This window comes from Salvelinus fontinalis, chromosome 16, assembly GCF_029448725.1.
Source record: "Salvelinus fontinalis isolate EN_2023a chromosome 16, ASM2944872v1, whole genome shotgun sequence".
Lineage (NCBI taxonomy): Eukaryota > Metazoa > Chordata > Actinopteri > Salmoniformes > Salmonidae > Salvelinus > Salvelinus fontinalis.
Window position 1 is genome coordinate 14,576,594 of NC_074680.1, and position 72,089 is coordinate 14,648,682.

The 72,089-nt window shown below is 43.5% G+C and overlaps 1 long non-coding RNA gene across 2 annotated transcripts; it reads right to left on the minus strand.

The window, feature by feature from the left end:
- Positions 1 to 20,771: 20,771 nt before the first annotated feature.
- On the minus strand, positions 20,772 to 41,020 carry LOC129812687 (uncharacterized). Of its 2 annotated transcripts, none has more exons than XR_008753045.1 (5): positions 40,622 to 41,020; positions 39,893 to 40,019; positions 34,796 to 34,928; positions 28,570 to 29,695; positions 20,772 to 26,110 (listed from the first exon to the last, which is right to left on the minus strand). It is a non-coding gene; the product is annotated as an uncharacterized LOC129812687 (long non-coding RNA). The 2 variants fall into 2 exon arrangements; XR_008753046.1 differs by having other exon boundaries at positions 40,905 to 41,018.
- Positions 41,021 to 72,089: the final 31,069 nt, after the last annotated feature.

Sequence of the window (72,089 nt, forward strand, 5' to 3'; positions counted from 1 at the left end):
ATTATGTAAGACACTTGTATGTTCATGAATGTTTAATATTACAATTTTGTCATTTGAATTTGGCACGGTCCAGCTTCACCGGATGTTGTCGATTCTGATCCCGGTAACGGGATACGTGCGGTAAGCGGTTTAGGCACACAGCCAAGAAAACGCAGGAGTGGCTTCGGGACAAGTCTATGAATGTCCTTGAGTGGCCCAGTCAAAGCCTGACCTTGAACCCGATCAAACCCGACAGAGCTTGAGAGGATCTGCAGAGAAGAATGGGAGAAACTCCCCAAATACAGGTGTGCCAAGCTTGTAGTGTTATACCCAAGAAGACTCAAGGCTGTAATCGATGCCAAAGGTGCTTCAACAAAGTACTGAGGAAAGGGTAAATACTCGTAGATGTGATATCAGGTTTTTTTTAAACATTTGCTGAAAGTGTCTAAAAACAAGTTTTTGCATTGTCATTCTGGACTATTGTGTGTGGATTGATGAGGAAAAAGAATAAGGCTGTAACCTCACAATGTGGAAAAAGTCAAGGGGTCTGAATACTTTCCAAATGCATTGTATAAGGTCCTTGGACGTTAAAGGAGTAGGCTTGCTTGCCTACATTCCTTAACAGTACATTCCTGGTAGGCATGAAAGAATGATTGATGTGTGTAGATGCTATGTAGGTGTCTCAGTGCTTCATAGCCCCGTGACAATGCCTTACATCTTAGGGACACATCAAGATTTATCTTTGCTTATTTTTCAGCACAATAAACTGATTTATTGATTTATAATATAACCAAATATCGCTATATATCTTTATGAAGAACATGAATGAAAATAGTGAGGCGAAGACTTTTGGAGGATGGCCTGGTGTCAAGAAGGGCAGCAAAGAAGCCACTTCTCTCCAGGAAAAACATCAGGGACAGACTGATATTCTGCAAAAGGTACAGGGATTGGACTGCTGAGGTAAAGTCATTTTCTCTGATGAATCCCCTTTCCGATTGTTTGGGGCATCCGGATAAAAGCTTGTCCGAAGAAGACAAGGTGAGCACTACCATCAGTCCTGTGTCATGCCAACAGTAAAGCATCCTGAGACCATTCATGTGTGGGGTTGCTTCTCAGCCAAGGGAATGGGCTCACTCTCAATTTTGCCTAAGAACACAGCCATGAATAAAGAATGGTACCAACACATCCTCAGAGAGCAACTTTTCCCAACCATCCAGGACATTTTGGTGACGAACAATGCCTTTTCCAGCCTGATGGAGCACCTTGCCATGAGGCAAAAGTAATTACTAAGTGACTCGGGGAACAAAACATCGATATTTTGGGTCCATGTGTCATGCCCTGACCTTAGAGATCCTTATTATTCTCTATGTTTGGTTAGGTCAGGGTGTGACTCGGGTAGGAAAGTCTATGTTTTCTATTTCTTTGTTTTTGGCCGAGTGTGGTTCCCAATCAGAGGCAGCTGTCTATCGTTGTCTCTGATTGGGGATCATATATAAGTTGTCATTTTCCTTTTGGGTTTTGTGGGATCTTGTTTTCTGTTTAGTTTCTTAGCCTTACAGAACTGTGCGCGTTCGTTTTTTGACTTTGTTATTTTGTTTGGTGTCATCAATAAAGTTACGGTGTTAAAGTTACGCCTACAACGCTGCGCCTTGGTCCACTCTTCATTCTACACACGAGAGTCGTTACACCATGGCCAGGAAACTCCCCAGACCTTAATCCCATTGAGAACTTGTTGTCAAACCTTAAGAGCCAGGTGGACAAACAAAACCCCACAAATTCTGACAAACTCCAAGCATTGATTATGCAAGAATGGGCTGCCATCAGTCAGGATGTGGCCTTGAAGTTAATTGACAGCATGCCTGTGCGGATTGCAGAGGTCTTGAAAAAGAAGGGTCAACACTGCAAATATTGACTCTTTGCATCAACTTCATGTAATTGTCAGTAAAAGCCTTTGACACTTATGAAACACTTGTAATTATACTTCAGTGTTCCATAGTAACATCTGACAAAAAATATCTAAAGACACTGAGGCAGCAGACTGTGAAAATTTATATTTGTGTCATTCTCAAAACTTTTGGCCACGACTGTATATGGGTCTGCTAATACAGGACTAGTAAAGGCCCGGTGTACTATTTTTGTGAAAATTGTATTTGAGTGTTTACCAGCATTTGTAACTTTAGTCTGATAATTATATGTACAAAACAGTTAATCTGATAACACTTGTGGAATATAAAAATACTTGCTTGATATATGTTTTCCAGTTTCTTGAAATACTTTGCAAATGCAACTTATTTCTATGTGAAAACTGAAATGGTCTATTCATTGCTTTTACATTTTAGTAGACACTCTTATCATACTTTTTTTGTATCTGTGGGAATCGAAACCACAACCCTAGCATTGCCATACCAACTGAGCCACATCATCACAAACCACTTGATGTCTCAATCTACTCAATTACTGTATTGGTCATTGTTTTTCTTCAGGGTGATGGAAAGTCTACAGGTGCAAACCCCAGCGTATGTACAATACAGTAATGTACATTTACATTTAGTGGTTTGTACGGATGGTCAATTAATACTGCACAAAAGTGGTTGATTTCCATGTTATTTGATCAAGAAAAATATTTCATTTGATGTGGATGTTTTGTGTCTTCGCCCATAACTTTGCACCTTTTGATGTAAATGTTTGAGGACAGGGTTTTGTTCTTTCTGGATCCCATTAGAATGGTGATCTCAGAGAAAGGGACAGGGCAACAACTCTTACAATTCCAACTATTGAATCCTGCAAGATACTGTTCTTAATTATACAATTACCTTTTTTTGCCAACGCACATGTTTGCCCGCGCTATAGGCGTTTCTATTGGTCCGCTGATACTAGTAAAGGCCCAGTGCACTACTGTTGTGAAAAAATATTTGGTTCCAAAAATAATAGTAACATTCGTTTTTTATTCCGATTTTCAGGGGTTGCTGCACCCTATACTTCCCGCAGCTATGGGGTTGACTGCATTGTTTGAATGGAATGTTAGTAGATTGGCAGTTAATTAGGAAAATGTATCGGATCATTCCTCTAAAACAGTCTGCAGATGAATTCTTCACATTCATTATTTTAACACTATCTTATCACAGCACTAGCAAACCATAGTTGACCAACTCCCTGACCAACATGGCTGATCTTTGTACCAGCAACAGACAGCCTGGTCTCATAGACTAGACATAATATAGTACATATAAAACCGGCACACTCAAATTAGTACGATATGTTACGTTTGGTAAGGTTACATAAGACAGGTGGTTATGTAAACAGGTGTAAAATATACTTTATGTATTTCACCAAAAATCCCTCATAACTATTTTAAATTATTATTTTAATGTTATTTTAAGATGTATTACATTACTTTCAAGAGTGAATTATTTTATTGTATTTATTTTCTAAATTGTGTTATTGATGTGATGTCATCAACGGGAGCCATGCTCTTACTTGGTTTGCTCAGAGCGTGATGCGGAGAGGTATGTGTTATGTATTGAAAGAGATTTGCGTCAGTTCAAATCTGGCATCAGGACAAAATGTGATTCAGAGTCACCGAATATATTTTAAGTATTTTAATTAAACTCAAACGATAAATGGTAAATGCAATTTTCGTATATACGGGTTCACTGTATCTCCGCGCAGGGTAGATTAGGGAACTGTGGAATGTACTCAAAAAGCAGTTCTTATACTATGACATTTTTAGTTCCAACTCGCCCAGTTGGCCTATCATAGTAGAGGCTGAGCACGGTTTAGACTCTTGCTCCGCCTTTGGGGGCACCCGGACTTGTCCAAGCCCCTTGCCGCTTTCCTTTGTCCACATCTGGTTGCTGGGTAGATTAGCTTCGTCTTGTGTCTCCCCCTGGATTCTTCACTCAAACAATTCCTAATATGGTACTGATCAGTCTCCTAACCTCCCTGGTTGGCCTAGAGTGATGCACCCCTCCCCTCTCCAGACTGACCACAGCTTTTATGGCCTGTGTTGGTCAGTCCTTACACACCTACACACACACCCATCTGTATTGTTTGTGTGTGTGTGTGTAACAAAACAATATTCATCTTCAAACAATATGCTAACAGGCTATAGTGCATAAACATAAATCCTAACAGTATGCTCCGGTCTTTTAAATGAACATGTTCACAAATTCACAAGAAAAGACGAGAAAAAGTTATATCGTCACTGATTTAGTGTTTGCATTACTGTTTATAGCAATATATATTCATGTGAATGGGGATAATGTTCGAGTGCAACTTTGCAAGGCTAGCCCAGCTACTGTTAGCTTTGTTGCGGGAGAGGGTCTCTATCAGGTGCAGACATCGTGAGTTTTTTAAATTATTTTCTCATGGGTTTTCTGCACTGTCTTTTGTCAGGCAAATGTACTTGTATGTAGTCTAGACGGCAGCATTATCTTTTGTATTTGTATCCATTCCATGCAGGTATGTTGTGAAAAGTGACGATTTTGTATTTCATGTTTAATGTGCCTAGTTAGCTGTCGTTCATTTTGTTACTTGCCCGGACATGTCAACAATGGCGTTTCATTAGTATGCCTCAGGTATAATGGTACAATAGTACACTCTTCGAAATATTTAGCACTTATTAACAAATTATTGGTGTACAACATTTATAAAATGTAATGAGTCTTTTGAAAATATAAACATGTACAATGTATTTTTTTGTTGATGGTTTTACTACTGAGTTTGCTCAGAACGTGATGAGGAGAGGCAAATATAGTTGCATGGGAGTCCAGACGGCAGCATTAACTTTTGCCTTGTATTTGTATCCATTCCATGCAGTCATTAAAAGAGAGACAACCAGCAGAATTGTTTCCAGAGCCTAATCTTCCACCTACACCTTACCAGGTGCAGAACCGGTTACAGTTACTTTAGGCAAAAACTAAAGTAGGGTGGTTGGCCAGGCGTATATGTTCCGAATACTCAGGGAGTCAGGAAGCAGGTGCAGAAAGAGAGTTTAATAATGATGATGCAAGGCAGATGAACATAACAGGGATAGCGTACTGAACACGTTGAAATCTCATCATGGACAGCTTTCACATTTGATCTAATTAGCAACTTTTCAACTACTTACTATTTTTTAGCTACATGTACTTTGCAACTACTTAGCATGTTAGCTAATCTTTCCCCTAACCCTAACCTTAACCCCTTTAGCTAACCCTTCCCATAACCTTTTTTTTTGTATTTTTTTTTTTTTTTTTTGCCCCTTTTCTCCCCAATTTTCGTGGTATCCAATCGCTAGTAATTACTATCTTGTCTCATCGCTACAACTCCCGTACGGGCTCGGGAGAGGCGAAGGTCGAAAGCCATGCGTCCTCCGAGGCACAACCCAACCAAGCCGCACTGCTTCTTTAACACAGCGCGCCTCCAACCCGGAAGCCAGCCGCACCAATGTGTCGGAGGAAACACCGTGCACCTGGCCCCCTTGGTTAGCACGCACTGCGCCCAGCCCGCCACAGGAGTCGCTGGAGCCCGATGAGACAAGGAAATCCTTACCGGCCACACCCTCCCTAACCCGGACGACGCTAGCCCAATTGTGCGTCGCCCCACGGACCTCCCGGTCGCGGCCGGCTGCGACAGAGCCTGGGGGCGAACCCAGAGACTCTGGTGGCGCAGTTAGCACTGCGATGCAGTGCCCTAGACCACTGCGCCACCCGGGAGGCGACCTTCCCATAACTTTGACCCTTCAACCTAACTCCAAAATGTACATATTGTACAAATTCGTAACATATAATACGAATTGTAATTCGTAACATACATCATACGAAATGGGGTGATGGACATCCACAAATTAATACATACGAAACGTAACATAATCTACTAAATTGACTATCTGGGATTTGCGTACAGAATAATCCTAAATGCTAAGAGACCAGGTCGCATAAGACGGTTCATGTCCATTCTAGTATTCTAATTCCTAATTGTGCTTTATACACTCACACAAAAGGGCACTTTTCCTCGCTAAATTGAATGAATGACGCAATATCTCCCTGGTAAAACAGAGTTGAATCCATTTGGAATTTACTACAGTGTAAAAGCACATCTCTTACACCCTTTGGGTTCATTAAGAGAATTGATGGTATCTATTTGGATGATGATAGTGAGTCGGATGGGGGATACATCAGCAATATGTGCTCTATGGACCACAGCTAACAGAGCTGATGTAGAGCTAACGCCTCTGAATGGTGTTTCATGCTTCAAGTCTTTATTATACAGCCAAAGAGCCTGAAGCCTCCACAGGAAACAAGTCTGGAATTGGGAATAGAAAGACCAATATCAATCGTTCTAACTATGCCTGTTAGGGTTCTGGGTACAGTTTATGCTATTCTACATGCCGTTTCAATTACCATTATTATGTCTAAGTGATCTGACAAAACAATATAATACATTGGTCAACCATTTTGAAAAACGTTTTATTGATTTTCTACTGTACAGGTAGATATAACAGACAGATTACAGGGGTAGTGAAGGTCAACAATAGTCAACAGTAATAACTTAAAATAGTAGTGACACATTTGTAGAAACAAGATTAATTAGAGAAGGAAAAAGTGCCAAAAGTGCAAAATTGCCACATTTCTTTGTCCCAGAAATACCTTACAAGGTATAGGTATAGAATACATGATGTTCCATTTAGAGGGAAATTGGGGGTGACCTAACAGGAGGCATTAGAGTTTTGTGCTGTTTCGACATGTCATGTTTCTGTGTAAGATCATTAGCCAGTCCATTGACGAGTTGTTTATGAGTGTCGGTCTCAGCCGAGTTGAGGGGACTGCCGGTCGCTCTCTGACGCCAGCTCGGCCAATTAGAACATCTGCTGAGTGGATTAGGGCCAATTGTAGTGACCTACAATGCAGTGGCAGGGCTAGCACAGCTAATCTGGTCCTGCTAAAATCGTATATCTTGGCAGACTCAGGAAACTGGCTCGGCTGCAGTGGAAAAAGATTATGGGATCAGATTCTGCTGACCTCTACTGTACCTGCGCTCCTTAAAAATTACTCCTCCTCTTTGTTTAAGGTAATGCGCGTTAATTTGACGTTTAGTGGTTTTACAATAGCTGGTGATTTTGAATTTCTCATTTCCCAACATAGACTGGATAAAGAGCTCCCATAATATGATCACTTTGGTACCCAGCCTCTGTTCACAGCAGGAACCAGTCTCCTGTCCTCATTGGTCATCATCCCTAATACCAGATTAGAGCGATGTGCCAACTCCACCTGGTTAAATCCTACAGGAGGAAAATGGCTTAGTGAATAGGAGCTTCGTCATCCTGCTCTGTGTCTCTGCCAGCATCATTTTAACCATTAGACTATACGAACGTGACTATACGAACGTACCCAAACCAAAAACCGTGGATTACATGCAATATCCTCACTGGGTTAAAGACTAGAGCTACCGCTGACAAGGAACAGGACACAGACATGGACACACGACCTCCGACGAGACATCAAACGTACAAAAGGACAATATAGGAGGAAGGTAGAATCCTATTACACCGGCTCCAACGCTCGTCGCAGGGCTTGTAGACGATAACGGATTACAAAGGAAAACCCAGCCGCTTCGAGGACTGTGTGATCTCGCTCTCTGAGGCCGATGTGAGCAAAAAGTTTAAACAGGTTAAAAATCACAATCCCAACATGTTTCAAACTGACCACCCTGTCCTGTTACCAAGTGCTCCAAGGTAAACTGCCTAAATGACTATCGCCCTGTAACACTCACATCTGTAATCATGAAGTGCTTTGAAAGGCTGGTCATGACACACATCAACACCATCATCCCAGACACCATGGACCCACTCCAATTTGCATTCCGCCCCAGCAGATCTACAGATGACGCCATCTCAATTACACTTCACAATGCCTTCTCACACCTGGACAAGAGCGGAAATAATTATGTGAAAATGCTGTTCATAGACCACAGTGTTCAGTACTATTGTTCCCTCCAAGCTCATTGTCAAGCTAGGGACCCTGGAACTGAACCTCTCCATCGGCAACTGGATCCTGGACTTCCCAATGGGCCGGGCCCAGGTGGTGAGGCATAGTCCCTTCCTGTACTCCCCACAATTGTGTGGCCACGCACGACTCCAACACCATCAAGTTTGCTAACGACACAACGGTGGTAGGACTGATCACCGATGGCGAGACAGCTTCTACCCCAAAGCAATAAGACTGCTAAATAGCCAGACTGTTAAATAGTAAATGAATGGTCCCCAAACTATCTGCACTGACCCTACGCACACCTAGACTATACAAACCAGATACACACTGACTCACAACCACTACATTGACATTCCCACAGAAAACCCTCACACATTCACATACACTACATACATACGCACGCACACACACACACGCATACCTACACAACACAAACACACACGCATACATACACATTGCACACACTCATAATTTGCTGCTGCTACTCTGTTCTTCATTTTACTCTTATCTATTCTGATGCCTGGTTACTTTACCCTGCCTTCATGTACATATCTACCTCAATTACCTCATGCCTCTGCACACTGATCTGGTACTGGTACTTCCTGGATATACTGTAGCTCCATTCTTGTGTATGTTATTTCGTTTTTCTTCTGTTACTATTTTATCCTTATTTTTCTTTGTATTATTTTTCATAAAGCATTTCACGGTAAAGTCTACACCAATTGTATTCGGTGCATGTGACATGTGATTCAATTTGAAAATAGGAACAGTATCTAATAAGCAGTATTAATAAAGTGGCATTATTTACATGGCATTGCAGTCTGGATGTTGTCCTCAAGTGAGAAATCATATTGAGAGTATGGTCCATCCTATACAACCGGAAGAATCACTAGCTTGCTTCAGTGACTGTATCTGAAAAATCGCCCAAAACACCCTTGGACATCCCTCGTTACAGTGTACAATGTACCTCATTACATACAGTATCAATATGTAAGAGAATTGACACCCTCAGAGAGGACGACTGTAGTGCTATCGTTTGACAGCGCAGTGAAATAAAAAACCTGTCTTTCACTCTAGTCCAGACCGGACCTGACAGTGCATGATAAGCTATGGTGACGGATGGCTCCTCCTGTTTCTTATTCATTGAAATCAATGAAAGTAGTTGGATGTGGATGAGCTGCCCCAGCCCTTATGGATGGCAATCTGCCCGAGGGAGCGGGGGTTGCCAACCATCTGTGTACCAGGGGGCTGAGCCAAACATGGTGCCAATTTCCCAGCCTTCACAGGCACACAATATGTAGCAATTCAGATAGACTTCCACAGTTAACTCTTCCGAGCTACTGTAGCAACAGGTTGAACTACTCATCAAATCAGTCATCTCAAATTCATAACCTGGTATAGCAGCTCATATACTGTATGCCAATGAAGGATTTTACACAGGTGAGGCTAGTAATCATTGGTTATCAGATTATTGATCACTAGGTTAGGGTTCAACTTCTGTTAACACTAAAGTGCTTGCACAGTGGAGTAAAGCTCCACCATACCTGGCTAGAAAGATACTACATACTGAGGGATTCATATTGATTGATTGTTGTTTTAAGGCACTTTCTGCCCAGCAAATGATGGAGGCGGGATGTTCTGACAGACAGTGTGGCGTTGAGACAGGTCCATGAAGGAGGGGGCTCTCCCCTTCACCGGGGGGCTCCCGACGTCCATCCAGGTCAGCACGCGAGCGGAGGGCCGGTGGTACAGTGCCAACTGCCTGGAGCTGTAGCCACACACCCCAATCCCCAAGGCCCCCAGGAACATGGCCAGACGGGGCATGGCCAGGTCCCCAGCCCTCTGGGTCTCACTTGCCACAGCCTGGGTCTGAGTGGGAGACAAAGCAACATGATGTGGTTACAAGGGAAAGCTTTCTTATTCATTAATAATTGACTTGGGAGATGGCATGGCATTGGCATCTATAGGATAACCAGAACAGGTTTTCAATACTGGCTCCATACCAACCACTGAGACCACGACCTATGTCCTGAATGTACTGTGCATTGTGGCCATATAAGCCAACTAAATAAAAATCACATATATAATGCAATTATTTGCTATACTGATAGATGGGGGGATGTTGTGGGCTGCAGTCGCTTCAGTCGCTTCAGAACTCTCAACTTTCCTCTGCGCCAATCAAGTCAGCCACAATTATGCCCCCGTCACCCCCACTCAAGAAATTAAAAACCCACTTTCTCCCATTTTGCCAAATGATCTCTGACCAAGGCTCTGTTATTCTGTGATTCAGGCACATTTCCATGCAGGCCCCTAGACAATAATACAGAGAAGAGGAAATAACAGGAACCTGAGCTCTGAGTCCCAGCCCCATTCCTGATGCTCTCTCACTGAGTTATTTGTAATCATAATTCAACCAAACATGTCATGGATTTTTCCCTCACTAGCTTGCGGTAAACAGCAGTAAATACGTCAAATAAAGCTTTGTGAGCTAAAACAAAAGACTTCCTCAAGTCTATAGCTGATAAGTAAAACAGAGAATATAGTTCTTTTTGATGGAAGTAGAAACGTAAACTGCACTGTGCAAATTTACACATTGCAAATTCACAGTTTTTTCCTCTGTCATTGCCTGCAGTCACTCTCAAATGTGAATGATTGCAAGGCCGCTGAACTTTCGAATAAGGATCTAAACATAAAACTATTTGAGACAAACTGCCCTAATATAAGTTGCAATGGACTAGTAATATATGATAACGTTAGGCTCAGTAAAGCAATCTATGGATAAGATGTAAACCTAGATGCTGAGCCGTACCTGTCCACCCATCCACAACAACTACAGGCAATACAGCATATGTCAATACACCATCTCAAGTTCATTCCATTTCTTTACATCCCATGCACTCCCTAGAGACTCCTAAAGCCTCAGAATGCCAAGGACCAAGTCATCAATACTACAACATCAGCAGATATTGCCAGGCATTATGTTTGAAAGGTCCTCGATCAAAACAGGCCAGGCCAAGTCATGCCAAACAAAGCAGAGCCCACTGCCTCATGCTATCCAGTGTCGAGGGCAGAGTCCACTGCCTCATGCTATCCAGTGTCGAGGGCAGTTTCCACTGACTCAACCAAAGACATAATCTGGACCTGAGCTACTTGATGTAGCAGACAGGTTACAGGTACAAAAAAACGAAACAAAAATCTAAGAAATGCATATAAAAAGATAGCCCCAACCCATTCCCCCCACAGTCCCCATCCACATGCCTGCCCGCATCCTCCCACCCCACCTAGCCTCATTGTTTTTCGCAGCAGGGGTGCATGCCAGCAGTCACTTTCTCTGATTGATATAGAGATTCAAGAGGCTATCATTGTTATGTAACATGATAGTTGCAAAGCATTGAATATTTAAATTCATGCACTTCTAAATTAATTTTGTAACTTTGCCCCAGTAGCATTTAACTGCAGGGCACTCCCACATCATACGAAGGAATATGCCTACCTGATTTAGGGGACACAATGAACAGTTGGGAGTGGGGGCCAAATTAATCCTAAAAAGTTTCCTTGGTGTTAAATAGTCTGTGACCAAAATTTAAATGTATAAATTGATGGTTCGGATTACGGGATGTCAAGGTCATATTTTTCCATATTCTGTTCCAGTTAAAGGGTTGTGGACCATACTTTTTTAATGGCTAGCTCAGAATATTAGCTTTCCAAAAGTTGTTTCTATATTATAGAGATCAGCCCTTTCAGGAGCGCAGATTATTTATTTATAAATACCATCATTGGATGGTTCGGTAGCAGACAGTTTTAACAACACTTATCGCCTTAAAGTAAGGAATGCTACAGCAAAACATACTGTCCTTTTGTATCATTTTATAAGATTTATCTAAAATGACATGTAAAAAATATAAGTACATTTCACTGGCCACTCACCTGTAGATATCGTATGTACGCAGGAGTTAATCTTGGGAGTCTAAAAAACATCTTGCTGCTGGTCTCCAGGGTTTCAACTGGTTGCTTAGAGACTGATAGTGAAATTACAGCTCTGCTGGGCAGCTCCTCTCAAACGGTTTCCTCTGTCTTCCTAGACTCCCTCTCTTTCTCTCCGATGGGGAACCCTCTGTAAGAGAGAGGACTGGATCTGGACGTGTGGACCTGCTGTTGTCTACCTGGTGTGGGTCAGTGTCTGAAGCTCTTATATAGCCTCTTTATATAACCACTCAAACACAGTACAGTATAGGACACAGGTGGTGCATCTGAGTGGATTATGGGAGTTGCTGGCACAAAGACAATGACCTAGGAGTAAACACATGGGGGAGACCATCAATGGGGAGACACAAGTCAATCGTTAGAGAGCCAGGTGAGACATGGGTCAAATTCCTTAGAGATCAAGCATGTAAACACAGCATACAGTTTCAAGTTTTACTAGTCATATGTATGGGATACACCGTCCAACTAAATGCTGACTTGCAGGTTCCTTCTCGACAATAAGAAAATATAAAAATAGGATCATAAAGTAAATGGCTCAGTAGAATAGAATAAACATTTTAGCATAAGTATAATACAGGATAGTCCAAAATGTACATGTGTTTTGGGAAAGGGGGGGATTGGGGAGCACGTGTTTAAACAGTGCAGTATTTAGCAATAATAATTAAGAGTCTGGTAGCAGTAGTTGTGATGTTTGTGTAGCATGAATGTACTGTATATAATGTATGTGTATGTGTAGATGTGTGTATGTGTGTCACAGGAGGCTGCTGAGGGGAGGACGGCAAATAATAATGGCAGGAACGGAGCAAAAGGAATAGCATCAAACACATGGAAACCACGTGTTTGATGTATTTGATACCATTCCCCTGATTCCGCTCCAGCCATTAAAACTAGCCAGTCCTCCCCAATTTGGGTCCCACCAACCTCCTGTGGTCTGAGGGTGTATGCATGAGTGCATGTGTTCTAAGGTGCAGAGAATCAGAGCAGGTGGTCAGTCCAGTTCAAGTGTTCAGCAGTCTGATGACTTGTACAGTACATACAAACTGTGTCTGAGCCTGTTGGTATCAGACCTCATGCTACGATACCGTCTGCGTGACGGTAAGGGAGTGAACAGCTCATGGCGGGGGTGTGTGGTGTCCTTGATTATATTGCCTTCCTCATCCAGCGTTTAAGTAGATGTCCTGGATGGGTGGGAGCATATACACCGAGTGTACAAAACACTAATATTGAGTTCACATGGTCAGTCTGTCATGGAAAGAGTAGGTGTGCTTAATGTTTTGTACACTCAGTGTACACTGTAGCATACAGTATACTGTACAGCAGTAGTAATAAAAAAATGACCCCAGTAAAAGTGAAAGTCACCCAGTAAAATACTACTTGAGTAAAAGTATTTGTTTTTAAATATACTTCAGTACCAAAAGTAAATGTAATTGCTAAAATATACTTAAGTATCAAAAGTAAAAGTAATTTCAAATTCCTTATATTAAGCAAACCAGAAGTCACAATTGTATTTATGGATAGCCAGGGGCACACTCCAACACGCAGACATAATTTACAAACAAAGCATGTGTTTAGTGAGTCCGCCAGATCAGATGCAGTAGGGATGACCAGGGATGTTCTCTTGATAAGTGTGTGAATTGTAAAAATGTTGTCCTGCTAATCATTCAAAATGTGATGAGTACCTTTGGGTATCACGGAAAAGGTATGGAGTAAAAAGTATATTATTTTCTTTAGGAATGTAGTGAAGTACAGATACCCACAGAAAACGTTTTACTTGGGAAGTTTAACCACTGAGTAATGATTTATGGTCAAGCATACTAAATGGATGGACATTAGGACCCCAGTTGGTTAGCTACTCTCCCCTTCCCAATCTTAGAGTGATTGATAGTTGTGAGTTGAACCCTGCTTGTAACTTACAAAAAGTATTTAAGAGGGGGTACGATAACCCATCCATGTCACATCACCCCGAAAGATGACAAGCCAGACTGAAATAAGTCTGAATTTTAGCAGCACCACAATGCAAGGTGCTAATGGTATGCTGCTAACTCTAACTGTTATCACAGCATAATGGAAATGTTGTGTTTGACCTCACCGTCCCCTCTGGCTAATGACTCGAGAATGGGACTATAAGCATGAACCAGACACCACAAACCTGGTGGATCCTCCTATGAATAGGGGCCACAGATGGTGGCCCTTGTGTTTAATCGTTCACTACTGCTGTGGTAGGTAGCTACTGATCCAGTCTGAGCTATTCCTGATCTCATAATGCCACTCAGTTCTAAATCAGCATCTGAGCACCGGAATGAAATCAATTCCTCTTAATCTAGTGTAAATTTACTATTGAATGCTGGGCAACCACAACCCAAACTAATTCCCTTCACCCCCTCCTCTCCGTCGCACACGCTACTGCCAGTTCTATTAGATTAGAAAGCTCAGTGCTAAAGTCAGATGCTGTGATGTTAGTGGATAAGCTGTTGGCTCTGTGACAATAGGTGATTATCAACTTAAGTTAACTCACCAAGGCCAGAGTCCCTAAGGCCAGAGTTTTTCCATGCGATCTGATCAGCAACAATAGCCTGTTACTAGGGCTCAGAGTTCTCCTGTTCAGGATAAAAGTCATATGTGCACCTTGACTTGATTAGTGAAGTAAATTGTCACCAAGTTAGCTTGTTCAAGAGGTGTAGGTTCTGACCTTGTTTAAAGTGGATTGTGAAGACTACACTGTACAGTAATTGGTAAGCTATCAAGTTAGTCCAAATGTCATATCAACAAACAAACAAACAACAAAGCCAATAATTGGGCTAGACTTGGCATTTCCATCTCTGGTAATTTGGAAGGACGCTGTGTGATGCTACTCCCATTAGGTATCCATGCTATCATATGAAACAACTTTAACAGTAACTCAATAGTGGCATTATCATGCTTACTCATGGTAGGTATAATGATCCAACAGCCTGTCAAATTGAGGAAGTAATTAGGGTGCAATGTCATACTGTATATCAGGTGGACAATACAAATAAATACAATATATATATAAAAAAAAAACATTTAAATACGCACAAAGACATTTCCATGTACAGTACCACTAATGTTGGACACACTTACTCATTCAAGGGTTTTTCTTTATTTTTACTATTTTCTACATTGTAGAATAATAGTGTAGACAACAAAACTATGAAATAACACATGGAATCATGTAGTAACCAAAAAAGTGTTAAACAAATCAAAACATATTTTATATTTGATATTCTTCATAGCCACCCTTTGCCTTGATGACAGCTTTGCACACTCTTGGCATTCTCTCAACCAGCTTCATGAGGAATGCTTTTCTAACAGTCTTGAAGGAGATCCTACATATGTTGAGCACTTGTTGGCTGTTTGTACCTCACTCTGCGGTCCAACTCATCCCAAACCATCTCAATTGGGTTGAGGTCGGGTGATTGTGGAGGCCAGGTCATCTGATGCAGCACTCCATCACTCTCCTTCTTGGTCAAATAGCCCTTACACAGCCTGGAGATGTGTTGGTTCATTGTCTTGTTGAAAAACAAATAGTCCAACCAAGCGCAAACCAGATGGGATGGAGTATCGCTGTAGAATGTGGTGGCAGCCATGCTGGTTAAGTGTGCCTTGAATTCTAAATAAATCACGACAGCGTCATCAGCAAAGCACCCCCATACCATCACACCTCCTCTTCCATGCTTCACAGTGGGAACCACACATGCTGTCATGACTTTCGCCGAAGTCGGCTCCTCTTCTTGTTCGGGCGGCGTTTGGCAGTCGACGTCACCGGCTTTCTAGCCATCACCGCTCCATTTTCATGTATCAATTTGTTTTGTCTTGTTCCCTGCACACCTGGTTTTCATTCCCCCATCATGTCTTTGTGTAAGATTGTTTGTGTTACGTGTATTTGGAATTGTGGATATTGTTACGCGCATCACTTTTTGTCTATGTTCTGTGTTTGGGCACATTTTATGTTACTTTGTGCTGTCATTTTGGACCGGAATAAAAAGTGTGCCTGTTTACTACACTCTGAATTCCTGCACCTGACTTCGCCTCCAATACACACTCCTAACAGAATCTTACACCTACCACAGGAGCAGATACCCCGGTCAGAGGAGTCGAGGAACGCGTCCAGGAACACGCGGCTATGCTACATCATCTCGGTGCCATGATGGATCGCATTTTCCAGACCATGGACCGCTGGGAGAGACAGGAAGTCTCTCCAGCGCCTCGACCAGCTCAACCAGGGTTATCTCTACCCATCCTGTCCAGATCCAACTCCAGTAGAATACGTCTCTCCCTTCCCACGGAGTATGATGGGACAGCCGCACAGTGCCAGGGGTTCCTTTTACAACTGGACCTATACCCGGCCACAGTTCACCCAGCTCCCTCAGGAAGGGAGAGAATAACCGCCCTCGTCTCATGCCTCTCGGGGAGAGCTCTGGAGTGGGCAAACGCCGTGTGGGGAGAGGAAGTTGCGGCGTTGGACCACTTCAAGGAGTTTACCCGCCGCTTTACCTTCGGGTGGATGGTCAAAGACGGCCCGGAAGCGGCGGGTAAACTCCTTGAAGGTGAACGACTCTTCCATTTGAGGCAGGGGACGAGGAGCGCACAGGATTTCGCGCTGGAGTTCTGGACTTTGGCCGCCGGAGTAGGATGGAACGACAGGGCCCTCATCGACCACTATCGATGCAGCTTACGTGAGGATGTCCGACGGGAGTTGGCCTGCAGGGATGCCACCACCACCTTTGACCAACTGGTGGATATGTCCATCCGGTTGGATAACATGCTAGTCATCCGTGGACGTCCTGGGGGGGGCTCTGTCGGTTCCATCTCCCAGCACTCCCGCTCCGGTGCCTATGGAGTTGGGAGGGGCTGCGTGTACGGAGGCTGGAGGAGAGGCCTTCACGTGCACCATCTGTTGCCGCAGAGGGCAAACTGCCGGTCGGTGCCGGGTTGGTCCCTCTGGGAGTTGAGGCAGCAGGCAGGGCACTCTGACGTCACCCCTGGTGAGTATGCACCACTCTCATCCAAAGTCCTCTGTTGTCCACCTGTTTGTACCTGTTTGTTTCCCTGAGTGCTCCCCGCATTCCCAGCATAAGGCACTTGTCGATTCAGGCGCAGCTGGGAATTTTATTGACAGAGCATTAGCTCTTAGTTTAGGGATCCCCATTATTCCTGTAGATAGACCTTTTCCTGTTCACGCTCTGGATAGTCGACCATCAGGGTCCGGGCTAATCATGGAGGCCACCCTCTCCCTGGCCATGGAGACGCAGGGGGGTCACGATGAGAGAATCAGTCTCTTTCTCATTGACTCTCCTGCGTTTCCCGTGGTACTAGGTCTTCCCTGGTTAGCTCGTCATAACCCCACCATTTCCTGGCAACAGAGGGCTCTCACGGGGTGGTCGCGAGAGTGCTCGGGGAGGTGTGTAGGGGTTTCCGTTGGTGCTACCACGGTGGAAAGTCCAGACCAGGCCTCCACCGTGCGCATTCCCCCAGAATATGCCGATTTGGCTCTCGCCTCTCGCCGCGACTCAATAACCACCCCATCGATGGGGGGATTGTGCGATAAATCTCCTGGTAGACGCTGTACTTCCCAGGAGTCACGTGTATCTCGTCGCAAGCGGAGACGGTGGCTATGGAGACATATGTCTCCGAATCCCTGTGTCAGGGGTCCATTCAGTTCTCCACTTCATCCGCCTCCTCAAGTTTATTTTTTGTGAAGAAGAAGGAATGAGGTCTGCGCCCGTGCATTGATTATAGAGGTATCAATCAAATCACGGTGAGGTACAGTTACCCGCTACCTCTTCTCGCCGCGGCGATTGAGTTAATGCACGGGGCACGCGTCTTCACTAAACTGGATCTCAGGAGTGCGTACAATCTGGTGCGTATCCGAGAGGGAGACGAGTGGAAGACGGCATTTAGTACCTCCTCAGGGCATTATGTGTACCTCGTCATGCCGTACGGGTTGATGAATGCTCCATCAGTCTTCCAATCCTTCGTAGACGAGATTTTCAGGGTGTAGTGGTGTATATAGATGACATTCTGATATACTCCGCTACACTCGCCGAGCATGTGTCCTTGGTGCGCAAGGTACTTGGACGACTGTTGGAGCATGACCTGTACGTCAAGGCTGAGAAATGCCTGTTCTTTCAACAGTCCGTCTCCTTCCTAGGGTATCGCATTTCCACATCACGGGTGGAGATGGAGAGTGACCGCATAGCAGCCGTGCGTAATTGGCAGACTCCCACCACGGTAAAGGAGGTGCAGGGACTACCGGATATTTATCAAATATCCGGGGTTTTGGCCAGGTGGCTGCTCCCATTACCTCACTGCTGAAGGGGGGTCCTGTACGTCTGCAGTGGTCGGTTGAGGCGGACAGGGGTTTTGGGCAGCTGAGAGCTCTGTTTACCTCCGCTCCCGTGCTGGCCCATCTTGATCCCTCTTTGGCATTCATAGTGGAGGTGGACGCGTCAGAGGCTGGGATCGGAGCCATGCTCTCTCAGCTCTCAAGCACGCCACCGAAGCTCCGACCCTGTGCTTTCTTCTCGAAGATCAGCCCGGCAGAGCGGAACTATGATGTGGGGGACCGGGAGCTATTGGGTGTGGTTAAGGCTTTGAAGGCGTGGAGACATTGGCTTGAGGGGGCTAAACACTCTTTCCTCATCTGGACTGACCACTGCAACCTGGAGTACATCCGGGCAGCTAGGAGACTGAATCCTCATCAGGCAAGGTGGGCCATGTTCTTTACCCGTTTTGTGTTTACCCTGTCCTACAGACCAGGTTCCCAGAATGTTAAGGCAGACTCACTGTCCCGGCTGTATGACACAGAGGAGCGGCCCATGGATCAGACTCCCATTCTCCCGGCCTCCTGCCTGGTAGCGCCGGTCATGTGGGAGCTGGACGCGGATATTGAGCTGGACGCGGATATTGAGTGGGCGTTGCGCACTGAACCCGCTCCACTCCAGTGTCCCATCGGACTTCAATACGTTCCGTCTGCTGTCCGTGACCAGTTGATCTATTGGGCCCACATATCACCCTCCTCTGGTCATCCGGGGATCGGTCGGACGGTGCGCTGTCTGTCTGGTTGGTGGCCAACCTTGGCTCGGGACGTGAGGGTTTATGTTTCCTCCTGCTCGGTGTGCACCCAGTGTAAGTCTCCTAGACACCTGCCCAGAGGTAAGCTACATCCCTTACCCGTTCCACAACGGCCTTGGTCACACCTGTCGGTTGATTTTCTAACGGATCTTCCTCCCTCACAGGGGAACACCACGATCTTGGTCGTTGTGGATCGTTTCTCTAAGTCCTGTCGTCTCCTCCCTCTGCCCGGTCTCCCTACAGCCCTACAAACTGCGGAGGCCCTGTTTACACACGTCTTCCAGCACTACGGGGTGCCTGAGGATATAGTGTCTGATCCGGGTCCCCAGTTCACTTCGAGAATCTGGAGGGCGTTCATGGAACGTTTGGGGGTTTCGATCAGCCTTACGTCGGGTTTCCAATGGGCGTGTGGAGAGAGTGAACCAGGATGTGGGCAGGTTTCTGCGGTCCTATTGCCAGGACCGGCCGGGGGTGTGGGCGGCGTTCGTACCCTGGTCAGACATGGCGCAGAACTCGCTACGCCACTCCTCCACTAACCTCTCCCCCTTTCAGAGGTATTGGGGTACCAGCCGGTTCTGGCACCGTGGCATCGGAGTCAGACCGAGGCTCCTGTGGTGGACGAGCGGTTCAGACGCGCGGAGGAGTCCTGGGAAGCCGCCCATGGTCACCTCCAGCAGGCCGTGCTGCGCCAAAAGACCAGCGTGGACTGTCACCGCAGTGAGGCCCCGGTGTTTGCACCAGGGGACAGGGTCTGGCTCTCGACCCGAAACCTGCCCCTCCGCCTGCCCTGCCGGAAGCTGGGCCCGTGATTTGTGGGGCCATTCAAAGTCCTGAGGAGAGTGAACAAGGTATGTTACAGGTTACAGCTTCCCCTGATTACCATATTAACCCCTACTGTCACGACTTCCACCGAAGTCGGCGCCTCTTCTTGTTTGGGCGGCGGTCGACGTCACCGGCTTTCTAGCCATCGCCGCTCCATTTTTCCATGTATCCATTTGTTTTGTCTTGTTCCCTGCACACATAGTTTTCATTCCCCAATCAATCCATATGTATTTAATCCTCTGTTCCCCATCATGTCTTTGTGTAAGATTGTCTGTGTTACATGTATTTGGAATTGTTGATATTGTTACGCGCATCACTTTTTGTCTATGTTCTGTGTTTGGGCACATTTTATGTTACTTTGTGCTGTCATTTTGGACCGGAATAAAAAGTGTGCCTGTTCACTACACTCTGCTCTCCTGCACCTGACTTCGCCTCTGATACACACTCCTAACACATGCAGAGATCATCCGTTCACCTACTCTGTATCTCACAAAGACACGGCGGTTGGAACCAAAAATTTCAAATTTGGACTCATCAGACCAAAGGACAGATTTTCACCGGTCTAATGTACATTGCTCATGTTTCTTGGCCCAAGCAAGTCTCTTCTTATTATTGGTGTCCTTTAGTAGTGCTTTCTTTGTAGCAATTCAACCATAAAGGCCTGATTCACGTGATAAGTGCAGTGTCCTCTGAACAGTTGATGTTGAGATGTGTCTGTTAATTGAACTCTGTGAAGCATTCATTTGGGCTGCAATCTGAGGTGCAGTTAACTCTAATGAATGTATCCTCTGCAGCAGAGGTAACTCTGGGTCTTCCTTTATTGTGGCGGTCCTCACGAGAGCCAGTTTCATCATAGCGCTTGATGGTTTTCGCGACTGCACTTATCACATTTCAGGTTTGAAGACCCAAATACAGACTGTGTTGAAGTAACAATGTTTATTACAGCAACAGAGGCAGGCAAACGACAGGTCAAGGCAGGCAGGGGTCGATAATCCAGAGTAGTGGGGCAAAGGTACAGGACAGCAGGCAGGCTCAGGGTCAGGCAGAGTGGTCAGGCAGGTGGGTTCAGAGTCAGGACGGGCAAGGGTCAAAACCAGGAGGGTGAGAAAAAGAGACTAGGGAAAAGCAGGAGCTGAGACAAAACGCTGGTATAAGAGAACACAGGTATAAGTACCCAGGGGATAATGGGGAAGATGGGAGACACCTGGAGTGGGGTGGAGACAAGCACAAGGACAGGTGAAAAACAGATCAGGGCGTGACAGCACATGAAGAAACTTTAAGTTCTTGAAATTTTCCTGGATTGACTGACCTTCTTGTCTTAAAGTAATGATGGACTGTCGTTTCTCTTTGCTTATTTGAGCTGTTCTTGCCATAATATGGATTTGGTCTTTTACCAAATATCTTCTGTATACCACCCCTACCTTGTCACAACCCAAATGATTGGCTCAAACACATTAAGAAGGAAAGAAATTCTACAAATTAACTTTTAACAAGGCACACCTGTTAATTTAAATCCATTCCAGGTGACTACCTCATGAAGCTGGTTGAGATAATGCTAAGTGTGCAAAGCTGTCATCAAGGCATAGGGTGGCTACTTTAAAGAATCTCAAATATTTTGGACAACCAAATTAAAGCCAAAATGATTGATGAAATCAAAGTGTTTCAGCTGTATGGCGATTTTCGATTCATAACTTATATTTTACCGGTACTACCAGTAGTAGCAGGCCAACCGATAACACCAAGACGGAATGCTTTTGAAGTGATAATGCGCCGCCGAGAACATGTCCAGCGAAGTACATCGCACACACACACTTCGTGCCGATCAGCAGCTCCACAATGATGTGATCGACTGTCTCTCCAAGGTGGGGGCTTTTCGTGGCAGCCAGACGAGACAATCAAAGGAGGATGTGGTGAGCAAAGTTACAGGGCTCAAACTTGCTCTATAGATTTGATGCTTCTAATTGTGCACGTTAAAAACAAAAACAAACATTTGGTGATGATAGGCTATACTCTATGGCTGGATTCATGTATTTTTGCCAATGCTACATTAATTTGGCAGACCTAACTTGATTGACTCTCTTTCTACAAGGCATAGTCTATGAGAGGCCTAATCATATTTGAATTAATATTTTGTTAACGCCTAGGCTATAGAGATGCAGTCAGGTAATGAACACATTATTATACATCAACATTTTAATCTGATTACAATTATTTATTGTCCATCATTCTTGAATTAAATTTTTTTTGTCTACTCTATTTCCCTATACATCACATTAAATTACGAGATTGGCTTGCACTTTTTCCATTAATTTGACCCAATTCAAATGATTGCCCTTTATTAATGGCATATTTTTTCCTAGAAAGGGTAGTCTATGAAAGGCCTTTATATTTGTATTGTCTTCATTTGTTAATGCCTTGTTAGGCTATTTCCCAATCATTTTTGAATATATCATTCTATTATATATCCTATGTGAACAATGTTCATTATTGTTAATTGATTTTTTAATAATCTGATAATCAGGATGAAATATAATATTTCTCCTATTTTTCATGTCCATATAGCCTGGACATCCGTTACCCGATTATCAAAAGCACTCTGGTATATGGACCTCCATCTAGAGAAGTTTAAAGAGGGAGGCTTAGCCATACCAGACAGATTCCTGCAATTAAACACAAGGCCTTGGATCCACCAACAGGTACCAGGAAACACGACACAAGGCACCAAAACTAAGTCAGAATCAGCTTCATTGCAGTCAGCTGTCTATTTCAATATCTCAGCCCTGGACACAATGGAATCACTTCACAGGTATTTTAATGAATGTATTGTGTCATTTTTCTATATCAATTAAGTTTGTGGCGCACTACTACCCCTTGTAGATTCATGTCAAACACAGTGTCTGGTATTGTAAAATGTCACCATTTATTCAGGGAATGTAAAACGTGCAAGCTTTATGTTTTAAACCTCTCAACCTAAACTGCCTGTATTCCTTGTTCACATTAGATCTCAGAGAAGATGTGCTGCGTCTAACAGAGTCCATAGTAGCTGAAGCATCCCACTGGGAGAAGGTGAATCAAGCAATGACCAGACGTCACCAACAGCCCACTCCCCTACGTACACCAGAGTCTGATGTTTTATGCTACACTGTGAGCATCATGTGGACCGGTCAGCCCCCAGTACAGCACTCTGTTACAAGCTTTGGATAAAGTGCCCCAATTACAGCCCCCTCTTTCTACTGGACTTTGCTGCTGAAGATAGATTCCCAAGGAAATGGATTGACAACTTGAAACTTCCATTGACTTTCACTGTATACAAGTATGCCTGTGGTAACCACCTAGGCACTCTGACATTCATATGGAAGGTATCCTCACATAGCAATGGTGTTCATGAGACCAGGCAAGCTTCTGTCATCTCCACACTGAGAAAAGAAATACCAACATACCCCACACTAGAGCAATGCAAAAAACATTCATGAACAAATACACACACGCTGCAAAGTGAACAGCTACTTCCCGAGAGAAATGTATCAGTTTCTGACAGATGACAAGAGTTAAGCAAACGATGATGAACAGGGCCTACTTGATAAGAGAGTATCCTTGTTCCTCCTTGATGTTGATGACCCAGACCTGATCATGGATTTAAGGAAGCTGAATGGCAAACCACAATCCTAATTTCAGCCCTTTTGGGATGAAGTACAGAAGTATTTTAACGAATACACAGCTCATGTCAATGATTGCAGACATGAGGCGGCAGGTAACCTAGTGGTTAGAGCATTGGACTAGTAACCATCATGGTCACCTAATAATCCCCAGTTTACAATTGGCTCATTCATCCCCCTCCTCTCCCCTGTAACTATTCCCCAGGTCGTTGCTGCAAATGAGAACGTGTTCTCAGTCAACTTACCTGGTAAAATAATGGTAAAATAAAAAATAAGTAAATAAAACCGAAAGGTTCCAAGATCAAATCCCCGAGCTGACAAGGTAAAAATCGGTCATTCTGCCCCTGAACAAGGCAGTTAACCCACTGTTCCTAGGCTGTCATTGAAAATAAGAATTTGTCTGCTCCAGTACACAGGAAGGTTTGACCTCAAGTTCATGGTCCAGTCACGGATGATAAGAAAGGAACATCAAGACTCAAAGTTTGGAACTACATTAAAACAGTTTGCCTGCTGGTGGCAGAAGGACAGTGAAATGTTATGTGTGGATGATAAGGCAATCATCCCTGTCCAGCCTATAGGGACCTGTAACAGAGGCAAACATCCAAGCATTGCTCCTGTGAGTGGGCAAGTTCTAGCAGCTGCTGACCATGATTATCACATCAGTGGACTTGTACCATCTGTCATGTTGATCCCAGCATCTCCATCTAGTTCATTCTATGATGGGAAAGTTCACTGTCAAGGACAAGGTTTCCTAGCCATCCAGCCCCCTTCGACATAGTTGAAAAATCTCAGCATCCTCAGTGAATAGAACTACGGTGAAGATGATGTGTCTCTCAACAAGTCAATATTGAGCATTCAATCTGATTGTGGGCCAGACCACAGAACAACAAATGCCTCTGTTCAAGCACGCCACACACTCAAACCCACAAATGCTGATGCTCCAGATTCTCAACTAGTCTAAAGGCGGCCAGTTTTATTGCTTCTTTAATCAGGACAACAGTTTTCAGCTGTGCAAACATAATTGCAAAAGGGTTTTCTAATGATCAATTAGCCTTTTAAAATGATAAACTTAGATTAGCTAACACAATGTGCCATTGGAACACAGGAGTGATGGTGTTGTAGCAAATCATTGAGGAGAGCTGAGCATTAAATACGAGTAGGTCTAGTTGCTAGGATGAAGTAGCAAGGACATGCACATTAAGAGAAGATGACACCCAGGCTATACTCTATTTTTGAAAGAGTACATTAACCAAGACCACACGTACATTTATGACAGCTGGACATACTATGGTCAGCAGGATACAGGAAGAAAGATGGAAGCAAGATAACTGATGACTAACACGTAAAACATAAGCATGCAATGCATAGATTATTTTAGGACGTGAAAAGGGTTCTGTCGTCGTTATAACCTAACCAAAAACAGATATGAGCGTTAGTGGGCGTGAACAAGCAAGCTCTGAGATGGAAAGATAATCATAGAGAAAAGTCAAGGGAAGCTATTTTCATATAGAGGGAGGGGACTCTATATGTTATGCAAAGACAGAATCCTATAAAGGCAGGACTCTGTAATATGAGAATTTAGTCTCTTTCCATGGAGGGGCTCGGCTTTGCTACTTTGTATTAAAGTCTTTATTGAATTCACAAGTTCTTGTAAGAGTGTTATATTTCTGAGATGATTCTCCACGACAATGGTTGCTGATAATGGGCCTCTGTACGGCTATGTAGATATTCCTTTAAAAGAAAAATGTGCCGTTTCCAGCTACAATAGTCATTTATAACATTAACAATGTCTACACTGTATTTCTGATCAATTTGATGTTATTTTAATGGACCAAAAAAAAAGTGCTTTTCTTTCAAAAACAAGGACATTTCTAAGTGACCCCAAACTTTTGAACGATTGTGTATATCAGAGATCACTTTTTTGATCAGGAATAACGAAACTGTCACAAGTTATACTTTAGTGCGTTTCATTTCTCATGGTTATAACAACATTGTAACATCTGCATTCTTTTTAAGAAAAATAGTGTAGGTTTTCACATGGAATAATATAACTCTTGAATCTCACACTAGGCCTAGAGCTCGCACAGGTGCATAGGACAATGTGGTAAAGTACTGTTATTCCTTATCCACTTAATGTTTTCATTTATAAAAAACAAAAATAAAACACTTGCTCGCCTCACTTTTCTGTGGGAAAAATCCATTAAACGGTTAATTAATTTTGTCTGGTATCACCTCCCCGATTCGGCTCGTACCTGGCTCGAACTCGGGACCTCTGCTTTGATAACACACGTGGCCTCCCTCCTTGACAACATTCCAACGGTTTGAGCCACCCAAAAGGTACCGATTGGATGGCTCCACCCGCAACATTTCAAGCTAGCTGTGAAGTGAGCTTACGGTATGTACTTAACTCCGTTACATGGGCTCACAATGAATCAGTGAATGAAAGAGTCAGACATGTTTTCCGTCAGCAGTATTGTTTAAAACCCTGAACATCTAGGAAAGTCTAAGGCTGTGTTGTTGGTTGGCCTGTTTTCCATTCTCTCTGCATGGGCGGGATGTCTGTGATCCAATACTGAAACAGGGACACAACTGCAGTGGCATCACCTGGAAAGAGAAGACACAAACGTTACATTACAGTTTGATTGCAATCAGGAATAGTGGGTGGTTAAACGTTAGTTATTTAATGAGGTCATTACTGCTGTTCCATAGCGTTGAGGACAAGTAAACTAGTTATCCTAGGCTAAATCCAGTATTGTACTGCCAGTGTACTCCTGTCACCTACAGTACCCCCTGTTTCCTAACAGCTTCCCTTACCCCCTGGGCTATGGCTTTTATCTGACTGTTCCGTTCAAGCAAAAATTAAAAGGAGATTCCATTCAGCCGGTGCATGAAAGTCATTAAATAAAACTGGCAGCAGACGTCCTCCCTGAGCCAGAGGTGTTGGGTGAAACAGTGAAATATAAGCTGTGGGATATTCTTTAGTGCTGCCCCTATGGTGAATTGATTCCTCCTCTCTCTGTTCTGAAAAGAAGCTCCAGTGAACTGTAAAAAGACTTGAAGGACTTTAAAACAGGCTAAACCAACAGCACACGGCAGGCTTACTGGGCTAAAGCATTGGTGGCCAGAAGCAGCTGGTTTTATTCCACTGGTGGCCAATTCCATTTGTGTTTAGCTAGATGAATACCCCACTTTGCATTTGCCACCTAAAACATTTATAGTACCCCATTGACATTCTGTTAAATGGAAATTTACTTCTAGCAAAAAATAACAAGGAGGAATATTTTGCCGCTCCGACACAATATACAGGTGGGAATAGATTTGTTTTAACAGACTAAATGGTTATTAGACTTCTTTATTTCCCCTTTAAATGACTAATTAAGTTTCAGGGAAATACACAAAGCATGTTCACATCTGGAGAGCAGGTGGAGGGACCAGCAAGAATACACTGTGTGGTTTGAGTCTAAAGTGAGTCTATTGTTGGAACTGATCACTGGTTTGGACTGGAGCCTGTTTTCCTCCTCAGCGTTGCCTTAGCGACGAGAATGGAAAGAGGAGCGTCACTATTGCCACCTGCTCAACCGTGCCCTGAATCCCCTGGACAGGACAGTCATATAACACTCCAGAATAGTACACTCTTCCCCAGGGACAGCCAAGTATCCACTGATCCTATTAGTCATTAGGGCTGGGAATTGCCAGGGACCTCACGATACAATATTGGCAATACTATATGTATTGCGATTTGATACTGCGATTTCATGTTCCAAACATATTGGTCTGCTGCAGAGAGACAAGAGACCATGCTCAGTCATGGAAATAAAAGTGCTGTAAACATGTTGGCTCAGGTACAGCCAACTAGCTCTAAGTAACGCAAAGAATATACAAAAAAATATATATAATATCATCCAAAAATAATATCGCAATATGTAACTATCGATTTTCCCTCCCATCACTATTAGTAGGGTGTCTAATCAAAAACGCATCTTTTGACCAATGGATAAAATAATAAGTTAATTGTGTAGATGCCCCTCTATGAAAACCAATGGTCCAAACCTCATGTCTCTATCGTAATCTGTTCAAAAGTTTTGGCGTTTTTACCCTTGTAGGATGGCCAAAATTAGGGTGAATAATTCAATGGAGGCCAGAGGGAACAAGTTGTCAAATATGAGGAAAATAGCATCGTGTCAGCTAGGCTGAATGCTGTGCGGAAATTGAGGCAAACTGACAGTCTCACTGTTGAACTCGTCCCCCTTTCTTCTCGAATCCAGAGGACATAAAACAATATTGAGGTAAGCTATATATCGATTTTGAGACATGACATGATATTTTAGTATACGCTTTTCATATTAAATGCGAAATTCCTGTTATTTTTCAAAGATATCACATAAACAAGCAGATCTCTGAAATGTCAACGGAGCACTGAGCGTACAGCAAGCTTTAAAAAAAAAACAACTTTATGTTAATTTAGCTTTTTGCGACTCGGGGAAACAACTTTGCAGACTACCACCACAACATGTAAAATCCTCAAAAGTCACTGCGAGAAAGCGTTGCCACTACTGTATGTAAACAGAGCTCGGTGCTTATTATCGGAAGTATTAGGTTACGAAATCCGACTTTTTTAATATAATGTTCCACTGAACAATTCAGAACATGAAAATCATATTTGTCTTGGTAAAATGTACTTTATAACTTCTAGGCTACCCACCAAAGTGTGGGCAGAGTGGGTGGACAACATACTATTAGACAGATTTGACCCAAATACACACCTGAGGCCATCTCATTCACAATTTCTAGATCTGTACAAAGTGTGGTCTCCTGGCAGCTCTTGAGTGAAACTCCAGGTGAATGAATGGCAGGAGACGCTGATGATTTTCAAACTGGTTAGTGTTTGGATAGGTGAGAGCATGCATGTATAGGTAAGTGATAGTATGGACAGGTGTGGTCTGGTATTTAAGGACAGGTGAGGGCTGATACTGACCGGTGACTGTATGCATGTGTACGTGAATGGCGAGCTCAGACAAACGCAGGTTAATCCAGGCGAGGTAAAACCAGATAAGACTACTCACCAGTAGACATGGTAGAGCTGTTCTGGAGCTCCTGCAGATCCTTTGCCATCCTTGCTGTGTCCTGTTGCTGCACCAGGGACTAGAGGCTGTGGAGCTGGGCAAAAACAGCAGGGGGGAATGTTCCATTGTACAGGCTGGTCAGAAGGCCCTCCACTACCAGATGAACCTGCTTGGTAGTGGAGTAAGTATACTATTACTCCACCAACCATTATAAGCTCCGTTGCTGAATGGGCCTGTGTCTAATCACCTGGTCTATCTCTAGACTGAGGTGCATTAAAGGAACAGGAGCATCTGGCCCCTTTAACTGAACTACTGTGGACATTTCCAGAGGTCTTCCTCCTTAGCCTTCCACAGTAATTCACCAACAGAGAAACCTTAATCCCTGGAACCAATGGGATTCTTTGGACTGACTGACTGTCTGTCTAGTCCTCCAGAGGCAAGTCAAGGAGGGATTATGACAGACCAGATGACTGAGCCTGTCCATTACATTTGAGCATGATGAAGTAAACCCAAACCTCTACACCTCGATTCCTAAATCTCTCAAGGTCCTCAAGTTGTTATAGGCTAGTGATTAATGAGATGTGCTTTCACTTTCAATTTGCGTGTGCTCTGCACAGTGCTGTTCAAATTATTTATTTTCTGCCAATCCGAAAGCTATAAAATGAACTATGCTTCAGCACTTTTGGCCAGCTCTTAGGAAGACTGAAACACAGCTTAGGCTATATGTGACCGTATCTGGGTTGATTAGCAGCCCTGGTACGTCACACTCACAATCAGACACGTAGATCTTGTGTGGTCCTGAGGAAGATTATCACTTCAGCTGCTCTTCTCTGCCTCATCTCTTCCCCCCCCCTCCGCTCCCCCTCGCTCTCGAAGGTGAACTCGAGCTGCAGCACGGGGCACCAGACCCAGAGACAAGAGCTTCTGTTGATGACGTTGCGTCCTCCTCTTCTAGTTGAGCCACACTCCTTCCTCCATGGGGGTCCCCAGGGTTGGATTCTGTAACCTGGCCCGCTCCGTCCACCACTGTCCCACCTCCAGGAGCTATAGTTCCCATTTCTTTTTCTTCTTCCTCCATCGTCTTCTTCTACCTCTTCATCTTTGTTGGACTCATGAGTGTTCTCAACTGAAGGGAACAAGAAAAAGTGAGCGCTTTTTAACTTTCATGACTTTCACAAACTAGTGGCTAATCACTTAAAGCTGGAATCCTCAATTGTAAAACTGCCATGTCCTTTTGCGATATTAGAACAACAAAGTTACTGCAAACAACGAACACAGTTTTTCCCCCTCGGACATCATTGCATGCAGCTGCATATATAGTGCAATTTGTTTTACTACCATGCAATACGCTCCCCAGCTCTGCTTCGCCAACAAAAACAACGGCTATGGCGCTGTTTCCCTATATTGCGGATTCCAATGCAGCCGTTTTAGATCAATACATATCTTACTGTAATAGTTTTCCATTTAAAATTGACAAAAATGGCTTTCTAGCAAAAAAACGATTTCTCAAGCAGAATTTAACTATTATTATTGGTCTATTATCAAATGTTCCGCTTGGTGACGTCAGCAGGCAAGCAGAAACTCACGTCCATGCAAACCTTCTGATTAGAAGGTCCTGTGTAGATTGTATTTTAAACCAGCAACTATCAGAAAATAACATTGATTTGGCAGCAGGTAGCCTAGAGGTTAGAGCGTTGGATTAGTAACCGAAAGGTTTCAAGATCGAATCCCCAGGTCGACAAGGTAAAAATCTGTCATTCTGCCACTGAACAAGGCAGTTAACCCACTGTTCCTAGGCCGTCATTGAAAATAAGAATTTGTTCTTAAGTGACCTGCCTAGTTAAATAAAGGAAAATAAAATGTCACATTGTTGCCATGTTAGTTTCATCAGCTGTTGTACAATATGATACAAAACACAGGAAAAACATTTTGACTGCCCTGGGCCTTTAAGGCAAGAATCCCATTTGGTTGTAGTACTGTAAGTCCCTGTGATCCAAATTCATCAAAAGTACCCATTTCATCGCACTTGGAATGAGCCACCTTCAACACCATGTCTACCCGGCCTTTAACGCAAGACTTTGTTTATTTTGTAACAGATCAAGCTAATTCAGCAAGCATATTCAGCCAAGCTGCACCCCTTGGATGACCCTACCTATAGACCTCTCTGTAGCTGGGGGGCTGGATCGATGCTCCAGGATGGGTGGATATCCACTGTCCAGGATCACAGAGCACAAATCTGACCGAATCGCCTGTGGTAAAGATGGGGCCTTCCCACACACAGCAGAGAGTGGAGGTTTTTCCCTAGGGTAACTGGTGGGTAGAGAGGCTGTCTGGAAATCAGCAACTCAACCACAGTCTATAGACTCCAGCACCACTACTGCAGAGCGTAAATGCACACACTGTTAGGTGGGCGGCACACACACAAACACTCTTTCTCTAGGCTTTCAGCAGTGTTGATAGCTTACCGGTCTGAAGGGGAAGCAACTACCATATGGGCAGCTGTGCAGAGACAGAGAAAGTGGCATTTTAAGTATCTTAAAAAACATTTGACTTATTTATCCATTTTCAGCTGAGAAAGGAAACTGCGCAAATACCAAGCTGGCAAATTATTATTCACAGCATTTACATAAAACTAATCATAAAAACCATGTACAGTGCATTTGGAAAGTATTCAAACCCCTTGACCTTTTCCACATTTTGTTATGTTACAGCCTTTCTAAAATTGACAAAAACATTTTTTCCATCAATCGACACACTATACCCCATAATGACGAATTTAAAACAGGTTTTTAGAAATGTTGGCTAATTTATTAAAAATTAAAAAACAGATACCTTATTTACATAAGTATTTAGACCCTTTGTGATAAGACTCGAAATTGATCTCAGGTGCATCCTGTTTTCATTGATCATCCTTGAGCTGTTTCTACAACTTGATTGTAGTCCACCTATGATAAATTCAATTGCGTGGACATGATTTGGAAAGGTACACACCTGTCTATATAAGCTCCCACAGTTGACAGTCCGTGTTAGAGAAAAAAACCAAGCCATGAGGTCGAAGGAATTGTCCGTAGAGCTCCGAGACAGGATTGTGTCGAGACACAGATCTGGGGAAATGTACCGAAACATTTCTGCAGCATCGAAGATCCCCAAGAACAATAGCCTCCATCATTCCTAAATGGAAGACGTTTGGAACCACCAAGACAAACTGAGCAATCGGGGGAGAAGGGCCTTGCTCAGGACCTCAGACTGGGGAAAAGATTCACCTTCCAACAGGACAACGACCCTAATCACACAGCCAAGACAACGCATCTTGGAGTGGCTTCGGGACAAGTCTCTGAATGTCCTCGAGTGGCCCAGCCAAAGCCCGGACTGATCCCAATTGAACATCTCTGGAAAGACTTGAAAATAGCTGTGCAGTGAATCTCCCCATTGAACCTGACAGAGCTTGAGAGGATCTGCAGAGAAGTATGGGAGAAACTCCCAAAATACAGGTGTGCCAAGCTTGTAGCATCATACCCAAAAAGACATCGAGGCTGTAATCGCTGCCAAAGGTGGTTCAACAAAGTACTGAGTAAAGGGTCTGAATACCTACCTGTTTTTGCTTTGTCACTTTGTCATTATGGGGTATTGTGTTTTAAATACATTTTTGAATAAGGCTGTAATGTAACAAAATGTGGAAAAAGTCAAGGGGTCTGAATACTTTCTGAATGCACTGTAGGAAGCGATTTGCTGTTGGAGGTAATATGTAAATTATGCGGCAGATATGGGGCTAAGTGGACATGGGCTCGATAATAGACACTTAATGCAGCAAGGTCCAGCTCAATCAATCGTGGTTAAAAGACACAGGCTGTCCTGTAGAATGAAGACGGACGTGTGGTACATTCACACGCACGCATAGTATTAGTCATGAAAAAAAAATGGTCTGTTTAAAAGGGAAACAGGTGAACTGCAGTCATCTAAGGAATGTGAGTCACACTGCTCCCTCTAGTGTCTAAGTGATCCAGAAACAACATTGTAATGTTGACAGGAGGGATGAATAGTAAGGTCATCCAAGGTCTCTCTGATGAGTAAATCTAAACCACTGCTAAAATATCATTCTTGGCTGAGTTGGTCCCTCACTTTACACATTTTGACGGTCTAAGAACTCCAAGGCCTTGTGGGAGGTTGAAGGAATTAGGCTTTTGGAAACAAATTCCTTGTGACATGCATAGACACACAGGCCCAAAACTTCTCACCAACTAGCGGGCACTGTGCAGCCCAAATACAATGCAGTAGAGTTGCTATTAACTAGGCAAATAGCAGTAGACATTGCTCTTACAGTGTCAAATTATTCAGTCACTTGAGTATTGCTGAGCTTCTCCCCATGCCTCTTTACTTGTTTTTGGTGTGTATACTGTTCATTGAGATTTTCCCATAAGTGGGCCCTTTCAAATATGCAATATACATGATGACTTCATTCCTTGCTTAGATGTTAATAAAAAAAGAGAGAAGAACTGCATCATGCGTATACGCCCAGCTGCTCTACATGGAAGTACTTTCAGCCATTATTCAAAATAGACATCTGCCACGGTAAATGTTAAGACTTTGAAGAAACAACAAAAAAAAAAAATGTATGACTATGAGGCTGTCATGGTGCTCTTTGCTTTCTCCATGGTAACAAATATTTAAAGCGGTAGGCATACTGTACCTGCAAGCGTACTGTAGCACAGAGCCACAGACACAAACATCTACTCGAAACCACTCTACTACTCCATGTGTACTACTACAAGATTAGGCCTATCCTGTAATTGCTAACCTCTACTACTTCTAAAATAGTGCTGCTTGTCAGAAAAATGGAATGGCCAAGCATTAAAGGTGCAATACGAAGAAATCGCTCTGCCATTTCCTGGTTACAAAAATGTGAATAGTTCGCCAAATTTCAGTTTGTGACAAAACAAGCAATACAGTGTAGAGAATCATTGTACCATGTAAACTGCTGTGAAATATATTTTTAATAAAGAAAAATATTGTGTTTTCAGCTTGTGTACAAAACCGAAAGACGCAAGAACAAAACTTAACGGGAAGCATAGAAATAGCACACATAGAACTGATCTACCGGTTCTTAGACTTGCTTTAATGAGAATGATAGATCTATAACTCATATTTAAAAATAATAATAATAATATTAAAAAAGTAAAAAATATTAATAGGCCTAAATTGCTGACTCGGTCTAAACCATTGTAACGTGCAAATATAGCTGAATTGAGTATGCCTTGATGTCATAAATTCTTGAGCTGCTAGAAAAACATATCTTCCAATTAATTAACACAATTGCTGCAGAGAGCTTGTAAAGTGTAAATACTAGTACAACCCATTCTGTGTATTCTTTGGCTATTCTCTAATGGCAACTACTAATCTCATCAGTTTCAGCCAGGTAGCCTAAACCCCCTACCTCTCCAGCAGGCAGACGGTGAGTGAGTGAAATGGACTGGAGTAGGACGGCTTAGAGCAGCTTGTTCATTCAGTTGTTTCGTGATGCCAGGGAAACCTCCACTAAACACATCTACTGTACTTGGTTACATCTCAGTCTACTGATCACATAACAAAAAAAATATACGTTCTATGGTAAATCAATGTCAACTGTTGAGCATAAATGGTTTAATTGAGTGCCCACATAAGCCATTTACACTGAGATAATCAACCCATATCTGTAATAATAACCATAACATTTGACCTCGAGAACACACTGAGCAACAGCATCAACCATTTTATTTAACCTTTATTTAACTAGGCAAGTCATTTAAGAACAAATTCTTATTTACAATGACAGCTTACCCTAGCCAAACCCGAACCCGGACGACGCTGGGCCAATTGTGCACCGCCCTATGGGACTCTCAATCACGGCCGGTTGCGATACAGCCTGGAATCGAACCAGGATCTGTCGTGATGCGCCACTCGGGAGCCCCTAACTGGCTGGTCTAATCCATGTGGCACAGATCCCATCTCAATGCATGGGGTACACTCTGCATAACCATCTAACAACTAAGATCATTGTTAAAAATATTTGTTCCTGCTTTTCCCCCACAACTAGACTGGAAAAGACAATCAAGGAGAGTGATAGTAACACTGAGCACTGAGCCGAACTGGGGAACCTACTATCGAGAGGCCTCGATAGTAAATCCCTTGCTTTACGGAGCATCTCTGTCCCCACAGACAGTCCATAAATGTAAGATTATAGCCCTCTTACCAACTCCACAGTATTTATGCATGCTGGCTGAAGGCGTGACAGATCCCTCTGCACTCGTCTTGTAGTCTGCAGGGGGAGCTAGGACTGTGTATACTCGTCTGCCTGGCTGGGGATAGTGTTATCCCTCTATCTCCTGAGACACAGAGCAAATGAGAAAGAAAGAACATTAGCTATACTGTAAGTACTGGTAGTTGGTTTGGAGGTGTTTGTAGCTATATCATTTCCTGAGTGTGACACCAACTTAGATGGGAGTAATAAAAAGCAGGTGATGTCTCACTCAGCTCCGGAAACAATATTTATTTCAAATCAAATTTTATTTGTTACATGTGCCGAATACAACAGGTGTAGACCGTACAGTGAAATGCTTACTTACAAGCCCTTAAACAACAATGCAGTTTTAACAAAAGTTTGTGATAAGTAAAAAACAAGAAACAAAAAGTTACAAATAATTAAAGAGCAGCAGTAAAATAACAATAGCGAGGCTATATACTTGGGGTACCGGTACAGAGTCAATGTACAGAGGCACTGGTTAGTCGAGGTGATTGAGGTAATATGTACATATATGTAGGTAGAGTTATTAAAGTGACTATACATAGTTAATAAACAGAGAAAAGCAGCAGCGTAAAAGAGTGGTGGTGGGGGGGGGGGGGGGGGGGGGGAGACGATGCAAATAGTCTGGGTAGCCATTTGATTAGCTGTTCAGGAGTCTTATGGCCTGGGGGTAGAAGCTGTTGAGAAGCCTTTTGGACCGAGACTTGGCGCTCCGGTACTGCTTGCCGTGCGGTTGCAGAGAGAACAGTCTACAGTTGAAAGTGTAGTTTACATACACTTATGTTGGAGTCATTAAAATAAAATGTTCAAATTTCTTGTTAACAAACTATAGTTTTGGCAAGTCGGTTAGGACATCTACATTGTGCATGACACAAGTAATTTTCCCAACAATTGTTTACAAATAGATTATTTCACTTATAATTCCTGTATCATAATTCCAGTGGGTCAGAAGTTTACATACACTAAGTTGACTGTGCCTTTAAACAGCTTGGAAAATTCCAGAAAATGATCATGGAGCTAGAAGCTTCTTATAGTCTAATTGACATCATTTGAGTCAATTGGTGGTGTACCTTTGGATATATTTCAAGGCCGACCTTCAAACTCAGTGCCTCTTTGCTTGACAAAATGGGAAAACCAAAAGAAATCAGCCAAGACCTCAGAAAAGAAATTGTAGACCTCCACAAGTCTGGTTCATCCTTGGGAGCAATTTCCAAATGCCTGAAGGTACCACGTTCATCTGTACAAACAATAGTACGTAAGTATAAACACCATGGAACCACGCAGCCATCATACCGCTCAGGAAGGAGACGAGTTGTGTCTCCTAGAGATGAACGTACTTTGGTGCGACAAGTGCAAATCAATCCCAGAACAACAGCAAAGGACCTTGTGAAGATGCTGCAGGAAACAGGTACAAAAGTATCTAAATCCACAGTAAAACGAGTCCTACATAGTCATAACCTGAAAGGCCGCTCAGCAAGGAAGAAGCCGCTGCTCCAAAACCGCCATAAAAAAGCCAGACTACGGTTTGCAACTGGACATGGAGACAAAGATCGTACATTTTGGAGAAATGTCCTCTGGTCTGATGAAACAAAAATAGAACTGTTTGGCCATAATGACCATCGTTATGTTTGGAGGAAAAAGGGGGAGGCTTGCAAACCATCGTTATGTTTGGAGGAAAAAGGGGGAGTCTTGCAAGCTGAAGAACATCACAACCGTGAAGCACGGGGGTGGCAGCATCATGTTGTGGGAGTGCTTTGCTGCAGGAGGGACTGTTGCACTTCACAAAATAGATGGCATCATGAGATAGGAAAATGATGTGGATATATTGAAGCAACATCTCAAGACATCAGTCAGGAAGTTAAAGCTTGGTCGCAAATGGGTCTTCCAAACGGACAATGACCCCAAGCATACTTCCAAAGTTGTGGCAAAATGGCTTAAGGACAACAAAGTCAAGGTATTGGAGTGGCCATCGCAAAGCCCTGACCTCATTCCTATAGAACATTTGTGGGCAGAACTGAAAAAGTGTGTGCGAGCAAGGAGGCCTAAAAACCTGATTCAGTTACAACAGCTCTGTCAAAAGGAATGGGCCAAAATTCACCCAACTTATTGTGGGAAGCTTGTGGAAGGCTACCTGAAACGTTTGACCCAAGTTAAACAATTTAAAAGGCAATGCTACCAAATACTAATTGAGTGTATGTCAACTTCTGACCCACTGGGAATGTGATGAAAGAAATAAAAGCTGAAATAAATAATTCTCTACTATTATTTTGACATTTCACATTCTTCAAATAAAGAGGGGATCCTAACGGACATAAGACAGGGAATTTTTACTTGGATTGAATGTCAGGAATTGTGAAAAACTGAGTTAAAATGTATTTGGCTAAGGTGTATGTAAACTTCCGACTTAAACTGTATGACCTGACTTGGGTGGCTGTATTCATTGACAATTTTCAGGGCCTTCCTCTGACAATGCCTGGTGTAGAGGTCCTGGATGGCAGGAAGCTTGGCCCCAGTGATGTACTGGGCTGTACGCACTACCCTCTGTAGTGCCTTGGGGTCAGAGGCCGAGCAGTTGCCATACCAGGCATTGATGCAACCAGTCAGGGTGCTCTCGATGGTGCAGCTGTAGAACATTTTGAGGATCTGAGGACCTGTGCAAATCTTTTCAGTCTCCTGAGGGGGAATAGGTGTTGTCGTGCCCACTTCACGGCTGTCTTGGTGTGTTTGGACCATGATAGTTTGTTGGTGATGTGGATACCAAGGAACTTGAAGCTCTCAACCTGTTCCACTACAGCCCTATCAATGAGAATGGGGGCAGGCTTCGTGCTCCTATTCTTGTAGTCTACAATCATCTCCTTTATCCTGATCACGTTGAGGGAGAGGTTGCTGTCCTGGCACCACACGGCCAGGTCTCTGACCTCCTCCCTATAGGCTGTCTCATCGTTGTCGGTGATCAGGCCTACCACTGTTGTGTCATCAGCTAACTTAATAATGGTGTTGGAGTCGTGCCTGGCCATGCAGTCACGAGTGAACAGGAAGTACAGCAGGGGACTGAGCACGCACCCTGGGGGCCCCCGTGTTGAGGATCAGCATGGAGGATGTTTTTTACCTACCCTTAGCACCTGGGGGGGGGGGGGGGGGGGGGGGGGGGTCAGGAAGTACAGGATCCAGTTGCAGAAGCAGGTGTTTAGTCCCAGGGGCATTGGCTTAGTGATGAGCTTTGAGGGCACTATGGTGTTGAACGCTGAGCTGTAGTCAATTAATAGCATTATCACATAGGTGTTCCTTTTGTCCAGGTGGGAAAGGGCAGTGTGGAGTGCAATAGAGTTTGCATCACCTGTGGATCTGTTGGGGCGGTATGCAAATTGGAGTGGGTCTATATTTTCTGGGATAATGATGTTGATGTGGGCCATGACCAGCCTTTCAAAGCACTTCATGGCTACAGACGTGAATGCTACGCGTCAGTAGTCATTTATCCAGGTTACCTTAGTGTTCTTGGGCACAAGGACTATGTTGGTCTGCTTGAAACATGTTGGTATTACAGACTCCGACAGGGAGAGGTTGAAAATGTCAGTGAAGACACTTGCTAGTTGGTCAGTGCATGCTCGCAGTACACGTCCTGGTAATCCGTCTGGCCCTGCGGCATTGTGAATGTTGACCTGTTTAAAGGGCTTACTTACATTGGCTACGGAGAGCGTGATCACAGTCGTCCGGAACAGCTGATGCTCTCATGCAATTTTCAGTGTTACTTGCATCGAAGCAAGCATAGAAGTAATTTAGCTCATCTGGTAGGCTCATGTCATTGGGAAGCTCGCGGCTGTAATAGTTTGCAAGCCATGCCACATCCGACGAGCTTCAGAGCCGGTGTAGTACGATTCGATCATTGTCCTGTATTGACGCTTTGCCTGTTTGATGGTTTGTCGGATGGCATAGCAGGATTTCTTACAAGCTTCCGGGTTAGAGTCCCGCTCCTTGATAGCGGCAGCTCTACCCTTTAGCTCAGTGCGGATGTTGCCTGTAATCCATGGCTTCTGGTTGGAGTATGTATGTACATACACTGTGGGTACGATGTCGTCAATGCAATTATTGATGAAGCCAGTGACTGTTGTGGTGTACTTCTCAATGCCATCGGAAGAATCACGGAACATATTCCATTCTGTGCTAGCAAAACAGTCCTGTAGCTTAGCATCTGCTTCATCTGACCACTTTTTTATTGACCACGCAGGTGCTTCCTGCTTTAGTTTTTGCTTGTAAGCAGAAATCAGGAGGATAGAATTAGGGTCAGATTTGCCAAATGAAGGGCGAGGGAGAGCTTTGTACACGTCTCTGTGTGTGGAATAAAGGTGGTCTCGAGTGTTTTTCCCTCTGGTTGCACATTTAACATGCTGATAGAAAGTAGGTAAAACGGATTTAAGTTTCCTTGCATTAAAGTTCCCGGCCACTAGGAACGCCACCTCTGGATGAGCGTTTTCCTGTTTGCTTATGGCCGTATACAGCTCATTGAGTGCGGTCTTAGTGCCAGCATCGGTTTGTGGTGGTAAATAGACAGCTACAAAGAATATAGATGAAAACTCTTGGTAAATAGTCTCTCATGATAAGCTGTAGACCACACTATCACAGGCGAGCAAAACCTTGAGACATCCTTAGATATCATGCACCAGCTGTTGTTTACAAATATACATAGACCGCCACCCCTTGTCTTACCAGAGGCTGCTGGTCTAACCTGCCGATACGGTGTATAACCCGCCAGCTGTATGTTATTCATGTCGTCATTCAGCCATGACTCGATGAAACATAAGATTTTACAGTTTTTAATGTCCCGCTGGTAGGATATACGTGCTTGTAGTTTGTCTATTTTATTATCCAAAGATTGTACGCTGGCTAACAGGACCGATGGTAAAGGAAAATTACCCACTCACCGCCGGATCCTTACAAGGCACCCTGACCTTCGTCCTCGATATCGCCGTCTCTTTCTCTTTCTCCTCTTGACAGAGATAAGAATAATTTGAGAATAACTTGTATATTGTAATATGAAACTCTACTTACCAGTGATAGTGCCCTCCTCCTCTAGGCCTACTTTTTGTTTCACAGTGGTCTCAGCGAGTGGAGAGCTGGATTCTTTCGCAGGCCTGGGAGGTAAGGTACAGCCTCTGAAGAACCTTAGACTGGAATACTGAAACAAAGTTAACTAACATTCTTAAAGGTGCTACACATATATTTTTTTTTTGCATAGTAATGTCTAATATACCTGGTGCTAATAGTGGAATGATAGTGTTTCACAACATTACTTAACTGCCACTGTTGTGATTGGCTAAGATATTTGCCTATTGATCTCTCCCTTCAGGGGCGGCTTCTATTGTAAAAAAATATATATAATCTTATGTGTAGCATCTTTTAACTTTTATTTCACTTTGCTGTCCATGTCAAGTACAAGCCATAGGCTTCAAATAAAAATGTAGTTAATGGACAAATGGTGGGGAAAATCATCACAACAGCAGCTGATAGATTAAAGTAAAACAGACAGTAAGCATAAACACTTGATTAAAATCAGAAGATTACAATAAAAGGAATACAATGTATCCAATGATGTATACATCTATGAATGTATTACAAAAACACGCGGAATTGACAGGGCATGATGCCACTTGCGTTTGACAGTGAAATGCGCGAGGTGAGTAGCTGCCTTGCTAGCAGGATAGCTAGCTAGTACAAACTTGTAAAACCAGCTAATGTTAGCTAACGGTACGTCTGACGTTAGAAGCGAAATTGACTTACCTTGTTTCCTATGTGCCATATCACTAGAATTAACTCGAATGCACCATTAAACAAACCTGTGATGAACGCTAAAGCTATCAGCTAGATAGCTCGTTAGCATAGCCATCTACCCTGCTAGTGAGTGTTTTGCAGCTTTTAAGAACTTCTGGAATGACACTCCATCATTTGTATCATTGCATTGACTAAGCATGCCCCGTTACCACTGAAATCATTTAGCCAAATATCATTGTGTGTGTGTGTGCACAGCGGTGAAAGAAAAAAACAAGCAAGCTGGAGCGCAGACCTCACTTAGCTATCCACACGAGAATGGAACCAAAGACGGTATAGTTTAGAAACGGATAGAAATTCAACTGCCTGCATCAGTGGCCCTGCCAGACAGTGGCTCCCTATATCCTGATCAACAGCTCCCCCTCTGGTCGCATCCAGTAATATCAACTCCATTGACATGCGCAAACTAAGCCAGATGTGAAAAAGGGTTTGAAAGCAGCGCATGGAAACCGCGATGTGAATATCAAATAGGTAGGTACCCATAGCTCAGCATCAGGACCAGAGTGAGCCTAGTTTGGAATGGGCGCACCCTCTAAACTTCGCTGGAAACCTCAGCATGTGAACGGGATTTGAGGAGGAATTACATACTGTAGAATGTCAGCTCTGAAGAAGGTAACATAATTTTTTATAATCTACCCCTCATGTCATAGTTATACCCTATTCGAAAAGTCTAAGGGTGTCGGATTAGCAACGTTGGCAGCACATGGATTTCAGTGTGTTTGAATAGTCAGTGATTTTAGCATAGTGATAGATTAAGTGTTCAGTTTGGAAATGGGTGGGTCTCAGCATCTTACTTTCAAATACATTTGTTCTGTATGGCTGATCAGTCTTATGTAAATCCACTGTTTAAGAATTTTGATAGATGATTTTGGTAGAAAAGATCATTCATTACTTTTTAGTTAGCTGCAATTATTAATTCCCCCCTGCATCTTTCCTAGAAAGATTCTCATTGGAATGATTTTGCACTGTGGTGCACCTGACATGCTTTTGTACACAAACACACCACTGTTCTCTCTGGCTGCTGCTGCATACATGCACAACTTTGTCCCGGAAGAGAAGAGTGAGAGATGGGAACTTTCTAGGCAAAAAACTGCATTTTTTTGTGAGATGTAAACCTCTGAAATGTATCTTTCACAGTGCATCTCATCTCACACACTTCTGTGTGCAGCCGGCAGACATGCAATGTGCTGCTGCTATCTGTCTGTGTGGACTATGTTCAGTGGAAGCAGTGGTGCTGGTTAGTAGTGGGTACCGCTTGCCTTGCATGCTTTGAAGGGAGAGCTCGGTTCAGCTAGGGAAGGGAGGCAGGCAGCCGTGTTTGAATAGTCAGTTTCTCTGTCTGTGAGGAGCTGAGAGGAAACCTGGGTAAACATGTTATGTAATGATCGGGTGTTGAGGACACTGTGAGAGAAGCCAAGTATTCAACAAGACTATCTGGGACAATAATAATCAACTAGTACACTGTGCATTTATTTATTTGTGGCCAAAGAGCAATAGCAGCAAGACTAGATGTATTCCCGTGAAGGGTGTATAGAGTCTGTGAATTAGGTTACATCACTTGGGCTGCGGCTGGCGTATAGATACAGTATGATGTGCTATTGTCAGGTATGATGATGATGAGTCAAATGCCACAGTAGTTAGGATTCACAATTTGCAGATGCAATGATTGATGCCAAACAAAAATGCTGTTATTGTGAGCAAAATTGTGCTTTTGAACACCACGGGAAGAAGTGCTGTAAAATTCCTGGTATACCATTGGCAGAGTACAATACATTATCTGGTTTCACAGAGACCGCATATAGGCTAGTGGTTGACAGAGTTCCCACTGGGCTCAGATGTCAGTTAAACGTCTAGTTTTGATTTACATTGGTTGAGTTGTCAACTAATGTGAAAGGAACAAAAAATGTCTGGATCATTGGATTTAGTTTAAAAGTTGGATGAAAAAAATATGTAATTCCCTTATGTTGATTACTTTTTGCAAATCAGTTTACGACATTGATTCAACATCGTATTGAATTATTTTGTTGAACTAATGTGGAAACAACATTGATTCAACCAGTTTTTTCCCAGTAGGTTGTAAATATTCCACATACATCATAGGTGTTTTTATTTAACTAGGCAAGTCAGCTATGAACTAATTCTTATTTAGAATGGTTAACTGCCTTGTTCAGGGGTAGAACAACAGATTTTTACCTTGTCAGCTCGGGGATTCAATCTAGCAACCTTTAGGTTACTGGCCTAACACTCTAACCACTAGGCTACCTGCCACCCCTAAAAAGGTCAACATTGTAATTTGCATGTAATCACTCTCCTAAAAGCTGAATGGCACATTGCGATCCCTCAAACCTCATATTTCCTAAACGGTTCAAATACGCTACACCCTGCCTCTTCAATAATACAAAGAGATTGTCCGTATTTTTAGCCCATAGTTGCCAACGCATCTTTCTTCAATGACAACCAGCTGTGCGGCAGAAACTTTGTGGTAGATTCCTGTGTGTTTCTCTCTGGATGAGGAACAGAGAGGATCGCCACAGTCGCTTACATGGAAACTGCATTTCTTACCATGTGGAAGCAAACTGAGGGCACGTCAATTGCAAAGTGTTCTGTGTTCATTTATTATGCAAGCGTGTGTGAGAGATAGTGGTTTGGCAAAGCCCTGTCGTGACAGCCAGGAGGAAAGCAGTGTGTAATGAAATGAAGTGAATGGAAGAGGGGGGCGGACCTAGTGTCGAATGAGCAGGGAGTTATCAAGATTGGCAACTGTAAATGATTAGCATGTGTTTGTGTGGTATTGTACGTGTGTGTGTGTGCGTTCGTGTGTGCGTAAGGGCTGGGCTCAATTCAGAATTGAATTGAGAATGCCTCATGAATTCCAATGAAATGAATGCATTTTAATTTAATTTTAATTTAAGTACTTAACAGGATACAGAATTGCAATTAGAATTTGCATGAAAGGATATATAATTGATATCAGTGAAATTCAATGAAATTAAAATGTCTCTTCTATTCTATATTAGGTGTAGTCTATACAAAGATTAATCTTGTACATTAAACATCATATGTCGTTATATACAGAAAGTATTCAGACTCCTTGACTTTTCCAACATTTTGTTGCATTACAGCCGTATTCTAAAAAAAATTTTTTTTGTCAATTTACTTAGCAATCTACACATAGTACCCCATTACGAAAAAGCGAAAACAGGTTTTTAGAAATATTTGCAAATTTATAAAATATTAAAAACAGAAATACATATTTACATAAGTATTCAGACCCTTTGCTATGAGACTCGAAATTGAGTTCAGGTACATCCTGCTTCCACTGATCATTCTTGAGATTGGACATGATTTGGAAAGGCACACATGTCTATATAAGGTCCCACGGTTGACAGTGCATGTTAGAGCAAAAACTAAGTCATGAGGTCGAAGGAATTGTCCGTAGAGCTCCAAGACAGGATTGTGTCGAGGCACAGATCTGAGGAAGGGTACCAAAAAATGTCTTTAGCATTGAAGGTTCCCAAGAACACAGTGGCCTCCATCATTCTTAAATGGAAGAAGTTTGGAACCACCGTGACTCTTCATAGAGCTGGCCGCCCGGCCAAACTGATAGCCACTCTGACCTTCCAGAAACCCAATCATCTCTGCAGCACTCCACCAATCAGGCCTTTATGGTAGAGTGGCCAGACGGAAGCCACTCCTCAGTAAAAGGCAGTACGCTTGGAGTTTGCCAAAAGGCACCTAAAAGACTCTCAGACCGTGAGAAACATTATTTAACTCTTTGGCCTGAAGGCGTGACGTCTGGAGGAAACCTGGCACCATCCCTACGGTGAAGCATGGTGGTGGCAGCATCATGTTGTGGGGATGTTTTCAGTGGCAGGGACTGGGGGACTAGTCAGGATCGAGTGAAAGATAAACAGTGCAAAGTACAGAGAGATCCTTGATGAAAATCTGCCCCAGAGCGCTCAGGACCTCAAACTGGGGCGAAGGTTCACCTTCCAACAGGACAACGACCCTACAGGACAACGACCCAACGACCCAGCCAAGACAACGCAGGAGTGGCTTCGGGACAAGTCTCTGAATGTCCTTGAATGGCCCAGCCAGATCCCTGACTTGAACCCGATCGTACATCTCCGGAGAGACCTGAAAATAGCTGTGCAGTGACGGTCCGCATCCAACATGACAGAGTTTGAGAGGATCTGCAGAGAACAATGGGAGAAACTCCCCAAATCAGGTGTGCCAAGCTTGTAGTGTCATACCCAAGAAGACGCAAGGCTGTAATCGCTGCCAAAGGTGCTTCAACAAAGTACTGAGTAAAGGGTCGGAATACTTATGTAAATGTAATATTTCAGTTTTTTTTGTGCAACAAATTCTAAAAACCTATTTTTGCTTTGTAATTATGGGGTATTGTGTGTAAATTGATGAAAGAAAAAAACGATTTAATCAATTTTAGAACAATGCTGTAATGTAACAAAAATCGAGAAAATTTCAAGGGGTCTGAACACTTTCCGAATGCACTGCATAACCCTTTGTATCCAGGACAAAACCGGAATTGCTTTGCCACATATTCTGTACAGGCTAACTTCTTTTCAGTTCTTTTTGTCAATTAGGTTAGTATTGTGGTGTAACTACAATGTGGTTGATCCATCCTCAGTTCTCTCCTATCACAGCCATTAACCTGTCTAGGATGAGGGTGCCGCTAGCGGCACTCCCCCCCCACCCCCACTGAAAAACCAGTGCCGCGAAATTCCCCCTCAAAATTTTTTTTTAAATATTTAACTTTCACACATTAAAGTCCAATACAGCTAATGAAAGACACAGATCTTGTGAATCCAGCCAACATGTCCGATTTTTAAAATGTTTTACAGGGAAGACACAATATGTAAAGATGTAAATCTATTAGCTAAAAACACATTAGCATAATCCACCATCTTTTATTTGTCCACCAACACCAGTAGCTATCACCAATTCGGCTAAACTAAGATATTTATAGCCCCTAACCAAGAAAAAAACTCATCAGATGACAGTCTGATAACATATTTATGGTATGGGATAGGTTTTGTTAGAAAAATGTGCATATTTCAGGTAGCTGGCATAGTTTACAATTGCACCCACCGTCACAAATGGACTAGAATAATTACAATGAGCAACGTGTTTACCTAACTACTAATCATCAAACATTTTGTAAAAATACACAGCATACACTAATCGAAAGACACAGATCCTGTGAATACAGACAATATTTCAGATTTTCTAAGTGTCTTACAGCGAAAACACAATAAATCGTTATATTAGCATAGCACATAGCACATAGCAGCCCAGCATTGATTCTAGCCAAAGAGAGCGATAACGTAAACATCGCCAAAATATATTATTTTTTTCACTAACCTTCTCAGAATTCTTCAGATGACACCCCTGTAACATCACATTACAACATACATATACAGTTTGTTCGAAAATGTGCATATTTAGCCACCAAAATCATGGTTACACAATGACAAAAGTAGCCCAGCTGGTGAGAAAATGTTGGTGCGCCATATTAGACAGTGATCTACTCTTATACATAAATACTCATAAACGTGACTAAAAAATATAGGGTGGACAGCGATTGATAGACAATTTAATTCTTAATACAATCGCGGATTTACATTTTTTAAATTATCCTTACTTTTCAATACAGTTTGCGCCAAGCGAAGCTACGTCAAAAAACATGGCGTCCTAAGCCACTAACATTTTTCGACAGAAACACGATTTATCATAATAAAAATGTCCTACTTTGAGCTGTTCTTCCATCAGTATCTTGGGCAAAGGATCCTTTCTTGGGTCTAATCGTCTTTTGGTGGAAAGCTGTCCTCTTGCCATGTGGAAATGCCAACTGCGTTCGGGATGAACTGGAAGCGTGCCCAGCGATTCACAGCGTTTCAGAAATAAATGTCTTTTATATCTTTTATATCCGCACTAAACGGATATAAATTGCTATAAAACGCTTTAAATTAACTACCTTATGATGTTTTTAACTCCTATAACGAGTCTTAACATGACCGGAGAAAGATTACTCCCAACACTAATGCTTGGAACAGGTGCGGGTCGGTGTCCTCCACGCGCATGACGCACCAAGAAAAGAGTTGCTAGCTACAGGGTTTTTTAATTTATAGTGCCTGTGAACGCGCAATCGACCCCATTCAAATCGTCATCACGTAAAGGCATCCAGGGGAAGACGTAAGCAGTGTCCGTATACTCATAGCAATAACAGTGGCCTTTTAACTGACTCCAGATCAGGGGCCAACATTTCTGAAATCTGACTCCATGTCAGGGAAATTGCTGTAGAATGGGTTCTGTTCCACTTAGAGACAAAATTTCAACTTCTATAGAAACTATAGACTGTTTTCTATCCAATAATAATAATAATATGCATATTGTACGATCAAGAATTTTGTGGGAAGCCGTTTCAAAAATTACACGATTAGCATAAATAGTGACAACAGCGCCCCCAGCCTCAACAGGTTAAGCTCTGTAACTGTTTTAAAGTCACCATTGGCCTTATGGTGAAATTTCTGAGCAGTTTCCTTCCTCTCTGCCAACTGAGTTAGGATGGACCCCTGTATCTTTCTAGCGACTGGGTGTATTGATACACCATCCAAAGTATAATTAATTTCACCATGATCAACGGGATATTCAATGTCTGCTTTTTTATTTTTACCCATCTCGCAATAGTTCCCTTTTTTGCGAGGCATTTGCAAACCACCCTGCTTTGTGATTGAATCTGTGTTTGAAATTCACTGCTCAACTGAATTACGTATAATTGTATGTGTAGTGTACAGACATGAAGTAGTTGTTCAAAAATCATGTTATACACTATTATTGCACACAGAGTGAGTCCATGCAACTTATTATGTGACTTGTTAGGCAAATGTTTACTCCTGAACTTGTTTTAGGCTTGCTATAACAAAGGGGTTTAAAACATATCGACTCAAGACATTTCAGCTTATTCATTTTTTATTAATTTGTAAATATTTCAAAAAACATAATTTCACTTTGACATAATGGGGTATTGTGTGTAGGCCAGTGACACAAAAATATACATTTAATCATTTTTAAATTCAGGCTTTAACACAACAAAATTTGAAGAAAGTCAAGAAGTGTGAATTCTTTCTGAAGGCACTGTATATCAAAATGAACCCAGCTGAATGAAGACACATATATAAGAGTTTGTTGTATTACAACTGGAAATGAGACAATATGCACGTGCCTATAGCTTAAGTATAATTATGAATGTGGTTTTATTTGGAAATGACAAATTTTGTTTGGGCATGCTCAGGTTGACTTTTTCATGGAATCGCCCAGGCACAAACTTAATGGGTCCAGTCAGTGTGAGTTAAATTTGATTAAGTAAAAAAAAACACAGAGTTCTGGCTTCTTTAGTCAACAAACAGTAGGCTAATTGTTTAAATTGGGCTTAATTGGTAGTTGTTCTCCCTTTGGTATCACTTCTCCTGCTCTTGTTTGCTCTGATTTCAGCTGTTGAAGAACTTAATCACTATTTTGTACAGTACTGTATAGGGCTGCACAATTAATTGAATTGACATCGAAATCGCAATATTAACATGTGCAATATCCATATCGCAAGAGATCCATAGCACATGCAATATTTTGAACCGCATCTCCTCACTGTTAGATTCACCATAAGAGTAAAATCTCCTCACTGTTAGATTCACCATAAGAGTAAAATCTCCTCACTGTTAGATTCACCATAAGAGTAAAATCTCCTCACTGTTAGATTCACCATAAGAGTAAAATCTCCTCACTGTTAGATTCACCATAAGAGTAAAATCTCCTCACTGTTAGATTCACCATAAGAGTAAAATCTCCTTACTGTTAGATTCACCATAAGAGTAAAATCTCCTCACTGTTAGATTCACCATAAGAGTAAAATCTCCTCACTGTTAGATTCACCATAAGAGTAAAATCTCCTCACTGTTAGATTCACCATAAGAGTAAAATCTCCTCACTGTTAGATTCACCATAAGAGTAAAATCTCCTCACTGTTAGATTCACCATAAGAGTAAAATCTCCTCACTGTTAGATTCACCATAAGAGTAAAATCTCCTCACTGTTAGATTCACCATAAGAGTAAAATCTCCTCACTGTTAGATTCACCATAAGAGTAAAATATCCTCACTGTTAGATTCACCATAAGGGTAAAATGCAGTCAACTGATCGTTCCAAACAAGAACGATGCTTCTTTTCACTTTGCTTCAGTTGGCCAGTTGGCCCAAGTGTTTTGATCTAGGCAATATCGCATGTCAAATCGCAATAGCAAAATTTGGTAATATGGGTAATGTTTGGCCATATCATGCAGCCCTAGTACAGTACAGTTGTTCAGCTATAGGTCTAGTAGTCTATCTTGTCTGTGGGTGTAGTTTGCTGGTGCAAATCGTGAATGTGAAAGTGCAGTTTTCTTGAACAAACTGTCACCTCCTGTGCTCTGCAGTGCTCTGCTCTGCTTTGAAAGTTAAGCGGAGGGAGAGAATATCAGTCATACAGACGTGAGAAAAACACTCTACTGTGTGAACTTAATGGAGGGGTGATGATATTAGAGGCTGAGATGTTCTCATTTACAGCAGCCACCTGGGGAATAGTTACAGGGGAGAGGAGATGAAGGAGCCCATTGGAAGCTGAAGATGAGTAGTGAGGGTCATGATGGTTTGGGGGCCAGATTGGGAATTCAGCCAGGACACTGGGGTTAACACCCCTACTCGTACGATAAGTGCCATGGGATCTTTAGTGACCACAGAGAGTCACGACACCCGTTTAACGTCCCATCCGAAAGACACCACCCTACACAGGGCAATGTCCCCAATCACTGCCTTGAGATATTTTATCTAGGACCGGAGGAAAGAGTGCCTCCTACTAGCCCTAAAACACCACTTCCAGCAGCATCTGGTCTTCCTTCCAGGGACCGACCAGGACCAACCCTACTTAGCTCCAGAGGCAAGCCGGCAGTGGGATGCAGGGTGGTATACTGCTGGCAAATTTTAATGCATGCCATAGGTAGTGGATTTGGAAACAAAAAACATAGCATGTCATTCTGGAAAGTGGCTGCTTTACCTGATTTATTGTCATATTGTGTAGCGATAATGTGGTAATCTTTACAAACTGTCTTTCTACAGTTTGTTTTGTGAGAGAGGCTACCATGTTCAAATCCTCCTCCTGAAGTATAGCCTAGACTTCATCTCATTTTAACCTTCATTCAGAAAGTCTCTCTCTCTTGCTCTCTTTTCTTTCCTGATATGAACTGTTGGCACTGCCTCGGTCTGGCCCCCCTTCTATCTAACATGAGTGTCAGACGCTGTAGCCAACCTCTTCACCCTGCTGTGCACCACAAGTACTGTATAACTGGTCACCTGTACCTTTGCCAAAATCAACCATGCTATGTCTATGGGATGTATCGACCTCTCCTCAACCCCACCGCTCACTCCTCTGATATGGAGGGCTGCCTGCAGATTGACATCCTGTAGTGATTTCACCTCCAGAAGTTAAAAACATATTTTATATCTCCATGTGCAGATATATGCAGTGAAGTGCAGTGCTCTCAACTCTAAATGCACACGGTTCTATGTGAAAGAATGCACAGTATACTGCCAGTGAGCGGTGCACCGTAAATCTTTACGAGCGGTTTTGGTGGGTATTTTGGTGTGAACCTTTATGGGTGATACAAACATGGCATAGGTGTTGTAAAATACAGTATCTTCACTTTAGGGTGCATGAGTACACTTGTTCTGAAACTGAAAGCATCTACATGTGAAGTGGGGGTAGTCTACTTGGTGTAGTACAGAACTTTCCTGCAATGCAGGACATTTTAAACTTGTAGTGCATTTGAGGTTTAAAAAGGCTCCTGAAGTTCTGAACCCCTACACGAATGTCCGTTAATTATAACCCATAATTCACATTTCCTGTTGCTGCAGGATTATTATTGTGCTGAGGCAAACTGGCTCAAATTAAGATCCTACATCAATAGGTAGCTTATAGTGCTACCCCCTTTAGGTCCCTGTCAGTCAGTTCACTGGTTGTGATACTATCATTACGTGGGAAGCCGTTCCTCAGCAGACTAAGCTGCAGTTTATTAAGTCTCTAACTTCCTCAGGGGATTCTGATTAAACATAACACTTATCTAACATTTCATCTACACACCAGTGATCTTGATAGCTTGACTGAGCATAGGGGACCAAATAGGGGACAGTAGCAAACACTTTGAAATGCATTGAATCTACTCCACTTCTCAGCTGCAGGAAGAGTTGCTCCCCAGCCACCCACCCGTAGTTTGTGCCAAGATATCCCATTATACACAGCTTTTTTTCATAATTATCTGTGTGCTTGTGTGCGTGTGTGTGCTTGTGTGCGTGTGTGTGTGTGTGTGTGTGTGTGTGTGTGTGTGTGTGTGTGTGTGTGTGTGTGTGTGTGTGTGTGTGTGTGTGTGTGTGTGTGTGTGTGTGTGTGTGTGTGTGTGTGTGTGTGTGTGTGTGTGTGTGAACGTATGTGTGTATAGTATGTGTGTATGTATGTGAATGCATGCATGCGTGAGTGAGTCTGGATTTGACACTGTCAGTGGATCTGAGTCTCTGCTGGGACAGTAGGCATTTCTGTTGACTACCCTCCTCTTGATAAACAGTGTTGCATCTCCCCAGCCCTGCATGCAGTGCAGAGGCGTTAAATGAAACTGGGACAGTGTGTGCATCCAACCCTGGCTTGTATTCAGGGGAGTTTTCAACTTTCTTCAGCTTACTAGAGTCAATGTCCGTGCCGCACGGAATTCTAATTACCATACGCCAAACAAATCCCCATCAAAATCTGTTTGTTTAAGCGACACTAAGAAAAAAGGGTTCCAAAAGGTCTCTAAAGCTGTCCCAATAAGATAACCCTTTTTGGTTCCAGGTAGAACCATTTTTTGTTCTAGGTAGAACCCTTTTTTGGTTTCAGGTAGAACTATTTTGGGTTCTATGTAGAACCCTCTGTGGAAAGGGTGTTACATGGAACCCAAGAGAGTTCCACCTGGAATCAAAGGGGTCTGCCTGGAACCAAAAAAGGTTATTCAAGGGGTTTTCCTTCTAGATAGTATATTTTTTTCTAAGAGTGTGGAGATGTCTATTTTTTGCACGGGCTGCGAAGATGCAGTGGAGATGTATTCCTGTTGGTGTTCTTGGGTGGAAAACAACCCAAGACATTTATAACATTTACATGTATGCTCCTCTGTTATCTATGACTGGGAGAGTTCATGCTAAAGCTGCTGTATCAGTCCTATTGAGGGACAATCAGTGTTCTGCTGATTTCTATTCAGCAGTCATATCCACTGGCATGGCCAAACGGTACTTTTGCTTTCTGCTCCCCAAATGGCCATTCAGAGAATAGGCAATCAGTTCCTTTTATATGAGATGCCATCAGTAAAAAAAAAAAAAAAAAAAATCTAAATTATAGTGTTGGACTTTTCTGGTCTGTATTGGCTTTTTTTCCTTTCGTTTTGCATCTCTCTCGCCTTCTCACTTTTACTTTCCTGAGTGTGTGATTGTTATTGTGTGAAATTACCACTGGCCAATCTCTCTTTTCATTTGTAGTCTACATTTTATGCTTGTATTTATATTGAGAGCGATCGTATTCAGTTAAGACATGATTATGAAACTAACAGTCAGTGGTCGAAAAAGTACTCATTAGTCATACGTGAGTAAAAGAAAATATACCTTAATAGAAAATGACTCATGGAAAAGTTAAAGTTACCCAGCAAAATACAATACTGAACAAAAATATAAATGCAACATGTAAAGTGTTGGTCCCATGTTTCATGAGCTGAAATATAAGACCCCAGAAATTCTCCATACGCACAACAAGCTTATTTCTCTCAAATTGTGTGTACAAATGTGTTTACATCCTGTTATTGAGCATTTCTCCTTTGCCAAGATAATCTATCCACCTGAAAGATGTGGCATATCAAGAAGCTGATTAAACAGACTGCTCATTACACAGGTGCAACTTGTGCTGGGGACAATAAAAGGCCACTCTAACATGTGCAGTTTTGTCACACAACACAATGCCACAGGTGTCTCAAGTTTTGAGGGAGTGTGCAATTGGCATGCTCACTGCAGGAATATCCTTCAGAGCTGTTGCCAGAAAATGTTATGTTAATTTCTCTACCATAAGCCACCTCAAACATTGTTTTAGAGAATTTAGCAGTATGTCCAACTGGCCTCACAACTGCAGACTACGTGTAACCACGCCAGCCCAAGACGGTTACGGTGACCGTATTACCGCCACACCGGCGGTCACAAGTCATGCTGGCAGTCAAATTCGACGTGCTCGTTTAGTCACGATAATTAGGCTTCTCCAAGCCATGCTGATACTAATGGTCATTAGTAGCCTACCAAACTTGCCAACTGCCTGGTACTCAGCACTCTATTGTCCCTCTAATCACTCTGACATCAATGCAAATGTAATCAAAAATCTAATCAAACACTTAATGAGAGCCCATGAGCTCATGTTGCGCAACATTTCTATAGGCTATGAAATTGCGTAAGAAAACAGAGTGATGGACTCTTTTAAAAATAGGATGATTCCATCAGCTTTCTATAGGCTATTCTACTATATTTATTTCTCAACTTCCCTAATATTAAGCACATTGCTTCACTTTACAACAGGAGTGTAGCCTACCTGGCTGGCATGAAAATGAACCAATGGAAAAGCGTCCTCCATTCTCTATTTAAGTGCATAGATGGCATGTATTTTTTTCTGCTGCCCCTGTTTCGATGCAGGTACTTGATAATGGTCCATTCTAAATCAAAACAAATTTCACACATATGTGATTTAGTATATGTAAAGACAAGATTAAATCAAGAATAGTCGGATGGGTGTCAATATTAGCCTATCACTTGTGAATTATATATTATCACTTGTGAATGATGCCCAGCTTGTGTTCAGTAAGGCAAGGTACAGTGCATTCGGAAAGTATTCAGACCCCTTGACTTTTTCGACACTTTGTTACGCCTTATTCTAAAATGTATTAAATAGTTTTTCTCCCTTATCAACCTACACACAATACCCCATAATGACAAACTGAAAACGGGTGTAAAATTTTGGGGGCAAATGCCTGAAGTCCATTGATATGTATTCTGAGCAGGCCATACTTGCGTGTTTAGACAGTTTAACAGAGGCAAAGAAAGTGTGAGAGAGTGGTGTACGTAATCTCTCGTGGACTGAGAGTTATGGGCTAACTGAGATTAGGTGAATGTGTCCACTACACACAGTGGCGTTTTTATCATGTAAATCTTGGTGGGGAAAAAAATTAAAATACATGGTGGTATAATGCCAAGAGTGTGCAAAGCTGTCATCAAGGCAAAGGGTGGCTACTTTGAAGAATCTCAAATATAACAGATATTTGGATTTGTTTGACACTTTTGACATTACATTTACATTTAAGTCATTTAGCAGACGCTCTTATCCAGAGCGACTTACAAATTGGTGCATTCACCTTATGACATCCAGTGGAACAGCCACTTTACAATAGTGCATCAAGATCTTTTAAGAGGGGGGGGGGGGGGGGGGGCAGAAAGATTGCTTTATCCTATCCTAGGTATTCCTTGAAGAGGTGGGGTTTCAGGTGTCTCCGGAAGGTGGTGATTGACTCCGCTGTCCTGGCGTCGTGAGGGAGTTTGTTCCACCATTGGGGTGCCAGAGCAGCGAACAGTTTTGACTGGGCTGAGCGGGAACTGTACTTCCTCAGTGGTAGGGAGGCGAGCAGGCCAGAGGTGGATGAACGCAGTGCCCTTGTTTGGGTGTAGGGCCTGATCAGAGCCTGAAGGTACTGAGGTGCCGTTCCCCTCACAGCTCCGTAGGCAAGCACCATGGTCTTGTAGCGGATGCGAGCTTCAACTGGAAGCCAGTGGAGAGAGCGGAGGAGCGGGGTGACGTGAGAGAACTTGGGAAGGTTGAACACCAGACGGGCTGCGGCGTTCTGGATGAGTTGTAGGGGTTTAATGGCACAGGCAGGGAGCCCAGCCAACAGCGAGTTGCAGTAATCGAGACGGGAGATGACAAGTGCCTGGATTAGGACCTGCGCCGCTTCCTGTGTGAGGCAGGGTCGTACTCTGCGGATGTTGTAGAGCATGAACCTACAGGAACGGGCCACCGCCTTGATGTTAGTTGAGAACGACAGGGTGTTGTCCAGGATCACGCCAAGGTTCTTAGCGCTCTGGGAGGAGGACACAATGGAGTTGTCAACTGTGATGGCGAGATCATGGAACGGGCAGTCCTTCCCCGGGAGGAAGAGCAGCTCCGTCTTGCCGAGGTTCAGCTTGAGGTGGTGATCCGTCATCCACACTGATATGTCTGCCAGACATGCAGAGATGCGATTCGCCACCTGGTCATCAGAAGGGGGAAAGGAGAAGATTAATTGTGTGTCGTCTGCATAGCAATGATAGGAGAGACCATGTGAGGTTATGACAGAGCCAAGTGACTTGGTGTATAGCGAGAATAGGAGAGGGCCTAGAACAGAGCCCTGGGGGACACCAGTGGTGAGAGCGCGTGGTGAGGAGACAGATTCTCGCCACGCCACCTGGTAGGAGCGACCTGTCAGGTAGGACGCAATCCAAGCGTGGGCCGCGCCGGAGATGCCCAACTCGGAGAGGGTGGAGAGGAGGATCTGAGGGTTCACAGTATCGAAGGCAGCCGATAGGTCTAGAAGGATGAGAGCAGAGGAGAGAGAGTTAGCTTTAGCAGTGAGGAGCGCCTCCTTGATACAGAGAAGAGCAGTCTCAGTTGAGTGACTAGTCTTGAAACCTGACTGATTTGGATCAAGAAGGTCATTCTGAGAGAGATAGCAGGAGAGCTGGCCAAGGACGGCACGTTCAAGAGTTTTGGAGAGAAAAGAAAGAAGGGATACTGGTCTGTAGTTGTTGACATCGGAGGGATCGAGTGTAGGTTTTTTCAGAAGGGGTGCAACTCTCGCTCTCTTGAAGACGGAAGGGACGTAGCCAGCGGTCAAGGATGAGTTGATGAGCGAGGTGAGGTAAGGGAGAAGGTCTCCGGAAATGGTCTGGAGAAGAGAGGAGGGGATAGGGTCAAGCGGGCAGGTTGTTGGGCGGCCGGCCGTCACAAGACGCGAGATTTCATCTGGAGAGAGAGGGGAGAAAGAGGTCAGAGCACAGGGTAGGGCAGTGTGAGCAGAACCAGCGGTGTCGTTTGACTTAGCAAACGAGGATCGGATGTCGTCGACCTTCTTTTCGAAATGGTTGACGAAGTCGTCTGCAGAGAGGGAGGGGGGGGGGGGGGGGGGAGGATTCAGGACGGAGGAGAAGGTGGCAAAGAGCTTCCTAGGGTTAGAGGCAGATGCTTGGAATTTAGAGTGGTAGAAAGTGGCTTTAGCAGCAGAGACGGAAGAGGAAAATGTAGAGAGGAGGGAGTGAAAGGATGCCAGGTCCGCAGGGAGGCGAGTTTTCCTCCATTTCCGCTCGGCTGCCCGGAGCCCTGTTCTGTGAGCTCGCAATGAGTCGTCGAGCCACGGAGCGGGAGGGGAGTACCGAGCCGGCCTGGAGGATAGGGGACATAGAGAGTCAAAGGATGCAGAAAGGGAGGAGAGGAGGGTTAAGGAGGCAGAATCAGGAGATAGGTTGGAGAAGGTTTGGGCAGAGGGAAGAGATGATAGGATGGAAGAGGAGAGAGTAGCGGGGGAGAGAGAGCGAAGGTTGGGACGGCGCGATACCATCCGAGTAGGGGCAGTGTGGGAAGTGTTGGATGAGAGCGAGAGGGAAAAGGATACAAGGTAGTGGTCGGAGACTTGGAGGGGAGTTGCAATGAGGTTAGTGGAAGAACAGCATCTAGTAAAGATGAGGTCAAGCGTATTGCCTGCCTTGTGAGTAGGGGGGGAAGGTGAGAGGGTGAGGTCAAAAGAGGAGAGGAGTGGAAAGAAGGAGGCAGAGAGGAATGAGTCAAACGGTAGACGTGGGGAGGTTAAAGTCACCCAGAACTGTGAGAGGTGAGCCGTCCTCAGGAAAGGAGCTTATCAAGGCATCAAGCTCATTGATGAACTCTCCGAGGGAACCTGGAGGGCGATAAATGATAAGGATGTTAAGCTTGAAAGGGCTGGTAACTGTGACAGCATGGAATTCAAAGGAGGCGATAGACAGATGGGTAAGGGGAGAAAGAGAGAATGACCACTTGGGAGAGATGAGGATCCCGGTGCCACCACCCCGCTGACCAGAAGCTCTCGGGGTGTGCGAGAACACGTGGGCAGACGAAGAGAGAGCAGTAAGAGTAGCAGTGTTATCTGTGGTGAGCCATGTTTCCGTCAGTGCCAAGAAGTCGAGGGACTGGAGCGACGCATAGGCTGAGATGAGCTCTGCCTTGTTGGCCGCAGATCGGCAGTTCCAGAGGCTACCGGAGACCTGGAACTCCACGTGGGTCGTGCGGGCTGGGACCACCAGGTTAGGGTGGCCGCGCCACGCGGTGTGAAGCGTTTGTATGGTCTGTGCAGAGAGGAGAGAACAGGGATAGACAGACACATAGTTGACAGGCTACAGAAGAGGCTACGCTAATGCAAAGGAGATTAGAATGACAAGTGGACTACACGTCTCGAATGTTCAGAAAGTTAAGCTTACGTTGCATAAAAAAAAAAAAAAAAAAAAAAAAAGATCTTATTGACTAAAATGATATAGTACTGCTGGCTGGTGAAGTAGGCTGGCTAGCAGTGGCTGCGTTGTTGAAAGTGAAGCTGGCTAGGTAACCTCGACAATTTCTCTAAATTTCTCTAAACTACACAATTATCTTGGATACAAGGACAGCAAAGACAACTAGCTAACACTACGCTAATCAAGTCGTTCCGTTGTAATGTAAGTTTCTACAGTGCTGCTATTCGGTAGAAGTTGGCTAGCCAGCAGTGTTAGCTAGCAGTGTTGGCTAGGTAGGAGGACGGCAGCGCGGCAGGCGAAAATAGCTGGCTAGCTAACCGATAATTACTCAAAGCTACACAATTATCTTAGATACAAAGATAGCAAAGACAACTATGTAGCTAGCTAACACTACACTAATCAAGTCGTTCCGTTGTAATGTAATCGTTTCTACAGTGCTGCTAATCAGTGGCTAGCTGGCTAGCTAGCAGGGTTGACTACGTTACGTTACGTTAGGACGAGAATACCTGGCTAGCGAACCTCAGCGAACCTCAATAACTACACAATTATCTTTGATACAAAGACGGCTATGTAGCCAGCTAAGTAGCTAGCTAAGATCAAACAAATCAAAGATAGCAAAGACAACTGTGTAGCCAGCTAAAACTACACTAATCAAGTCGTTCCGTTGTAATGCACTCGTTTCTACAATGCTGCTATTCGGTGGCTAGCTGGCTAGCTAGCATTGTTGGCTACGTTGCGTTACGTTAGGACGAAAATAGCTGGCTAGCGAACCTCAATAACTACACAATTATGTTTGATACAAAGACGGCTATGTAGCTAGCTAAGATCAAACAAATCAAACCGTTGTACTGTAATGAAAATGAAAATGAAAATGAAATGGTAATGAAATGGTAATACTACCTGTGGAGCGAAGCGGAATGCGACTACTCCCTCCAACCCGGTTTTGATTACTACATGATTCCATATGTGTTGTTTCATAGTTTTGATGTCTTCAATATTATTCTACAATGTAGAAAATAGTAAAAATAAAAAAACACGAGAATGAGCAGGTGTGTCCAAACATTTGACTGGTACTGTATTAACAGTAAAAAACTGAAATATCACATTTACATAAGTATTCTGACCCTTTACTCAGTATTTTGTGGCAGCACCTTTGGCAGCGATTATAGCCTTGAGTCTTCTTGGGTATGACTCTACAAGATTGGCACACCTGTATTTGGGGAGTTTCTGCCATTCTTCTTTACAGATCCTCTCAAGTTCTGTCAAATTGGATGCGGACAGTCACTGCACGGCTATTTTCAGGTCTTTCCAGAGATGTTCGATCGGGTTCAAGTCCGGGCTCTGGCTGAGCCATTTAAGGACATTCAGAGACTTGTCCCGAAGCCACTCCTACGTTGTCTTGCCTGTGTACTTAGGGTTGTTGTCCTGTTGGAAGGTGAACCTTCGCCCCAGTCTGAGTTCCTGAGCACTTTGGAGCAGGTTTTCATCAAGGATCTCTCTGTACTTTGCTCCGTTTATCTTTCCCTCGATTAATCTCCCATACCCAGCCACTGAAAAACATCCCCACAGCATGATGCTACCACCACTATGCTTCACCGTAGGGATGGTGCCTGGTTTCCTCCAGACGTGATGCTTGGCATTCAGCCAAAGAGTTCAATCTTGATTTTATCAGACCAGGTAATCTTGTTTTTCATGGTCTGAGAGTCCTTTACGTGCCTTTTGGCAAACTCCAAGCGGGCTGTCATGTTACTTTTACCGAGGAGTGGCTTCCTTCTGGCCACTCTATATTAAAGGCCTGATTGGTGGAGTGCTGCAGAGATGGTTGTTCTTCTGGAAGGTTCTCCCATCTCCACAGAGGAACTCTGGAGCTCTTCCAGAGTGACCATTGGATTCTTGGTCACCTCCCTGAACAAGGCCCTTCTCCCCTGATTGCTCAGTTTGGCCGGGCAGCCAGCTTTAGCTTTAGTAATTGTGGTTAAAAACTTCTTCCATTTAATAATGATGAAGGCTACTGTGTTCTTGGGGACCTTTAATGCTGCAGACATTTGGTACCCTTCCTCAGATCTGTGCCTCAACACAATCCTGTCTCGGAGCCCTATGGAAAATTCCTTCGACCTCATGGATTGGTTTTTGCTCTGACATGCACTATCAACTGTGGGACCTTATATAGACAGATGTGTGCCAGATGTGTGCCTGTCCAATCAAGTTGTAGAAACATCTCAAGGATTATCAATGGAAACAGGATGCACCTGAGCTCAGTTTAAAGTCATATAGGAAAGGGTCTGAATTAGACGTTGACCGATTAATCGGAGCCGATTTAGTTAGGGCCGATTTCAAATTTTCATAACAATCGGTAATCGGCATTTTTGACACCAATCATGGCCGATTACATTGCACTCCACGAGGAGACTGCGTGGCAGGCTGACTACCTGTTATGCGAGTGCAGCAAGGAGCCAAGGTAAGGTGCTAGCTAGCATTAAACGTATCTTATAAAAAACAATCAATCTTAACATAATCACTAGTTAACTACACCTGGTTGATGATATTACTTGTTTATCTAGCTTGTCCTGCATTGCATATAATCGATGCGGTGCCTGTTAATTTATCATTAAATCACAGCCTACTTCGCCAAACGGGTGATTTAACAAGCGCATTCGCGAAAAAAGCACTGTCGTTGCACCAATGTGTACCTAACCATAAACATGAACGTCTTTCTTAAAATCTTAAACCTGCATATTTAGTTAATATTGCCTGCTAACATGAATTTCTTTTAACTAGGGAAATTGTGTCACTTCTCTTGCGTTCTGTGCAACAGAGTCAGGGTATGTGCAGCAGTTTGGGCCGCCTGGCTCGTTGCGAACTGTGTGAAGACTATTTCTTCCTAACAAAGACAGCCAACTTCGCCAAACGGGGGATGATTTAACAAAAGCGCATTTGCGGAAAAAGCACAATCGTTGCACGAATGTACCTAACCATAAACATCAATGCACTTCTTAAAATCAATACACAGAAGTATATTTTTTTAAACCTGCATATTTAGTTAAAATAAATTAATGTTAGCAGGCAATATTAAACTAGGGAAATTGTGTCACTTCTCTTGCGTTCATTGCAAGCAGAGTCAGGGTATATGCAGTTTTGGCCGCCTGGCTCATTGCGAACTAATTTGCCAGAATTTTATGTAATTATGACATAACATTGAAGGTTGTGCAATGTAACAGCAATATTTAGACTTATGGATGCCACCCGTTAGATAAAATATGGAACGGTTCCGTATTTCACTGAAAGAATAAATATTTTGTTTTCGAAATGATAGTTTCCGGATTTGACCATATTAACGACCTAGGGCTCGTATTTCTGTATGTTGTTATATTATAATTAAGTCTATGATTTGATAGAGCAGTCTGACTGAGCGGTGGTAGGCAGCAGCAGGCTCGTAAGCGTTCATTCAAATAACACTTTACTGCGTTTGCCAGCAGCTCTTCGCAATGCTTCAAGCATTGCACTGTTTATGACTTCAAGCCTATCAACTCCCGAGATTAGGCTCGTAATACTAAAGTACCTATTAGAACATCCAATAGTCAAAGGTAAATGAAATACAAAATGGCATAGAGAGAAATAGTCCTATAATAACTACAACCTAAAACTTCTTACCTGGGAATATTGAAGACTCATGTTAAAAGGAACCACCAGCTTTTATATGGTCTCATGTTCTGAGCAAGGAACTTAAACGTTAGCTTTTTTACATGGCACATATTGCACTTTTACTTTCTTCTCCAACACTTTGTTTTTTCATTAATTAAACCAAATTGAACATGTTTCATTACTTATTTGAGACTAAATAGATTTTATTGATGTATTATATTAAGTTAAAATAAAAGTGTTCATTGTTCATTCAGTATTGTTCTAATTGTCATTATTACAAATATATATATCAAAACCGGCCGATTAATCGGTATCGGCTGTTTTTGGCCCTCCAATAATCGGTATCGGTGTTGAAAAATCATAATCGGTCGACCTCTAGTCTGAATACTTATGTAAATAAGTAAAATTAAATTTCTAAAAAACTGTTTTTGCTTTGTCATTATTGGGTATTGTGTGTAGATTGATCTGGAAAACTGCACAAAACTGCACAAAAAAATGCACAAATTCCATTTTAGAATAAGGCTGTAACGTAACAAAATGTGGAAAAAGGGAAGGGGTCTAAATCCTTAAAGAATGAACTGCAGCCTAGCCCATAGGCCTATATGTTTTGATAAGGTTTGTATTGGTATTTGTATTTATTAAGGATCCCCATTAGCTGCTGCCCAGGCTACTCTTCCTGGGGTCTAGCAACATTAAGGCAGCCAAAGACAATTTAAAATATTACATGACACTACATTTCACAACACACCAAGTGTGTTCTTTCAGGCCACTGCTCTACTATCACATATCCACAACACAAAAACCTTGTGTACATGTGTGTAGAGTGCTTGTCTTATCTTGTGTATGTGTGCCTGTGTGTGTGTGTCTCTTCACAGTCGTCGTTGTTCACTAAGGTGTATTTGTATCTGTTTTTTAAATCTGATTCTACTGCTTGCATCAGTTACCTGATGTGGAATAGAGTTCCATGTAGCCATGGGTCTATGTAATACTGTGTGCCTCCCTTAGTCTGTTCTTGACTTGGGGATTGTGAAGACACCTTTGGTGGCATGTCTTGTGGGGTGTGCGTGGGTGTCTGAGCTGTGTGCTAGTAGTTTAAACAGACAGCTCAGTGTATTCAGTGTACGCGCGCTAATAGCCTTTCAATCGGTTACGTCACTTGCTCTGAGACCTTGAAGTAGTGGTTCCCCTTGCTCTGCAAGGGCCGAGGTTTTTTGTGGAGCGATGGGTAACGACGCTTCGTGGGTGACTGTTGTTGATGTGTGCAGAGGGTCCCTGGTTCGCGCCTGGGTCGGGGTGAGGGGACGGACTAAAGTTATACTGTTACATTGATGCTGTTGACCCGGATCACTGGTTGCTGCGGAAAAGAAGGAGGTTGAAGGGGGGTGAGTGTAACGGATGTGAAATGGCTAGTTAGTTAGCGGGTACGCACTAATAGCGTTTCAATCGGTTACGTCACTTGCTCTGAGACATTGAAGTAGTGGTTCCCCTTGCTCAGCAAGGGCCGCGGCTTTTGTGGAGCGATGGGTAAAGATGCTTCGTGGGTGACTGTTGTTGATGTGTGCAGAGGGTCCCTGGTTCGCGCGAGGGGACGGACTAAAGTTATACTGTTACATCAGCATGTCAACACTTCTTACAAAAACACGTAGTGATGAAGTCAATCTCTCCTCCACTTTAAGCCATGAGATATTTACATGCATATTATTAATGTTATCTCTCATTGTACATTTAAGGGCCAGCCATGCTGCCCTGTTCTGAGTCAATTGTAATTTTCCGAGGTCCCTCTTTGTGGCACCTGACCACACGACACTACAGTGGTAGGCGCAACAGCGCCTCTTCAACCTCAGGAGGCTGAAGAAATTTGGCTTGTCACCAAAAACACTCAAACTTTTACAGATGCACAATCAAGAGCATCCTGTCGGGCTGTATCACCGCCTGGTACGGCAACTGCTCCGCCCACAACCGTAAGGCTCTCCAGAGGGTAGTGAGGTCTGCACAACGCATCACCGGGGGCAAACTACCTGCTCTCCAGGACACCTACACCACCTGATGTCACAGGAAGGCCAAAAAGATTATCAAGGACAACAACCACCCGAGCCACTGCCTGTTCACCCCGCTATCATCCAGAAGGCGAGGTCAGTACAGGTGCATCAAAGCTGGGACCGAGAGACTGAAAAACAGCTTCTATCTCAAGGCCATCAGACTGTTAAACAGCCATCACTAACATTGAGTGGCTGCTGCCAACATACTGACTCAATCTCTAGCCACTTAATAATAAAAAATTGGATGTAATAAATGTATCACTAGTCACTTTAAACTATGCCACTTTATATAATATTTACATACCCTACACTACTCATCTCATATGTATATACTGTACTCTATACCATCTACTGCATCTTGCCTAAGCCGTTCGGCCATCGCTCATCCATATATATTTTTATGTACATATTCTAATTCATTCCTTTACTCTTGTGTGTATAAGGTAGTTGTGAAATTGTTAGATTACTTGTTAGATATTACTGCATGGTCGGGGTAATGCCGTGCGTGCTGGTGGCAGGGAAGTCAGGTGCAGGAGAATGAACTTGGTAAAAACTGAGCTGTTTAATAAACATTCAAAAAACCTCAGAAAACCAAAGTATACAAAAAATAACATAATAGGGTGCAAAACCCATCGCACACCAGAACAAATAACACACCTACATACAACAACCTCTGACAAGGACATGAGGGGAAACAGAGGGTTAAATACACAACATGTGATGAATGGGATTGGAACCAGGTGTGTAGAAAGACAAGACAAAACCAATGGAAAATGAAAAATGGATCAATGATGGCTAGAAGGTGATGTCGACCGCCGAACACATTTACATTACATTTAAGTCATTTAGCAGACGCTCTTATCCAGAGCGACTTAAAACCACCCGAACAAGGAGAGGGACCGACTTTGGCGGAAGTCGTGACAGTCGGAACTAAATGCACAAGCATTTCGCTACACTCGCATTAACATCTGCTAACCATGTGTATGTGACAAATCAAATTTGATTTGATTTATTTTATTTGAACAGTAGTCCAGGTGCGACAAAGCTAGGACCTGTAGGACCTGCCTTGTTGGTAGTGTTGTTCAAAAGTCAGATCAGGGCTTTATTATGGACAGACTTCTCCCCATTTTAGCTACTGTTGTATTAACATGTTTTTACCATCACAGTTATTATTTTTACAATCCAGGGTTATTCCAAGCAGTTTAGTCACCTCTACTTGCTCGATTTCCACATAATTTATTACTATATTTAGTTGAGGTTTAGGGTTTAGTGAATGATTTGTTCCACGTACAATGCTTTTAGTTTTTAAAATATTTTATTTATTCCTTCCCACCTATTCTGAAACTAACTGCAGCTCTTTCTTAAGTTTGTAGTGATAAGGGTTTGCAGTGATTTCACTCGCTGTAGTAGCTGACGTGTAGTGTTTTGTCATCCACATACATTGTGAGGACAAACGCTGGGAGACGAGAAGCAGGTACAGGGAGTGAATATTTAATAAATAACCGACATGAAAGAAAACAAGGACAGCGTCTGGACAAGGGGAACAAAACAACATTAATGCAGACACAGGGAGGAGACTGAGGAAGCCCCATGTGCACACTCCCTCAAATCATATCCTTTCTATTGTATTCAGCTATGTTCAATTGTATACTTCATACTATAAAATAATATAACATAATGCCACGGAATTCTAAGCAAATCTTGTCTGGTAAATGAACTAGTGTAGTCCACAACAATATGGCATAGCCAGATCAGGGCCTAACATAAGAATAACTCAGAGTATGCTATTCTGTTCTTCTACATTTTCTTCATATCATGTTTCTTTATAACAGAGTGCCCCAAGGTGGCGGTGGGGTTATGGTATGGGCAGGCATAAGCTATGGACAACACACACAATTGCATTTTATCGATGGCAATTTGAATGCACAGAGATACCATGACGAGATCCTGAAGCCCATTGTCATGCCATTCTTCCACCGACATCACCTCATGTTTCAGCATGATAATGCACAGCCCCATGTTGCAAGGATCTGTACACAATTCCTGGAAGCTGAATTTGTCCCAGTTCTTCCATGGCCTGCATACTCACCTGACATGTCACCAATTGAGCATGTTTGGGATGCTCTGGATCGACATATAGGACAGCGTATTCCAGTTCACGCACAGCCATTGAAGAGGAGTGGGACAACATTCCACAGGCCACAATCAACAGCCTGATCAACTATGCAAAGGAGATGTATCGAGCTGCATGAGGCAAATGGTGGTCAAACCAGATACTGACTGGTTTTCTGATCCACTCCCCTACTTTAAAAAAATAAGATAACTGTGACTAACAGATGCATATATTAGGGCCTAATGGATTTATTTCAATGAACTGATTTTCTCTAACTTAGAAAAATCTTTGAAATTGTTGCATGTTGCATTTATATTTTTGTTCAGTGTATTTGAGTAAAAGTCTAAAAGTATCTGGTTTAAAATGTTAAGTACAGTGGTGGAAAAATTACTCAATTGTCATACTTGAGTAAAAGTAAATGCTATACATCAAATTCCTTAATTTATAAAACCAGATTGCACAATTTTCTTGTTTTTAATTTTATTATAAGACAGCCAGGGGCACACTCATACATAATTTACAAACACAGTATTTGTGTTTAGTGAGTCCACCAGATCAGAGGCAGTAGGGATGACAATGCCTTATATTGACAGGTGCTTGAATTGGACCATATGGCTGTCCTGCCTGAGCATTCGAAATGTAAAGAGTACTTTTGGGTGTCAGGGAAAATGAAAGGAAGTAAAAATGACATATTTTCTTTAGGAATGTAGTGGAGTAAAAGTAAAAGTTGCACATTCATACTTATCTGAAACCTCCAAGTTGCACAATACATGCCTCATGATATTTTTCTCTCTCTTCTGAGAAAAGTCCCCCTCCTGTGATCTGCTGGCTTTGCCTGGAAACACAGGACATGGTTGTGGTGTGCATTCTCTTTGGCTGCGGAGGCAGATAAGGGAAGAAGGACAGGAGGCATCCAGAATGCAAATAATGAGATACAAAAGAATTAGAGTGTATTTCGTCTGCAGCCCCGAAGAGTAATTAAGCAAAAAATATAACATTGAATAATATTGGCAGTAGCACAGAGGATTTGAAAGCACTTATGCTAAATTGTACCTTTTAATAGCACATTGGCACAGTGGATTAAGACTGTTCATTCACAAGATCTGTCCTTTAGTCCAGATGGTAATGTAGTAAACTCTCTTTTACGATCTTGTTTCATGCATGCCTTTTCATTCGTTTTATAGAAACTGTGGACCTCCACAAAAAAACATGTCATTATTTGCTAACCAGAGCCATATTCTGTGCCAATAAGCTCCTTGTTCCCTGTTAAAATTGGACCTGAAGCTAAAAAATAACTTAGCACTGTCACGAACGTCGTAGTGAGGAGACCAAGGCGCAGCGTGATTAGAATACATTCTTCCTTTTAATAATGAACACTTAACAAACAATACAAAATAACAAAACGACCGTGACCGCTATAACACTGAGTGCAAACATGCAACATCACATAGACAATTACCCACAAACCAAATTGGAAAATGGCAACCTAAATAGAATCCCCAATCAGAGACAACGATAAACAGCTGCCTCTGATTGGGAACCAATCTAGGCCACCATAGACCTACATAATGCCTAGACTACACACACCTAGACATAACCAAAACCCTAGACAAGACAAAAACACACATACCACCCTCGTCACACCCTGACCTAACCAAAATAATAAAGAACCCCCCCCCCCCCCCCCCCCCCCAAAGGTGCGGACTCCGGCCGCAAAACCTGACACTAAAGGGGAGGGTCCGGGTGGGCCTTCTTACAGCGGCGGCTCGGGTGCGGGACGTGGACCCTCGCAGCGGGCCCCGGACTGAAGACCCTCGTAGAGAGCACCACTGGACTGACGGACGCCTCTGGACTGATGGGCGGCTCAGGACAGACGGGCGGCTCGGGCGGCTCAGGACAGACGGGCGGCTCGGGCGGCTCAGGACAGACGGGCGGCTCGGGCGGCTCAGGACAGACGGGCGGCTCAGGACAGACGAGAGAACCTGGAGGGAGGAGACGGAGAGACAGCCTGGTGGGCCCTGGGGCAGCGCCACGCACCAAGCTGTCTCTCCGCCTCCTCCCTCCAGGTTCTCCCGTCTGTCCTGAGCCGCCAGAGCCGCCCGTCTGTCCTGAGCCGCCAGAGCCGCCCGTCTGGGGAGACCTACAGTAGGCCTGGTGCATGGAGGAGGCACCGGATGGACCGGGCTGTGGGGGAGCACTGGAGCTCTGGTGCGCAGCCTTGGCACCACTCCTCCAGGCTGGATGTCCACTTTAGCCCGGACCCTCCAAAGTGCAGGCACAGGTTGAACCGGGCTGTGGGTGAGCACTGGAGATCTGGTGCATACTACTCGCACCTCTCCCTTAGGCTCAATGCCCACATTCGCCCGGTATGGGCGGAGCGCAGGCATAGGACGCACTGCACCCTCCCAGCGCCCCGGAGACACAGCACGCAGAGCCGGCGCAGGATACCCTGGGCCAAAACGGAGTACTGGAGACCAGTCACGCTGAGCCGGCACAACACGCCCTGGCTGGATGCCCACTCTCGCATGGCACTTTCGGGGGGCTGGCCTATAGCGCTCTGGGCTATGAACGCGTACTGGCGACACCGTGCGCTCCACCGATTAACACGGTGCCTGACCAGTACAACACTGCCTTTGGTAAGCACGAGGAGTGGGCTCAGGTCTCCAACCTGACTCGGCCACACTCCCCGTGTGCCCCCCCCCCCCAAAAAAAATGTTTTGGGGCTGCCTCTCGTGCCTGTCGCGCTGCCGTGCTACCTCATATTGCCACCGCTCAGCTTTCGCTGCCTCCAGTTCTTCCTTGGGGCGGCGATATTCCCCAGCCTGTGCCCAGGGTCCCTTGCCTTCCAGTATCTCCTCCCAAGTCCAGGAGTCCAGAACCCTCTGCTCCTGGTTGCGAAGAGTGTGCAAAGCTGTCAACAAGACAAAGGGTGGCTACTTTGAAGAATCTCAAATATAAAATATATTTTGATTTGATTAACACTTTTTTGGTTACTACATGATTCCATATGTGTTATTTCATAGTTTAAGAAGATAGTAGAAGATAGTAGAGATAGTAGAAGATAGTAAAAATAAAGAAAAACCTTGGACTAAGTAGGAGTGTCCAAACTTTTGACTGGTACTGTATATATGTTTTCTATAATGTAGATGTATAGATGTATGCCCCAGGAAGACCCCATCCGCCGCCTCCCCCCCATCTCCCCCTACACTCCTATCATTGTCAAATAGGAACTTGTTTCAGTGTTAATTAAGATATGCTTATCCAATACCTAGTAGCAGGACCTGATATAACTCTGGTATATTGAGGTGTTTGAAGTTACAAAGAAGAGCAAATATAAGGAATATTATTGCTTCCCTTCCCACTGATCTTCCCATCGGTGAATGGGAGAGCGCCGAGTGGTCGTTATTATGAAAGTCATTTTGATGACAATGAACCTGTCAATCAGCTGTCATAAACAGACACCTGCTGTTTGCTGTGACACCTGCTCTACCCTAATCTCTCATGGACAGGCTAGGTAAACCAAATGAGCAAGATTTTAGTTCTGGTTTAACTGAGACTAGTTCTACCTAATTCCTGCCTCTAGTTCTGTGTTCTTTTCAGTGAAAATGCTATATAAGAAGCTTTAGTTTAGACTATGAAAATAGTTTACATTTGCTGGTGCTGAGGGAAGTCATTTCACTATGCTGTGTTTAGATCATATATTTCATTTTAATATATGAAATGGTGGTGAAATCGATTAGCAGGCATTGGATAGGCTACAGTGTGTTATTGTTCATTATGTCATACAAATAATGTAAGTCGTACAGTAAGTGCTTGTTCTATTTTATGTTCCATAGCTTCCTGTCAAACTGTTGATGCAGCAGAAAATGCTTCTAAGTCAGGCTTCTTCAACCTTGTAGTGAACACATCAGATTAAGTTATCAGATGGTCTTAATTTCCTCCATTTGAGCAGTACTGCTAGATACTTGTTATCCTATCACATTCTCCTCTCCTCTCCACACCACCAAATCCACTTCTGCCAATGTTTAGATAAAAGACTCTCAGAATTACATGGTCCACCCACACACACATCTGTATCTGGACCACAATTTCACAGCTTACTGCATAATTAAAATGCTTCATAACAGATCCATTTAAATAAACATGAGGATCATTCTCAGCCCATACAAATGGGGTGAGAAATTGTTGCCTATTGCTGTAATTGTAGGCCATAGAGTGTGGCTGAATGCTCTCCTAGGACTAATTGCCATCCATTCTGCTGTGACACAACTGTTCTTTTTTTTTTATCCCTCTGTCTCCCTACACAGGTGCTGCCGAGCATTCTGCAGAAGCATTGCTGTATCTTACCTGACACGAACACAGGTAAAAGCAGGTGCCCCAGCCAAACACATTCAGAGCAGAGGCAGATTGGGGAGTGGGACAGGGGGAGATGCACTGTCAGCCAGCCAGCCAGCCAGCCAGCCAGCCAGCCAGCCAGCCAGCCAGCCAACAAGGGGTGAGGGGGGGTTCATATCTGTCTGCATGGTCCCTGGAGTATCACAGGATTCTATCTGACAGATGTTGACATACTGTCAGACCTGCTGTTTCTGTCTCATCTCAGCTGGGACTGGAAATACATGCTGATGGGTGTAGTCAGTGCTACTGCAGAAGGCGTCTGCTTATTTGAAACTGCAACAGGTATTTGAAGTGTTGTTCAGTTTGGGGTTAAGATGGGTGGTGATTTATATAAGCAAATGATCTAATATTGTTGCTGCTCTGAATGTTAACTACTGTATTACTGGCAGTCTCCTGTGTGAAGGTCCTGAGTGTGTTGCCTTGCCTCGACCGGTTTCAGGGCTACTGTAACATTGCCCTGCGCATGACGGGCTCCTTCACATCATTGTTGCAGGTGTGAAGAGGTGGCTGATGAAATTGAAGAGCAGGGAGATATACTCAGGGACCTGGTCGGGGCTCTTCCCCAGTTTACAGGGTTTGTGACATTTTCTCTCTATCCTCCTGCACTAGGCTAGCGAAGGGCCCCATTATTACCTTGCATGAGGGCTCCAGAAACCATTCATTTCACAAAGCAATGCAGCGGTAGAGTTGTTGTGACACACCCATGTCTATTGCTTACTCATCTTTCAAGTACTTTAGGGAGGACATGGTCACTCTGGATTGGATCATTGAGAAAACATGATGATGAAGATGTATGAGTAAGAGATTTCATTGTGCTCATCAATCAAAATGAGTTATTGAATGCTTTTGTGCTGTAGGTTTATTATAGTGCATGTCCTTAAAAGTGCTAGTGCATTTAGTGATAGTAAATGTTTTTTTAAAGCTGGCATTAGTTACTGTATCTTCATATTGATGAGGGCATATTATAATGTTCTTGTTGTTCTGGCAGTTTGCAATGATAAGCATCCAAGGACAGCAGCTAGCCTGGCGGGTAGGCGCGTTGGGCCAGTAACCGAAAGGTTGTTGGATCGAATCCCTGAGCTGACAGAATCCCAGAATCCCAACCTTGAGGACATATAAAAACAGAGTAGAGCTACAGTAGTTAAAAGTAAAAGTCTGATTGAAAATATCTGTTATTCGACTAATGCTTGACGGAGGAGTATAGTCTATACTGCATCCTTAGTGAAACAAATGAGTATCTCTATTCTATTGACAGCTGAGTGTGCATATTCTAATCTGTGTGCAGCAATCTCTATAGGGAAATGGATACCCTCTTATACTGGTATTTGTTGAAGCGGGTGACAATATGGTACTATGAATAAGGAGATGTGTCTTTGACGTCCAGAGTGCTGTTCAGAGAGTAGTTATGGCAGAGTGGATATTTATCTAAACAATCCCTCATGAATATGGATGTCTTCCCTCTCCCTGGGACTAAAACACAGTGGCTGATTAGGAGAGAAGAGTTAGCTTTCAGTCCCCCTGTCTCAGACCTTACAATTTACATTGTGTGTGTGTGTGTGTGCAGAAGCGCCTCTAGCGTTTTGGGGGGCGAGATTTGGTTGCCTCTCCCACCTCGCAGGCAAAACATTTCAGTGACCCACTTCTTGGCAGCGGAGAAAAAATTGTTCAGCGTTTAAATGAATGTCCTACAAAAAGTTTGCTGTTTTTAAGCTAATCGCCTATACTTCAACAGATTTTGCCATGATTTATGTCATGTTCATATGATATCAGAGTAAGAAATCAGTCGTGGACCCCTGGAGGTCAGGGCCTTTGGTGATGATTGCTGCAAGGTTTAGATAGCCGGCTAGACTACTTTGCCTAGCAATACATACAAAAATGGTAGATGACATGGGTTTATAGAGTGACTGGCATAACAATTAGAAAACTGTTGATGCACTACTTTAAAACAAATGGCACCTTGTTTCTACTCTTCTTACTCTCAACAGTAAGTTGAGTCCCTGACTGAGTTCCTATTTGTAATTGGGGGCCCCCTAGCCACTGCGGGGCCATACGTGCAGCACGTAGTCTGCGTATAGGCAGAGGCACGCGTGCGCGCGAGTGTGTGTGTGGGCGTGCGTGCGTATTTGTGAGCATGCGTGTGTGTGTGGGCATGCGTATGTGTGGGCATGTGTAACGGATGTGAAATGGCTATCTAGTTAGCGGTGGTGTGCGCTAATAGCCTTTAGCTCTGAGACCTTGAAGTAGTGGTTCCCCTTTGCTCTGCAAGAGCCGCGGCCTTTTTTTGGAGCGATGGGTAACGATGCTTCGTGGGTGACTGTTGTTGATGTGTGCAGAGGGTCCCTGGTTCGCGCCCGGGTCGAGGGGACGGACTAAAGTTATACTGTTATACATGCGTGTGTGTGGGCGTGCGTATGTGTGGGCGTGCGTATGTGTGGGCGTGCGTATGTTGATTGTTTCCTTTTTATGCACATACCTGTGTCACTATGTGCAGAAGTTTCTCACAGTAGATGCCCACTTCTGACTCTTCTTGTCTTCTTGTCACCAAACCGATTATGGCAAAATGATCCGCT